The 57431-nt window shown below is 38.5% G+C and overlaps 2 protein-coding genes across 2 annotated transcripts; both read left to right on the forward strand.

Annotated features, from left to right (window-relative positions):
* Positions 1-6623: 6623 nt before the first annotated feature.
* On the forward strand, positions 6624-7145 carry LOC137963075 (uncharacterized). The gene is made up of 2 exons (XM_068810256.1): positions 6624-6969; positions 7069-7145. Exons 1-2 carry the CDS (start codon positions 6624-6626, stop codon positions 7143-7145), a joined length of 423 nt encoding a protein of 140 aa, XP_068666357.1.
* A 28892-nt stretch (positions 7146-36037) lies between these two features.
* Positions 36038-40227, forward strand: LOC137961938 (ras-related protein RABA1f). The gene is made up of 2 exons (XM_068808593.1): positions 36038-36430; positions 39567-40227. The coding sequence occupies exons 1-2, from the start codon at positions 36213-36215 to the stop codon at positions 39997-39999; spliced, it is 651 nt and encodes a 216-aa protein (XP_068664694.1). The 5' UTR covers positions 36038-36212; the 3' UTR covers positions 40000-40227.
* The last annotated feature ends 17204 nt before the right edge of the window (positions 40228-57431 follow it).

Below are 57431 nucleotides of genomic sequence, written 5' to 3' on the forward strand. Positions count from 1 at the left end.
TAAAGAATTTCGACCCTCACCCTTCCTCTGTCTCTTCCTCTGTCGTTGAGCCCTTCCTCCATTGCTTCCTTCTTTGCCGAACCCTTCCTCTCGGGTGAGTCACTATCCCAGACCGATGTTTAGTCCAATTCACTTCATTTTTTCATTCTCAACTCTCCCAAATTCTAAACCCTATATCTCTTGACCTCTCAGAGCCTTTCCCTTTTGATTTCATCTAATTTTAGAGGTTTCCCACCTTTAAATACGAAAGGGACACAAATTTCTTCACTGAAGGCTTTTCAACTCCAAAAATCCGATTTTCAAGATAGTTAGAATCAAGTTCATGGCAAAGAAGCCTACTCCTTCAAAGGAAGTTGAGATTTAAGAAGAAACATCCAACTAGAGGGAGCATTTCCAAACAAGGACACAAAGGAGTAAGGATTTGAAGAGCTTTATCTCAAACAGTATCGTAGAGCTTAGCAAGCTAGACATTGATTTTTGTAAAAGAGAAATCAATGAGTCAGAAAGGAAATCCAGGCCTTACATGGGTCTTTTGGTTAGTGTGTTAGGAATTAGACGTCCTAATGAGAGTAATAATGATAATCGTAGAAGAAGAAAAAACAAGCACGAAAAAAAATACACAAGATTTATATAGGTTCCCCTCAAGTTGAAACTACGTCCTTTCTTCCGCCACTACAGTAATTCATTATAAAGATGAAATAGTTTACAAGAGAAATCATGCACCTAAAAGTGTTTTTCTCTAACCTCTCAAAACTGGACTGATGATGCTCCTTCTAGTCATAAAACCCTATTAGCGGCACCCCGAATATAAAGAGAAACAAGGGCAACCGCAATACAAGAGTAAAATTCCCAAACTGCCTTTAATGAAATAGCAGCTAATATATCGTGGACCTGGCGTTAATTATGCTCCACAACTTAACATAGTGAAGAGGTTATTTACCCACTCGTGGTAAAGGTCTTCTACACCAACATTCACATGGAACAAGTGACCCCATACACTTTGAGGCTCACAAGCTATGTGAAGAAGACTACTATCTCCACGAAAACAAGTGACCTCCATACAATACTAGGCATGTCATCTTTGTGGTTTGTGAAGTTGGAAAAGAAAAATTGGCCAATGGACATTCATAGATGACTGCCGCCGAAACATACAAGATGCCATACTTCTCACATTTGGCCAGACCGTTGGAAGCTCCTACGAGGTGAAGATCAAGGATCTTAGCATGAAGCAGAGAATCTTCATGGAAACTGTTAACCACGTCCTCAATCTGAGGAAGAGTACCTTCTCCCGCCTCACTATGGCCGGTATCTTCTAGATGTAGGCTAACACCCAAATAGTAGATTTGGACTTCTATTAGTTTATGGAAAGTAGGATAATGGAGCTGGCCTCAAGATCACGAGCAAATGGACTTCCATTTGCTCAACAAATAACTGCCATCCTATGCCACATGCGGAGTTGACCTCACTGATGAGGAGATGTGCACTTGATAAGAAATTTTCAACTGGTGAGACCTAGGTCAACAAATTTGGCTTCACCAAGTGGAGAGACCAGTTGGTTCAGAAGGACACCATTGGGAAAGAGGCACAACCCATTGTTGGATCAGGTGATGAGACTAACCTAGAGCTACTAGCCGACCAATTTGAATTTGCCAAGATGAAGAAAATTGTAGAAGCATCCTCCTCTTCCAATTGGTTGAAGAAATTGGAAGATGTAGTGGATCACATGAGAGCCACCCAGGCAACTATTCCTACCACTCAAGAATAGCTGAAGATGGGTCAGGTTGAGCTTCGTGAAAGCCAGAGGAGGATCGAGAGTATGTTGGAGATTCTCATTAGTCACTCGGCTCCACCACCACCACCTCAGTAGTTGCCTTCTAACCATCATTATGATTGAGCCTCACTCCCTATTTGTAGTTACATTTGTTAAGGAATAGTCCCACGTGGATTAGTAAGATAAAAGATCTTCAGTTTATTAGTTGGCAAAAGAGGTTTCTTAAGTCATTTTGGGATGGGCCTTGGACCCAATTTAACATGGTATTAGAGCAAGGTTCTCATATATGGGCATCCTCCCAAATTATCCACGTGCCACCACGTGAGGGCCTCCACCCAGATTATCCACGTGCCAACACGTGAGGGGGAGTGTTAAGGAATAGTCCCACATGGATTAGTGAATACAAAGATTTTGAGTTTATTAGTTGGGAAAGAGGTTTCCTAAGTTGGCTAGTCATTTTGGGATAGGGCCTTCGACACACTTTAACATGGTATCAGAGCAACCACTCAATATGTGGGCATTCCAGCCAAATTATCCACGTACCACACGTGAGGACCTCCACCCAAATTATCCACGTGCCTACACATGAGGGGGAGTGTTAAGGAATAGTCCCATATGGATTAGTGACATAAAAGATCTTGAGTTTATTAGTTAACAGAAGAGGTTTTCTAAGTGGCTAGTCATTTTGGGATGGGCCTTGGATCCAATTTTACAACATTTGCTTGATTTGGTTGTGTTTTTCCTTTAGCACTTGTAATTAAAAAACTTTGTTTACATTTTTCTTCCTCTATATCTGAAAGGCCTTTAAACAATTTTACTCACACTTCCATTACGTATCATTTTGAGTATGACAAAAATGAGGAGAGAAGACACACAAGGCACTAAAACTAGAAAATCAAAGCCTCAAATGTGAAATCAAATATGCATAGATTAAAATGTGAAATCAGATCTGCATAGATTAATTTGAAATCATTAGCCAAACCGTATCTTCTTTAGCCAGACCGGCTTGCCAATTACAGAAATGTTGAATCGTTCCACTCTTGACTCGGTCCCTTTACTTGGACCCATAACTCGGCTTAACTTGGGATATTAACTTGGCTTGACTCGCCCCTTGTCAAAGTTGTTATTGTATCTCATTATATTCTATTGTATCTCATTACCCTTATTGCTGCATATTGGGTCCCTTTTAATCGAGACATTTGTGTTAAAGACAAAAATCCTCGGATTGATTACCCTGTATTATTACTCACTGATTGTTTTCAGCCTGCACTATGATAGTTTCAAAATACCAAAGGCCAGAAGATTGTATTTGTCATGGAATTTGCACTGCTTTAGAAGATCAAGCGTCGGATAGCTTATATAAACATCCAACCCACCTCCAACAAGATTTCTCCTATTGCTCCTACTTCTATAATAGGTATGGGTACTTCTCCATCCTGGATCATTGTCTCTGGGGCCTCTGACCACTTGATAGGTAATGGTACCCTCCTGGATTCTTTATCTCCTTGTTTATCTGACAAGTTTGTTTCTATAGCGGATGGATCCCAAACCAAGGTATGTGGGGTGGGATCCACGTTTGTTCCACCTACTCCATTTAAAAGATATCCTATTTGTTCATGATTTTTCATTAAATCTTTTATCCATTCATCAACTCACAAAAGAATTTAACTATTTCATCACTTTTTCTCCCATTTTTTGTGTTCTTCAGGATCTCAACACAAATCAAGTTATTGGTGGAGGCCATGAAAGAGGGAGGCTCTACTATCTTGATTCACTAACACTAATAGCCACCACTTGTGCTCAGCATACGACTCTTTAGTGGCACAATAGGTTAGGACATTCATCACTTTAGTCACTCAAACAAATTATTCTTACATTACAGTCTATTTCCAGTCTCAACTGTGAAGACTATCAAGTGAGTAAACACCAGCACAATACTTATTCTCCTCGTGGTGAAACCAAAAGTGTTGCCCCATTTTCTTTAGTTCATACTGATATATGGGGCCTTATCAACATCTTCAATGTATCCCGGTCAAAGTATTTTGTTATTTTTGAGGATGATTTCCCTGAGCTACATGGTTGTTCTTATTAAAAGAGAGATCAAAAGTCTTACCTCTAGTCAATTCGATACTACCTTAAAGATTATTCGATCTGATAATCCCAAGGAATATTTGTCTAAAGACTTCCAAACTTTTTGCTAGGAAAAAAGCATCTTTCACCAAACCTTTTGTGTCTACACACCACAACAAAATGGTGTGGCTGAAAGGAAAATAGACACCTTCTTGAGGTTGCTCATGTTCTATTCCATCATTTGCATGTGCCTCATTTCTATTGGCCCCATGCCCTTCTCATAGCATTTTATCTTACTAACAGGTTACCTTCTTCAGTACTTAGTAACCAGACACCATATTTTTATTTTTTCCCTTGTGATAAGATGTCCTCTCTTCCTTTGACAGTTTTTGGGTGTACCTATTTTGTTCATAATACTAGATTAGATCCTAGGGTAATTATATGTATTTTTTGGGGTACTCTCGTACTCAGAAAGGATATGACTGTTAAAATCCGTCTCTTTGGAAATTGTTTGTTTATAGTGATGTCACATTCTTCGAGGAGCAACCCTTTTATCCATCTACTAGTGCCCCACTTGGTGTTTCTACAAGCAATGAGTTTCCTAAACCTATTGTGCCTATTGATGACTCAACAACTCATGGCCGTATTGACGCACCTACCTTGCCCCGGAAGCATTAGTCGATACTATACATGTGCAGTCTCTAGATTCCTCTGAGGTAAGCTCTCCTTCTCCAGCCCCCATTTTTGGCCCTTCATTTGGTACTCGACCCATTGATCTTGGAAAGAACCTAGGGCCTGCCCCCAATATTTTACCTCTCACCCCCTATTGCTCACTTTTTATCCACCCATCAGTTATCACCATCTTGCTATCAATTTCTTGCCTCTATTTATTCTATTGTTATTCCTCGGTTTTATTAGGAGGCCCTATAGAATCTAGGATGGAAAGCAGCCATGGATGAAGAGATGACAACCCTTTACGAGAAATGAAACATGGCACCTTATTTTCCTACCATCTGGAAAAAAAAATCGGTGGGTTATAAATGGGTCTTCACGAGAAATGAAACATGGCACCTTATTTTCCTACCATCTGGAAAAAAAAATCGGTGGGTTATAAATGGGTTTTCACTATCAAACAAACTCTGGATGGCATAGTGGTCCGCCTTAAAGCTCACCTTGTGGCTAAAGGTTATACCCAATGTTATGGGATTGATTATGAGGATACCTTTTCTCTAGTCACCAAGCTCAACTTGGTGCTTCTCTTACTGTCTCTCGTTGCTAATTCTCGTTAGCATGTCTTTCAAGTAGATGTAAAAAATGTCTTCCTCGATGGTGATATTAAGGAGCAAATTTATATGCAAAAATGACCTGGATATATGGTTGAGGGGGAGTTGGTGTGCCGCCTTAAAAACCATTATATGGTCTGAAGCAATTCTGCATGCCTAGTTTGACAAGTTTAGTCATGCAATGATTCGATTTAGGTTCACAAGGTGCTCTATGGACCATTTTGTATTTCTCAAGCATACTGATAAATGAGTCGTACTACTTGTTGTATATGTGGATGATATTATTTGATGGGTAGTGATACCGATAATATCAGTCAAGTAAAAAATAAGATATACAATAAATTCAAGATGAAAGATTTGGGACTCAAGTACTTTCACGGTATTGAGGTTCTTCAGTCCAAGCATGGAATTATCTTATCACAGAGAAAATATGTCCTTGACTTGCTTGAAGAAACAGGAATGATGGGATGTCTACTTTCTGACACCCCTATGGAAACAAATACAAAACTATGTGTTGGCTCGGGAGAAGAGCCTGATGTTGGCAAGCATCAAAGGTTAGTTGGCAAGTTTATCTATCTCATTGTGACTAGACCGGATATTTCTTTTGTCATCAGTGTGGTCAGTCAATATATGCATAAACCTCAGATGTCTCATTGGCAGGCATTGGAGAAGATTTCAGGTACTTAAAAAAGGCACCAAAACAAGGGCTCTTATAAAAATGTTACGGTCGTCTCAATATTTAAACCTTTGCCGATGTGGATTGGGTTGGATCACCTAATGATAGAAAATCTACTTCAAGATATTGTACTCTAGTTGGAGGAAACTTTGTTACATGGAGGAGTACTGTCAGCCTCTGTCCGATGAATGTAGTCTTCGCTCCCAAAAAACCAGAGCTTGAACTCTGGCCGTCGCTACTTTGTGGTCTTGCTTCACCGTCAGAAATCCTTCTTGATATTGTGGTCTTCCTTCACCATCGGGAATCCTTCTTGACATGGTATCAGAGCTTGCTCTACCCGAAGAGTGATAAAATCACCTCCGTTCGCAGAGATTTCTGCCCGACCAACCTCTGTCCGACGAGCTGTTGCCCAACGACTCAGAGTTTGGCATAGCTCTTAGAGGTGGTCAGAAAACAGCGTCCGAGCTCGGAAGAATGGTCGGAATCTTTGTCCGAGCTCGGAGGAATGGTCGGAATCTTTGTCCGAGCTCAGAGGAGTGTCCCTCACCGTAAAAGGAGAACAGAGAGGTTAGTTTTTTTTTTTTTCGACGTCGGCCGACACTATTTTCCTAAGTTTGGAATGCAATTATTTGCATTAGGTAGATTCTGTAATTTTCAGAAATAGTGGGGGCAGATCTGGTAATTCTTAAAGTGTGGGGGTAGATCTGGAAATTTTGAAACTAAGGGGACAGATTTGGAATTTTTGAAATTGTGGGGGTAGACCTGGAATTTGTTGACAGCGGGGTGGTATTTCTGAAACTCTCAGAAAAATTTCGGTCTTAACATGTCAACAGACAAATTAGATTTCACTCCTATTCAGTTCACGGGTAAGAACTACAGTGCTTGGGAATTTCAGTTCCAGCTATTTGTCATGGGAAAAGACTTATGGGGTCATATTGATGGGAGTTATCCGGCACCTCGCGATGCTAAAGCGTTGTCAAAATGGACTACCATGGATGCTAGAGTCATGACCTGGATACTTGCATCCATTGAGCCTCATCTAGTCCTTAATTTGAGGCCCTACAAAACTACAACAGATATGTGGAACTACCTCCACAAGGTTTATCACCAAACCAGCACGGCGCGTAGATTTCAAGTCAAATATGAAATGGCGAATTTCACATCAGGATGTCATTCCATTAAAGAATATTTCTCGGGCTCCTAAAATTTGTGGGTAGACTACATTGATATTGTTTATGAGAATGTCCCGGTTGCTATTGTCTCTGCAGTACAAGCCGTACATGAAACCAGTAAACTGGACCAATTCTTGATGAAGCTATGTCCAGAATTTGAGATTGCTCAATAACATCAGATGAATCATCATCCAATGCCGTCACTGAATGCCTGTTTGAGTGAACTTCTGAGGGAAGAGCAGCGCCTTGCTACTAACGTCCAGTGGCTTATGTAGCACAAGGGAAAAATAAGGGTCAGGACATGAGTTATGTACAATGCTTCCACTACAAGGCATTTGGTCACTCTGCTCAGGAATGCCCCAAGAAATCCTGTAACTATTGCAAGAAGTTGAGTCATCTCATCGCAGCTTGCCCTACTCGCCCTAAAAAGAAGAAGAATACAACTTATCATGTCTCCACTGTTACTTCTAGTTCTACAGCATTGCCGACTGCCGTCCCCGTCATTCCACTTCCGATTTCTCTAGCAGCTACAAGTTTGACCACTCTCACTCCTGAAATGGTACAATAGATGATCATATCTGCTTTTTCTACTTTTGGTATCTCAGGTAAGCAAAAAATCTCAACTCATCCATGGTATTTTGATTCTGGTGCCTCTAACCACATGACCAACAATGTAGTGTCTCTTTCTAATGTCAGAAAGTATGATGGCAACCTGCACATCAACACTGCTGATGGTAGCACTCTGCCGATCAATGTTTTTGGTGATCTCTCTCCTTCTTTAGTTGATGTCTTTGTGTCCCTTCACCTATCGACAAACCTTCTGTCTGTTGGTCAACTGGTTGATAAAAATTGTAATGTTCAGTTTTCTCACTTTGGCTGTGTTGTGCAGGATCAAACATCAGGGACGGTGATCGTGAAGGGGCCTAAAGTGGAAAAGCTATTTCCCCTTAAAGTCTTTTTATCTACCTTTATTTCACGTTCTCCTGTACTTTCTTTTGCCTGTAATGTTGTTGGCTCTGGCACTAAGATGTGGCATAGACGTCTAGGCCACCCAAACTTGGATGTCCTTCATACATGGTTTAAATTGGGTTTATTAGGAAATCAAGATTGCACTTCTCTTGATACTTATTTTGATTATTCATCAAACAAACTTGACAAAAGTAAAGTTCTACCATTTCCCCATCATGTCTCGCATGCCTCCCACTGCTTTGACCTTATTCATAGCGATGTCTGAGGAATTGCTCCTGTTGTCTCGCATGCTCAAAATAAGTACTTTGTTACCTTTATTTATGATTTTAGTTGGTTTACCTGGATCTACTTGTTACTGGCTAAGTCTGAAGTTTTTGTCATTTTTAAGAGGTTTCTTGCACTCATTGAAACACAGTTCTCTGATCACATAAAAGTACTATGCTCTGACTCTGGAGGCGAGTAAATGTCGGATGAATTCCAGGAATTTCTTCAAAGTAAAGACATTATCTCTCAGCGTTCTTGTCCCTCAACACCACAACAAAATGGCGTTGCTGAGAGGAAAAATTGTCACCTTCTTGATATGGTCCGCACCCTTCTCTTTGAATCATCTGTTCCTCCTCTATTTTGGTGTGAAGCTCACTCTACCTTCGTTTATTTAATCAATCGTCTGCCCTCGCCTACCTTGCATCATGGCTCTCCATTTGTTAAATTATTTGGCTATTCTCCGTCCTACTCTAATCTTCGGACGTTCGGTTGTGTTTGTTTTGTGCATCTACCAGATAAAGAATGACATAAACTTACTACCCAATCAATTATATGTGCATTTCTTGGGTATGCCGTTTCTCAAAAGGGCTATGTTTGCTATGATCCCCAGGAGCGTCGAGTCCGTGTTTCTCGGAATGTGGTCATCTTTGATATTCAATATTTCTTTTCCTCTCGAGTTACACTGCCTTCTACATCTTTGTCTACCCTTCTGAGCTTTGATGACCCTCATCCCACTGCATCGTTGCCCCCTCCCCATCCTGACCTGGCGCTTGCTCTTGATCCTCCCTCTGCTCCTGCTCCCATCACTCTTCACAGATCCATGCATCGTTCTTACCCTCTGCCAAGTATGGTTTCCCCTCCCCTGTATCACTTGCAGCTACTTTGTCTTCTATTTCCATTCCTTTTGGCTATAAACAGGTTATGGCACATGAATGTTGGCAAAAGACAAAGCAAACAGAACTACAAGCGCTCAAAGAAAATCACACTTGGGACATTGTGACTTGCCCTCCTACTATTCGGCCTCTTGGGAGTAAATGGGAATTCTCTGTCAAGTTGTGTTCAAATGGATCATTGGATAGGTACAAAGCCCGCCTTGTGGCCTTGGGGAACAGGCAAGAATATGAGATTAATTATGATGAAACATTTGCGCCGATTGCCAAGATGACCACGGTCCATACTATATTAGCCATTGCAGCCTCTCAATCCTGGCAGCTGGATCAGATGGATGTGAAGAATGCCTTTCTTCCCGGTGATCTCCAGGAAGATGTATACATGAAGCTCCCCTCGGGAATGACTACCTCCTCTCTTGATCAAATTTGCATGCTTCGTCATCCTCTGTATGGGCTTAAGCAAGCCCCTCGAGCTTGGTTTGAAAAATTTCGTGGCACACTTATTTTCCATAGTTTTACACACAATCAGTATGATTCATCTCTATTCTATCATAAGTCTGTCGTGGGCATGGTCATTCTCCTGGTTTATGTGGATGATATTATTATTACTAGCACTGACTCTGGACTGATTACCAAGTTGTAGCAGGTGTTACATGCCACCTTTCATATGAAGGATCTTGGGCAACTTACGTATTTCTTAGGGCTGGAGGTACATCACAAACCCACTGGTATTCTCTTAAACCAGTATAAGTATATTCACGATCTTATTACACTCGTTGGGTTGGAGGACACATCTTCGGTCGCTAACCCTATAGAGGTCAATGTCAAATATAGAAAAGATGAAGGGACTCTCCTTGAAGATCTGACTCTCTATCGCCATCTAGTAGGGAGTCTTACATATTTGACCACTACTCGTCCGGGCATCTCCTATGCAGTTCATCAGGTCAGTCAGTTTATGTCATCTCCTTAGCACCTTTATCTTGCGGCAGTTCGGCGTATCATCCGCTATCTGAGTGGGTCCTTTTCTTGTGGATTATTCTTTCCTACCAGCTCCAAGCTTTGACTGGTTGCATATGGTGATGTTGATTGGGCAGAGTGCCCCGATACCCGTCACTCTACTATAGGTTGGTGTATGTTTTTAGGGGATGCACTTATTTCTTGGAAATGTAAGAAACAGGATCGGGTGTCCAAGTCATCTACCAAAGCCGAGTATTGTGCCATGTCTAGTGCGTGCTCTAAAGTTATTTGGCTCCGCAGTCTTCTTACTGAGCACTAGTTTCCTCAGACCTCCCCTATACCCCTTCATGCGGATAATACGAGTGCTATTCAGATTGCGGCCAATCCTATTTTCCATAAGTGCACCAAGCACATTGAGGTTGACTGTCACTCTATCCGTGACACTTTGGAGCGTCGGGTAATATCTCTTCCATACATCTCTTAGAATCTTCAAGTGGTTGATGTCTTCACCAAAGCATCGTCTCAACCACGGCATTTGAGGGGGGATGTTACGATATCTTGCATTGTAATTTAGATGGAATTTCTTATTATAATTATTGTACAATTTGGTTATGTAAATAGGGTATTTAGAGTAGGCATTGTATTGGGCCCATGGGCCAGTTTGTAATAACCTCTTAAACTTAAGCTTAAATAGCTAATGAAGGGAGAGGAAGGCAAGAGAGCATTTTCAGAGATTGTTCATCTTCTCCAACGCCATCGTCTTCACTGAGAGTCCAAATAGTGTGACGCTCTTCATCTGGACTATTCCATCAGTCTTGTGAGGTGGTGGTGGTTCCATCCACCGCTGTAAGAGCTGAGAGCTCTCGTTGTACCGTCATCCTTTGTCCGAAAAACATTGTCTTCGCTCTCGAGAAACCAAAGCATGAACTGTGGCCGTTGCTACTTTGTGGTCTTGGTTCACCGTCTGGAATCCTTCTCTACACTGTGGTCTTGCTTCACCGTCATCCTTCTTGACAATCATGTAGTCAGTAGCCCCATAATCAATTATCCATTCACTATTACTACTAGGAGCGGAAGTGTGAAGAACCTTACCAGATGTAGCAATTAAGGTTGAGGCATCCTCAGGCATGTTGGAGGTGGAAGGTTCTACTAATGCAACTGAAGCCTAAGTATTTGGTTTAGAGTTCCATTTTCTATGTGCTTTAGTAGGATCCCACCATTCTAGATACCCAAACATTTCATAGCATCGTGACTTCATATGCTCAGTTTCACCACAGTGAGTAAAAATATGCTCTGATTTTGTTGTTCCAATCTCATAGCTATGATTTTGAGATCCTAATGCCCAATTTTGATCAATGGTAGGACTAGTTGATCGAGTTGTTTTAGGCTTAGCTCGATATGCCACTATTGCAGATGACTCAACACGATCAGCTTCACCATTTAGAGTGGTTTTATGAACTGAGACACGACGTACGTAAGCAAAGGCTTCTTACGAGAATCTCACATCGGACTTGTTCAAATTCTGCATCCAACCCATTCAAGAAGATGTGTACACGTAATCTTTAAATGGATTTTCTATAGGAAATAACATCATCAGGATATTTTATCACAATCCTGTCACGATGATCAGGTTCTTAGAAATTTTCCACAATATCACCATAATACGTTGATAAAGGTCGACCAGTCTGTTTGGTAGAGAAAGCTCTCTGATTCAATGAAAAGAGTTGTGATTCATCTGATCCATCGTAGAAAACTTCGGCCAAAGCATTCCAGATTTCAAGTGCAATGCGTAGTCGAATGTAGCGCTTCATGATGTTCGGTGACATATAGGTTAGCAACCACCCTTTGACCTTTTGATTTTCAACATACTACTTCGCATAGGAAGCATCAGTATTTTGTGGGAGTGATGTTTTTTCCATAATATATTCAAGTTTCTCACGTTCTGAAATTTGCATATCCATGATCTGGGACCATACATCATAGTTAACTTCCATAAGAATGATGTTGGTTGTAAAACCAAAGTTTTCGGATTGAACATGAATAATTGGTGTTGGTTCCCTCAACATGAAGCAAGAAGCCCATATCAGCGGTGATCAGAATAAAATAAGCTTTGTAGAACAGACCTCTTCTTGCTGCTCGGTTGACCCGACAGAATAGACCAAACCTGGTTCGGGTCACTTGGCAAAGAGCTTGACCTGGCGGAACAAACCATACCCGATTTGGGTCAGTGGGCAAGAATAGACCCGGTTTGGGTCACTCGGCGAAAACAGACCTAGTTTGAGTCAATTAGCTGAAAAATTAGCCAACCTAAGTTAAAAAAAAAAATACCTTCTTCTTCCCAGCGCCTCTTGCTTCACGTCTGAAAAATATTTTTTTTTTCAACACTGTCGTTTGGTGAGGAGACCTTCTCTGTAAACTGTCATCTGGCAAGGAGACCTTATCAGTAAGATTCCTGAGAAAGGAAAGGAGCCTAAATCCTTGTCGGCGAGGAGACCTTCGCTTTTCTCTTCTTTTGTTTTCTCTCCGAACAGAGTTGAACCAAATGAGTTCTCCCCTTCCTCACAAGCAACATGGCAAGAGGATTCGACAGAGCTCGTCTTCTCCAAAAGTGGCAAAAAATAGAGTTCTGGTTCGACGATCAATCCAACGTCCCAGACGGTGGAAATTCGGCGAACTCCATATCTGAAGCTCTTTGGCGTCGTTTGGTTCTGCATGTCTCAATCAGAAGCTTTCCTTCAGTTTCATCGGTGGCAGAAAGGATTGATTGAAAACTTTGTTCGTCATGGATTGGCTTCTACAGACGCTCTGATACCAAGTCAAAAATAAGGTATTGAATTCATATATTGTTCTTCTCATCGTTGGGCATAAATATCCATTGTACATAATCGTAATCATCTATACATAGTAAGATCCTAAAATTAGGTCCGTGATTACAGAATTACACATATTACAATTTATTTTTTACAAGGAAATAAAACGTTAACAGGTTATCCTTGTGGATGTCACTAGGCTGAGTAAGTATGCTCATCTTGGCTCTCCGATATCCATATTCAACGAAAATAGTGACGAAAATCTTTGTATCTCAAGTTGCTAAGTTGCATGGCATGCCTCGCTCTATTGTATTGGATCATGAACCTTTCTTTTTCTACCTCTTTTTGATAGGATCAATTAAAACTTCAAGGAACGACATTAGAAACCAGCACGGCCAGCCATCCATAGACTGATGGCATCTTACAGAAGGGCCTACTTACAGCCTACCATTGCCAACTTGAAGGACCAACTTACAGCCTGAGATGACATCTTACAGAAGTTAAAATCCTTGTGGATTCACAAGGAATACCGAGGAAGCAACGTGGGAGATAGGAGATGAGACCAATTTTAAAGCTTTATAATATGGTTTCTTATGGGAAGAGGGAATGTTAGGCTTCCATATTTTATATTAATTTCAGCACTCAATCAGCCTTTGTTCGCTTATTTTCTTATTAAAATGTGTAAGGGAACAAGGTAGTCTTACTATTTCTGAAAGACTGAATTTTTGCTTTAGAAAAGAGCACATACCTAGAGCTTTGGAGCTAAGTTGGTAAGGAGTGGAAGGGTATTCGTTTTTCTTGAAGTTATGAAGTATCAATAATATCAGATGGCATGATACTCAAGCAGACGAATTTCACCAAATTTTTGTTTTGTTTTTGGAATCTCAGAGACTGACCCTTCTCGAATTGGTGTCCCCCTAGGCAATCTCTCCTCAGGCAGTAATATATTTCTGATCTTGCGAGGGAGCAGAAGAGGGAAAGATCACTCGAGTTGCCCACCACTTCTTCGACTAAATTTTTAAACCACATTTCTCAGCAAAAGTCAAGTTAGGGGAAGAGATATGGCTGTCATATGACAAGAAAGCCTAGAAATCACAAGCAATAGATGTGATGAATTGGGAAAGGGACTAAAACTCGTGCACTCAATAATTGAAGATTTGGGCCAATCACTCAAAAGCAAAATTCACTACCCTACAAGGTCTTTTCAAGGAAAGAATGGCAGAGCCACGTGAAGACATTTTATTAGGAACAGTCACGTGAAGACATTTCTCTAGGCTTTATTAAGGAGCTTCCTACTTCCCAAGGACACTTGGTTATTTTAGTGGGAGTGGACAGGTCCTCCAAATATGCACTCTTTTCCACTTTGACATCCATTCTCAACTCGACAGAACATTGATGGATGGCGTCTCATTTCTTGCATTTTTCGGAGTGGGTATACAACACTTCATTCCATTTTACAGCAAGTATGACTCCGTTTCAGGTCGTCTAGGGTCGAGCACCTCCCTATGTGATTTCATATCTTAGAGGTACTACACATATCGAGGACCTTGAAGAAAAAGTTTACATATAGTATTAAATTTATAATTAGAATTAAAACATAAGCGTGAACGAATGCTTACCTCTAGTTATTGTGATCAAATTCTAGATGCAAATGATCGTCTCATCTATTAAAAAATTCTTCGATGGAGAGGCTACAAGCTACAACTGCTAGACCGGATTCGTCATTCACAAAACCTCCCTTTTTCCATCAAAAGAGGAGGGAGTAGTTCCAACTGTCCACTATCTCAACTGTCAAATGCCTAGCCAATACAACTCAAAAGACAGGTCTGTTAAGTGCAGAAAGCAGAGTACTTAACCCAGGTGGACCAAGGGTGGATGGAACCTAACCAAGGTGGACCGGAACCACCTAGCTCTGACACCGACCGTTTCCCTTTCCCTACCACTTTCGTCGGGATTCGAACACGGAACGTGGTGCCCAGCTCTGATACTATGTTAAACGCCTAGCCAATACAACCCAAGAGACCGGTTTATTAAGTGCGAAAAAAAAGTACCTAACCCATTAGTGGTGGACGGAATCACCTAGCTCTGACACCCACCATTCCTGTTCCCTACCGCTTCACCTGGAATTCAAAAACGGAACGTGGTGGCCAGCTTTGATACCATGTCAAACGCCTAGCCAATACAACCCAAAAGACAGGTTTATTAAGTGCGAAAAGCCAAGTACCTAACTCAGGTGGACAGAACCTAACCCAGGTAGACCAGAACCACCTAGCTCTGATAGCCACTATTCCTTGTTCCCTACCATTTATGTCGGGATTTAAACGTGGAACGTGGTGCCCAGCTCTGATACCATATCAAACGCCTAGCCAATACAACTCAACAAACCGGTCTATTAAGTTGTATTGGCTAGGCGTTTGACATGATATCAGAGCTAGGCACCACATTCCGTGTTCGAATCCCAACGGAAGCGGTAGGGAACGGGAACGGGAACGGTGGGTGTCAGAGCTAGGTGGTTCCGGTCCACCTGGGTTAGGTTTCATCCACCCCTGGTCCACCTAGGTTCCCTACCGCTTCACCCGGGATTCGAACGCAGAACGTGGTGCCCAGCTCTGATACTATGTCAAACGCCTAGCCAATACAACCCAAAAGACCGGTCTGTTAAGTGTGGAAAGTCAAACAACTAACCCAGGTGGACCAGGGGTGGACGGAACCTAACCCAGGTGGACAAGAACCACCTAGCTCTGATAGCCATTGTTCTGCGTTCCCTACCGCTTCCGTTGGGATTCGAATGCGGAAGGTGGTGCCCAGCTCTAATATCATGTCAAACGCCTAGCCAATACAATACAATAGACCGGTCTTTTAAGTGCGAAAAGCCAATTACCTAACCCATGTAGACCAGGGGTGGACGGAACCTAACCCAGGTGGACCAGAACCACCTAGCTCTGATACCTACATCTAAGAGAATAAGGGTTAGACTTAAAAATAGGAAAATGGCTAACATTGTCCCACTTGACCCATTCAATACTTAATATGTATCTTTCAATATTGATACACTCTTAAATATTTTTCTCATAGACATAATATCCTTATACCCAAATAAAAGAATTTAAATTACATGAATCGTGATCGTAAGTCCTGTAGAGCATGTATTACCTTCCACATATTATAATGCAACTATCTCCTTTTGAATGAGAACCATATGTAGCATATACATTTATGAATGAACTTTCAAATGCTTATTTAGGATCATCAAATTTAAATATACATTGTCATTTTCTAAACTTTATGTATACAACTAAATAAGAGAAGACAAATATAAAACTAAAGGAGTTTTTCAATTGACCAAAAATACTATACAAACATAAAGGGAATTTCAATCACATAAAATTACCTAGTAGAATTGCGTCCCATGTGTTCAACATGTCTCTTATAAGCAATGGGTGGTAGATCTTTTGTCAACGGATCAACACTCATTAATCCAGTGTTGATGTGTTTCACAACCACTTTATTTGCTTTGACATGGTCTTGAATAGCCAAATACTTGATATCAATATGTTTACTACGACTTTCGCTCTTATTGTTCTTGGCCAAAAACACTAGCGGAATTATTGCAATAGATCCTCAATTGCTTGGAAATTGTGTCAACAATTTCAAGCCCAGAAATAAAACTCCTCAACCATATAGCAAGTGATGTCGCTTCAAAACATGATAGAAACTCAGCTTCTATGGTAGAAGTAGAAATTAAAGATTGTTTTGCCTATCTCCAAGAAATTACCCTCCAGCTAACAAGAAAATATATCTTGATGTTGACTTTCTTGAGTCAAGGTAACCAGCAAAATCATAATTTGAATATCCAATCACCTCTAGATGATTAGATTGACTATAAGTAAGCTTGTAGTCTTTAGTCCCTTGAAGAAATCGCATGACTTTCTTTGCTACTCTCTAATGGTCCAAACCTAGATTACTATGATATATGTCCAACATTCTCATTGCAAATGCTACGTCAAGTCTTGTGCAAAAATAAGCATGTATTAAACTACCAACTGCATAAGCATATGGAATATTTTTCATTTGTTCCCTCTCTAAATCATTTCTTGGACCTTATTCCAAACTTAATTTGTCACCTTTGACAATACAATTCAAGTTGTTTCATGTAAACCTAGTCAAAAATAAGGTTTGAATTCTATTGTACTATCGTCTGGCTTAAATAGCCATTTTACAGATTGTAATAATCTACACATGGTAAGTTCGATCGTCATTACTAGGATTACAAGAATAATGGGATTACAAGATATTCTAAAGGAAGGAAAGAATATATTTGGTATAAGGGAATAAATTTCAACTCTCCCCCTCAAGTTGGTGCATAGACATCACTCATGCCCAACTTATCGAGACAATTGTTAAAAGGTCGGTAAGACACTGCCTTGGTCAGCACATCAAAAAGTTAATCTTGAAACCAAACATGAGGAACTTCAATGATTCTTGCTTCTAACGTTTCCTTGATAAAGTGCCTCTCAACCTCAACATGTTTAGTTCTTGTTGAGCATATGGCTCATATATAAGGTTGGGGGGTATTATTGTACAGGTGTATTTGTGTCAATTCCTACACAAATACCTCTAGGCTTTAATATATATACACATATATGGATTATGTAACCTTGATCATAGTTAGTGAAAATTAAACCCCGTCGCTCCAGTAAATGTAGGCATAGCCGAATGTAATGGTCCTGGGTTAAGTGTTTGACTTTCCGCTACCTACCAAGCTTGTCTTTTGGGTAGTATTGGCTAGGTACTTAACACCGAACCACCTTAAATATGTCTTCTCCGTTGTTTCTTGGTTTTTCTTTCGTTAATCATGTCATTAAGGGGTTTTACTTTCTCCAATTGGTATCAGAGCCAGTGACGAGACTTCATAATGTGAAGGACTTGTGGTGAAGGGTAACCAGGAACATCGAAGAAACAAGTCTCGGAGTGGATCGAATAACAATAAATCTTGGTCTAAATCCAGGACGAGGAAGGACATCACATGTTTTAAGTGAGGGAAAAAGGGGCACATAAAATGGGATAGTCTAGAGAAAAAGAAAGGGAATGCATACATCAAAGTCTACGAATGTAGTAGAAAAAGAAGACTTAGAGAGTGGTGACGGGGATATGCTTTTTGTCTCATCTAGTACATATCATCTCAGAGATTCTTGGATTCTAGATTCGACATTCTCGTATCACATGACGCCAAATAAAGATTGGTTTCACACCAACAGGTTAGTAAACTCTGGTTCTATTCTGATGGGTAATGCTTCATACAAAAGTTGTTGGAATAGGGAGTATACAAATTAAAATGTTTGATGGTGTGGTTAGAACGTTGTGTGCTGTTAGACACATACCTATTTAAGAAAGAATCTGATTTCATTGGGCACTTTAGATTGTAATGGATGTAGTTACAAATCTGCAAGTGGAATAATAAAAGTTAGTAAAGGTGTCTTAATAGTTATGAAGGGGCAAAAAATAGCTGGTAATATCTATACAGTACAAGGTACCACAATTTTAGGTGGAGTTGCAGTTGTAGAGTCTGAGTCATACTGTATAGTCTTGTGGCATATGTTGTTAGGTCATATGGGAGTGTGTGGGATGATGAAGCTTCATAAGAGAAATCTATTGAAGGGTGTCAAAACATGCAAGCTTGATTTTTGCAAGTTTTGTATCCTTGGGAAACAGAATAAGGTGCAGTTCAAGGCAGCCACACACAAGACGAAAGAGATTCTTGACTATGTTCACTCAGATGTTTGAGGACCAATAAAAGTAGCATCCTAAGGAGGACACGTGTATTTCGTGACCTTTATTGATGACTACTCATAAAAAGTTTGGGTGTACTTCATGCAAACAAGTCAAAAACATTTTTCAAGTTTAAGTTGTGGAAAGCTGAAGTAGAAAACCAAACAAGGAGGAAGATTAAATGCCTTTGGTCAGATAATGGTACTGAGTACACAGACTCAAAGTTCAAGGAGTTGTGTGAGCAGCATGGAATTAAGAGACACTTCACAGTATGCAAGACACCACAACAGAACGGTGTGGCAGAAAGGATGAACAGAACTATAGCTGAAAAAGCTCGATGTCTCAGGTTGAATACAGGGCTTGCAAAGAAGTTCTGGGTAGAAGCAGTGAATATGGCATGTTTCTTAATTAATAGACCACCTAGAGCAACACTAGATGAGAAAATATCAGAGGAGGTGTGGACAGGCAATGAGGTAGACTACTCTCGCTTGATAGTGTTAGGTTGTCCAGCCTATGTACATATTTCTAGTGAGGAGAGGTCGAAACTTGATGTAAAGTCTAGACAATGTATCTTTCTAGGATATCAAAAAGGGGTGAAAGGTTTCAAGCTTTGGGATCTAAAGTCAAACAAGACGGTGGTCAGTAGAGATGTGGTTTTTGATAAAAAATCCATGTTGCGGCGTACTTAGGAAGAAGCGAAACAGGTGCCAAAAAATTGTAGCACCAATAAGCATGTGGAGCTAGAGAAAAGGATGCTCAACATGCAGAAAGTTCTAGCTCAGGTGATCACCAGCATCACCGTATAGCAATAGATAGACCCAAATGCACTATCAAGCCACCTACCTGGTATGGTTTTGAAGATTTGGTTTCTTATGCGCTTATTACTAGTAGCGGAGATCCTACTACTTTTCAGGAAGCAATACAAAGCCAAGAGAAAAGTAGATGGATGGGTGCTATGGTGCAGGAGATGGAGTCTCTGCATAAAAATCAGACATGGGAGTTGGTGGAGCTTTCCAAGGGGAAGAGAGCGATAGGGTGCAAGTGGGTGTATAAAAAGAAAGAAGCAGTATCAAAAAAAGAGGGGGAAATTTCAAGGCTCGTCTAGTAGCAAAGGGTTACTCACAGAGGACAGGGGTTGACTATGATGAGGTCTTCTCCCCTGTTATTAGACACACCTCCATTAGGGCAGTGTTGGCGTTAGTAGCACATTCGGGCATGCAGTTGGAGCAGATGGATATAAAGACAGTTTTCCTTCATAGTGAGTTGGAGGAACAGATTTACATGGTACAACCAGAAGGGTATAGTCACCCTGGACAGGAACATTTTGTCTGTAATTTGAAGAAATCACTTTATGGGTTGAAGCAGTCTTCGAGGCAGTGGTACAAATGATTTGTTTCTTACATGATCCAGATTGGCAACAAAAGATGTATTTATGTAAAAAGCCTTGATGATTCTTCTATTTTTCTGCTACTTTATGTGGATGATATGTTGATTGTTGCAAAGAGTATGAGTGAGGTCAACAAGTTGAAGACTTTGTTGAACAGAGAATTTGACATGAAGGATTTGGGTGCGGCCAAGAAGATTCTTGGGATGGAGATTCGCAGGTACAGAGCTTCTAGGAGATTATGGCTATCTCAGCATAGCTATGTTGAGAAGGTGTTGGACAGGTTCAGCATGGGTAATGCAAAATCAGTAAGTATACCTTTGGTGAATCATTTTAGATTGTCTACCGCTTAGTGCCCAAAGACAGAAGATGAACTTCATGACATGTCAAAGGTCCCTTATGCTAGTACAGTAGGGTGTTTGATGTATGATATGGTTTGTACAAGACCAGATATGGCACAAGCTATCAGTGTGGTTAGCAAGTTTCTTTCAAATTCGGGTTGATAGCATTGGGATGCAGTCAAGTGGATTTTAAGATACTTGAGGGGTAGTACAAACTATGACATCATGTTCAACAGACATCAGAATGTTCCTTCAGTTGCGGGATATGTGGATGCAGACTATGCAAGGGACTTCGATGATAGGGGATCAACCACAGGTTATATATTTACACTTGTGGGATGACCTATTTGTTGGAAATCCATGGTACAGTCTATAGTTGCACTATCTACTACTGAGTCTGAGTATATGGCAGTAGCTGAGGCTTCTAAGGAGGCTTTGTGGCTTACGGGGTTGGTCAAGGAGTTGGGTGTCCAACAAGGTGGAGTTCAGTTGTATTGTGACAGTCAGAGTGTCATTTATTTGGCAAATAACCATGTGTATCATACGAGGACTAAACACATAGATGTGAGGTTTCACAAGATCAGGGAATTGGTTTCATCAGGTGAACTACTGCTTGAAAAATTTCACACGTCTAAGAATGCAGCAGACATGTTGACAAAGCATGTTACTACAGATAAGTTGAAGCATTGCTTGGACTTGCTACATGAGAGACGGCCCCAACCTATTATTCCAGGTGAAGTCCTAAGTTATACTTTCTTTTTCTTAAGGGGTGAATATTCGCCAAGGTGGAGATTGTTGAGCATATGGCTCATATATAAGGTTGGGGGGTATTATTGTATAGAGGAATTTGTATCATTCCTACACAAATACCTCTAGGGTTTAATATATCCCTGATTATAGTTCGAGAAAATTAAACCATGTAGCTCTGATGGACGTAGGCATAGCCGAACCACTGTAAATATTGTCTTCTCCGTTGTTCCTTGGATTTTCTTTCGTTAATCACGTCATTAAGGGGTTTTACCTTTGACAGTTCTATCATGTTGATCTGGGTTGTAGGCAATATTACATGTTGCCTTACTATCACAGGATAATTTCATAGGACTTGTCTACTCAATGTGTAGTTCTTGTATCAGATTCTTGATCCATAATAATTCACATATAGCCTTGGCCATTCCCCTGCATTCGGCTTTAGCTGATGATCTACTCACCACCTTTTTTTCTTACTTATCCAAGTGACCAAATTTCCACCTACAAATGTAAAGTATCCAGATGTAGATCTTCGATACTCTATTGACCCAGCCCGCATCAGTATAACCTTCAATTTTCAAGTCGCCTCCCTTTTTAAATAAAATTTCTTTCCCTGGAGAGGATTTCAAGAAGCGCAAGATACGGTTGATGGTATTCATATGTTCTTCACTTAGAGAGTACATAAATTGACTAACCACACTTAGTTCATAAACTAAATCTGGTCTAGTATGTGTAAGATACATTAACCTCCCAACTAGTCGCTGATAACGTTCCTTGTTACTAGGGACTTGATCTGAATGTGTTCTCACTTTCAGATTTTCTTCCATGGGAGTACTGACTAGACTACATGTTGTCATACCAATTTCCTTCAACAAATCAAAAGCATCTTTTCGTTGAGATAGAAAATTTTCTTCCTTCAATCTTGACACTTCAATACCAAGAAAGTATTTTAAGTAGCCAACATCTTTCATTTCAAACTCTCTGGCAAGATGACTTTGCAATGCTTTCTTTTCTTCTAGATCATTCCCAGTTACTATCATATCATCAACATACACAATAAAAGATGTGATTGTTTTATTTTTAGATTTAAGGAAGAGAGTATGAGTTGCTTTGCTAGTATCTGATAGACTTTATAAATCGGTGAACCTTCTAAACCACGCCCTTGGGGACCGCTTCAAACCATATAGGGACTTCCTCAGTTTACATACTCGTTTGCATCCTTTGGTTTGCATAATACATCCAGGAGATGATTCTATATATACTTCTTCTTGGAGAACTCCATGCAAAAATTCATTTTTAACATCAAACTAATATAAGGGCTAGTCAAGATTCATAGCCAGAGATAGTAGAATTCAAACAGTATTTATCTTGGCAACCAATGCAAATGTCTCCATGTAATCAATCCCGTAGGTTTGAGAATGTTCTTTGGCAACAAGCCTTACTTTGAAATTTTCAATGGTGCCATCGGCTTTATATTTAATGGTAAATACCCACCTAAATTTGACTGGTGTCTTTCCTACAGGTAAGTCAACCACTTCCCATGTTGAATTCTTTCAGAGGGACCTCATTTCTTCATTCATAGCTTATTTCAACTTAGGATCTTTCAAGGCTTCCTACACACTAATAGGAATAGATATAATATATAATTGATTCACAAATACTTCACTTTCCTTTGACAATCTATGGTAAGACAAAAAATTATGCATGGGATACTGAGATTTAGAAGTGAGAAGAGGTTCATAATTAACTCTAGGTTTTCCTCTTGTGGTTCGATGAGATAACATTCTTAGTTGAGTTTCATAACTTACCTGAGGCTTAGACATGGACTCGGACTCATAAAGCAATAGATCCACTGGTACATTATGAAGGGGGGAAGTAGTCTATTGAGATTCTGGTTGCACCACTTCCATCTGGTCTTGACTGTTTCCATCCTGTGAATCATGTTCATTTGTATCATTTTGATGTTCACTACTATAATCTGGTCTAGTTTGTAGTATCCAAGGTATTTGAATGATGATTAAGGGTCTATAATTCAATCATATTCTCCCCCTGAATTGAAGACTCGGGAGTAGAATAATACATGTTATCTTCGTTAAATACTACATCACGAGTGACACACAATTTGCGAGAGGGAGGATGATCACAGAGATAGCCTTTCTAATGTTGAGCATAACCAACAAATACACAGTTGAGAGCACGGGGTTCCAATTTATTTCTCCATAGCTTATGAACATGAACAAAGGTTACACACCCAAAAACTCTAGGTGGCATATTCGGCATAGTAGGTGAACTTACAGCTTCATGAAGAACACTCAAGGGGGTCTGAAATTGTAACGTACTCGAGGGTATTTGGTTGATAGACAAGTTGCAGTTGGGATGGCTTCACCCTAGTAACTAGCCGACATATGAACTTGAAGCACGAACAACCTTAAGAAGGTTCTTTCGTTCTACTACCCCATTTTTCTAAGGGGTGTACGGATAGGTAGTTTGATGAGTAATACCATGATCATCTAGATATTCTTTCAAACCTTGAGTAAAAAATTCTCCACCATTGTCACTATGGAGAGTTTGTATTGTAGAATGGTACTGAGTGGCTATCATTCTGTGAAATTGTTTGAACAATTAACTAACTTCATTTTTTTATTTTATTAAGCAAATCCAAGTCATACGGGTGTGATAATCAATAAAAGAAACAAACCACTGTTTGTCACTAAGAGAGGCTATATTTGTTGGACCCCCCATACATCAAAGTGGATAATCATAAAGGGTGTTGGACTCCTATCTATTCTTATTTGAAATAGAACACAATGGCTTTTAGCCAATTCACATACATCACACTTAAATTCTGAAACAAATAATCGAGTAAAGAGTTTTGGAAACAATTTCTTTAAATAACCAAAGAATGAGTGACCCAACCGTTTATGCCATAACCAAATTTCATAATCTATAGATTTATTCACAGAGAATGCTTGAGCAAACTGATGAGAACTCCTTGGCACCAAATCAAGGTAATAGAGCTTCCCCTTCTAGTACTATAACCAATTGTCTTCCGAGTTCAAATGTCCTTAAAAACACAAAGGTTAGGCTAAAAAATCACAATACAATGCAGAGCGAGATTTATTTGAGCCGTAGATAATAAATTATAATTGAGGGTTGGAACAACTAATACAGAATCAAGACTCAGATTTTCAGTAAGAGTGATGGAACCTTCTACAATAACATATGTTGTGAAGATGGTTTCATAAATTGAATATGATGATTATCAAAGGTCATATGATCAGTAGCACCAGAATCAATTATCCATTCACTATTTCTATTAGGAGCGAAAGTATTAAGAGCCTTACCAGATGTAGCAATTAAAATTGATGCATCCTCAGTCGTGTTGGAGGTGGAAGGTTTTGCTACTGCAACTGAAGCATGATTATTTGGTTTAGAGTTTCGTTTGTGAGGTGCTTTGTAGGATCTCACCATTCTGGATACCCAATAAGTTCATAGCATCATGACTTTGTATGCCCAGTCTCACCACAGTGAGTACAAATACACTCTGATTTTGCTGTTCCAATCTCATAGTTGCGATTCTGAGATCCTGATGCCTGATTTTGATCACTAATAGGACCAATTGGTCGAGTTGCATTAGGCTTAGCTCGACGTGTCACCATTGCAAATGACGCAACATGATCAACTTCACTATTTAAAGTGGTCTTGCGAACATATTCACGATGTACGTAAGCATAGGCTTCCTCAATATCTAATATCGGGTCCTTTCTAAGTATCTTGCCTCAGATTTGTTCGAATTCTGCATCCAATCCATTTAATAAAATGTGTACACGCAATCTTTTAACTGATTTTCTATAGGCGATAACATCATCAGGATCTTTCATTATAATCATGTCACGATGATCAAGTTCTTAGAAAATTTTCACAAGATCACCATAATACATTGATAGAGGGTGACCAGTTTGTTCGGTAGAGAAAGCTCTCTCATTCAATGAAAAAAGTTGTGATTCATCTAACCCATCATAGAAAGCTTTGGCCAGAGCATTCCATATTTCATGTGCGATGAGTAGTCAACTATAGCGTTTCATAATATCCGATGACATAGAGGTTATCAACCACCCCTTGACCTTTTGATTTTCAGCATACCACTTCACATAAGAAGAATCAATTTCTTATGGGAGTGGTGTTTTCCCATAATATATTCAACCTTCTCAGTCCAACAATTTGCATCTCCATGATTTGGGACCATACATCACAGTTCACTTCCGTAAGAATGACATTGGTTGTAAAACCAGAGTTTTTGGATTGAACATGAATAATCGGTGTTGATTCCTTTGACATGATGCAAGAAGATCGGCGGTGATCAAAATAAAATAAACACCCAAAAAAACTGGTCTAGTTCGCTTCCTGTCGCTGGGTTGACCCAATTTGGGTCTCTGATTCTAGTCCGGTCTACTTCCTGCCACTAGGTTGACCTAGTTTGGGTCTCTGATTCTAGTCCGATCCGCTTCCTATCACTGGGTTGACCCGATTTGGGCCTTTGATTGTGGTCTGGTCGAGTCCAGGTTGCTTGGCAGAATAATAAAAAAAAGGTACCTAAGTTAAGCAAAAAATAAGTTAAGCGATTTATTTTTCATACCTTCGTCTTCTTCATCGAGACGCTGGTGTGGTTCCTTCTTCATCGGGCTGGTGCAGTTTTTTGGAAGGCCAAGCGGTGGCTCGGCTGCAGTCCTCGACGACGATCAGAAGTTCCACTAGAATAGGGTGACGGTGGTGTTGTTCCCGGTGACAACAGAGAAGACTCAGAAATTTTACGGTAGCTTCTTCTTCTCCGTCTGGTTGGTGCGGTTTGATGGAAGGCTAAGCGGTGGCTCGGCTATAGTCATCGGCGACATTCAGGAGTTCCACTGGAGTAGGGTGACGATGGCAACGAAGGAGATGAATATGGGAGCACTGCTAAACAGTGTTGTTCACGACTGTGGGAAGGAGAAGGAGAAGGGTTCTCCTACTCCGATACCAAGTCAAAAATAAGGTTTGAATTTGTATTGTATCGTTATTCACATCGTTTGGCTTAAATAGTATTTTATAGATTGAAATAATCTACACATGGTAAGTTCGATCATGATTATAGGGATTACAAGAATACAGGGATTACAAGATATTCTGAAGGAAAGATTCAAAACACCTAGGTTTGGGCCAGCTTTCTGATAAAATGATGTCTAATTTCTGTGTTTTTCATCAAGAGTTGTGGATTGGGTTCTTACTTAGGATTATGGTGCTCTTGTAGTCACAAACGACTAGAATTTCTTTGTGCTATAAATCGTAATCGTCTAGTTGTTGTTTCATACAAAGAAGTTGAGCACAACAACTTCCACATGCTATGTATTCAGCTTCGGTAGTGGATAGTGCATTGAGTATTATTTCTCGGAAAACCAAGAGACAAGTATGTTTCCAAGTAATTAGCAACTACCACTTGTACTCTTTCTGTCAATTTTGTAACCAGCAAAATCGGCATCTAAGTGACCGACTAGATCAAACCTATCTGACTTCACGATCTTAATATATTTTCCTATTGTTTCTCTACTTCTGCTTTATAGACCTTAAAAGCATCCAGTGCTTCACTTTTATCATAAAGCAAATAAAGATACATATATCTTGTATAGTCATCAATAAAAGTAATAAAATATGTCTGACCATTAAAACATGCATCATAAGGACCTGAAATATCAGTGTGTATAATTTCAAAAATATTAGAAGTCCTCTTGGCACTTTTCTTGTACTTGTTAGTTTGTTTTCCCTTAGTGTAATCCACATAAGTACCAAAATCAGTAAAGTCAAGAGCCTCAAGGACACCATCATTTACTAATATTTTAATTCTATCATTGGAGATATGACTAAATCTCTTGTATCACAACATGGAGGATTTCTCATTTATAACACCACGCTTAATGCCAACATTTGAACCATGCACAATTGTAAGACTACAATTAAGGGTAGAAGATAAAAGGAATTTAAGCACCTCATCATCCAAAGGTCATTTCCAACAAGAATATTGTCTTTATACAAATGAAGGGAATTTCCAAGGAAATTGAAACTTAAACCAAAAGGTGAAAGTCTGGAAAACGAGATAAGGTTCTAGATAAGGATGGAACGTAAAAGGTCCTTTCAAGGTCTAAAATAAAACCAGAATTGAGGACAAGTATGTAAGTTTCAACCGCCTTCACATGTGAGCCCATATTGTTTCTTGAATAGATGGAAGATTTACTTGTCATCGGTTTTCATTGGTTTAAGAAGTTTTACATGGTGTTGGCAACATAGATTGTAATACCAGAATCAATCCACCAAGTGTTATGATAAACATTAACCATATTAGATTCAAAACACCTAGGATGTGTTCATTAAGCTCAAGCTTTTCAGTCGAAGTGAATCAAGGTGGATTGCTAATGCCTAACTCTCCTCGAAGCTTAGAGAAATAGTCAAATCCTAATGGCTTGCTAAAAATATCCGGTAATTGATTTTCAATGGGGACAAATTCAATTCTTATAACCTTGGTTTGGGCCAGCTCTCTGATAAAATGATGTCTAATTTCTGTGTTTTTTTATCATGAGTTGTGGATCGGGTTCTTACTTAGGATTATAGCGCTCATGTGGTCACAATGGACTAGAATTTCTTTTTGCTATAAACCATAATCATCTAGTTGTTGTTTCATGCAAAGAAGTTGAGCACAACAACTTCCACATGCTATGTATTCAGCTTCGGTAGTGGATAGTGCAATTGAGTATTGTTTCTTGGAAAACCAAGAGATAAGTATGTTTCCAAGTAATTGGAAACTACCTCTTGTACTTTTTTTGTCAATTTTATAACCAGCAAAATCGGCATGTAAGTGACCAACTAGATCAATGGCTAAAGAGTTTGAGTACCAAATACCTAAGTTGGGTGTCCCAAGTAGATAATGAAAATTTCTTTTTATTGCCACTAAGTGAGATTCTCTAGGATCTGATTGATATCTAGCACATAGGCATACTGAGAACATTATATCTGATCTACGGGCTGAAAGGTAAAGTAGGTATCCAATCATGCTTCTGTACATTTTTTTATCTATGGCCCTACCGAAGTTGTCCGAGTCCAGGTCAAGGATGAACTCATGGGTGTGCTAATTTACTTAAGATTTTCTATGTTGAATCTCTTAATCAATCCTTTAGTGTATTTGGATTGATTTATGAATGTGCCCTTTTTAGTTTGAGTTACTTAAAATCCAAGGAAGAATGTGAGTTCACCCATTAAACTCATTTCAAACTCATTCTTCATTACAAGAGCAAATTCTTCACAATGAGAAGAATTTGTAGATCCAAATATGATATAATCCATATAAATTTGAACGATACTCAAAGTTTTGATCATGGTTCTTAGTAAATAGATTTTTATCTACGCCTCCCCTATTATATCAATTCTTTTCTAAGAATTCACTTAGTCATGATCTCTAAAGGCTTCCTTCAAACCATACAAAATTTTATGCAATTTGCATATATGGTTTGGGAAGTTCAATGTATCTTTGAGTTGTAAAACATTAATGAATCTAACATCATACTCAAAGGATGAGATTGGTTGAGACTCAATGGAGAGTCTCCCCACTCTTAGCACATTAATATGATTTAAAATTTTTAACTTGGTCTAATTAATATGATTTATCATTAACTCATATATCTACGTGCTTTGTGAAGATCAATTTCATTTATAGTTGAGGCCTTCACATCTCTAGAAAGGGTGAATATCAGAATCTAAAATAGCATAATTAGGCAAATTTGAATTGTGATAAGAAAATTCAAAATACTGGTTAAGATATTGTAGCCAACTAAATGAGATTTGTTTATGTCTAGGTTTCTACACAAGCATAAGAATCATACATATGAATCTGTTACAGTCCCTGGTCATAGATCGAGTAACACGGCGTGGAACTTGAGACTCCAGCACTCAGAATTTAAACTCACTTCACTTCAAGGGTCTGTATAGGAGTCTTTCTCTTTGACCAGTGCTCGGCCAGGAGGAAAGCTCCTCTTTTGATGGTCTTACCGAGTTGTTGTTATAGGTATGATACCCCAAAGCAACGCTGGGCTTGCTAGAGCAAGCTGCCCTCTTTTCTTGCTCACGGCAAAGAGGGTTGGCCCTCTTTGTTGCTGCTCTAGCTAAGAGTACAATCCTACTTTCTGAATTAACTTGAAGCATGAGTTTGGAATAGATTGTTACCTCTTCTTTGCTGCTATGATCAGCTCCCACGTTGCACCAGGATTGCTCAAGATATGAGGATGAAGATCCTCACTTTTCTGCTCGGTAAGGGAGGATTTGAGGCTTCTCTTGTTGCTGCTGTCGAGAAGGAGGACAGACCTCCTCTTTGGACTCGGAAAAGGGGCAGGAAGCTCCTTTTCTTAGTAGGGATGATGGTGGATGAATTTGGGTGAAGATGGATGGCAATGGAGGGTGAAGGATAGGTTGGATTTTTGGAGTAAACCCTAAACTCGAGATCAAGAGGTGATCTCAACCTGTTTACACTAGGCTATTCTAAAATCTCAAAGCTTACCTATTTCATTCATTCCTTTTCCTTAAATAGATCACGTCATGGAGTTTTAGGGTTACAATAATTCCCCATAATGCCCCTACATATAAAAGTAATTAGAAATAATTTCTACTTACAATAATATAAGAAATAAATCCTACTCAAAGTAATATAAGAAATAAATCCTATTGAGTGAGTTGTTGTTGCCTCCTTCGTTGTGTGACTCGGTGTGCTATTGAGTCCACAACATCTGCCTCCCCATGGAGAAAGAGCTTGTCCTCAAGCTCAAAAGCTGGGTAGACTAGTTTGAAAATGTCCACACGTTCCCATGTTGCCGCGTCGGGGTTAGTGTCCGTCCACAGAACGAGAATCTCCCAATGGTCATTGGTCAGTCGAGCCTGTAACATCGCAGCTGAGTTAAGAATAACTTCGCCATTATCAACCGGTGGTAGGAATGGAGTGGCTGTAGGCTGCGCCCCGGAATGTGGCTTCAATAGAGAGACATGAAACACATCATGAATTTTGGCTGTGTCCGATAATTTGAGCTGATAGGCGACTGGTCCCACGCATCGAAGAATGGGAAACAGCCCGAAAAATCTGGGAGAGAGCTTATGTCGTGGAGGTCCCACAAGAGACTATTGACGGTAGGGCTGGAGCCGTAGCCACACATACTCCCCAACCACAAAAGAGACCTCATGGTGGCCTTTGTCGTAGACATCCTTCATCCGAGCTTGGGCGCATCGTAGCCGTTCTATGATATTTTGTACTAGCAGATCCCGGTCCATGAGTGCCTGATCAATTGCATCCACGCGGGTGGACCTGGGTTGTACGAGAGAAAGCGAGGTAGATCCCGACCATATATAACCTGGAAAGGAGTGGATTGCAAGGCAGAGTGGAACGAAGTGTTGTAACAGTATTCGGCCCAAGGAAGCCATTGAACCCATTACCGTGGATGATCACCCACCAAGCACCGTAGATACATCTCGATGGTGCGGTTCACCACATCTGTCTGCCCGTCTATCTGTGGATGAGAGGCGGAGGAGAACTTCAATTTAGTCCCGCTCAAGCGAAAAAGTTCCCGCCAAAAAGTGCACATGAAAACTGCATCTCTGTCACTCACGATGGATTCTGGAATGCCATGTAAGCGGACTATCTGCTTCAGGAAAGTCTGAGCAACCTGTGTTGCTGTATAAGAATGAGCCAGCAGTATAAAATGTCCGTACTTGGAGAATCTATCAACCACCACGAAAAGTACGGATTTGCCAGAGGACAGGGGTAGACCTTCCAAAAAATCCATCAAAATGTAAGCCCAAACCTGCGTAGGAACGGCCAGAGGCTGGAGAAGACCGGTTGGACTCAAGTGCTTGACTTTGTTCCGCTGGCAAACCTAACAGTCGCCCACAGAAGTCGCAATAGTGGGTTTCATGGCTTGCCAATAAAAACCAACTCAAATTTTGTGCAAGGTCTTCTGTATCCCCTCGTGTGTACTGTCATGGTAGGCTGAGAGAATAGCTGGAATCAACTCGAACGTAGGTGGAAGGAAAATCCACTGCTTGTAATAAATAAGTGAATCCTGGATGGACCACTTCGAATTCATTGTCCCTTCCGAAATCTTCTGATGCAGTTCCTGCAGTGCAGGGTCAGTGGCATGTGCGTCTCTCACCAAGTCCAGAATGAGAAATCTCGGTTGGCTGATTGAATAGACCGACTGTTGATCCTCAAAACACCGTGACAAGGCGTATGTCGCCTTATTTAATCTCCCTGCACGATATTCCACCGAGAAGTCAAACCCCAACAACTTACTGATCCAGTGTTGTTGTGGCGACGTCGTCAAACGCTGTAGTGAATTTAAGGTTGTAGTGATCCGTGTGTATGAGAAAAGCTCGACCCCAAAGATAAGGCCTCCAATGTTGGACCGCCTTAGCCAACCCAATCAATTCACGCTCATAGGCTGCCAGCTTGTGATGACGGACTACCAATTGTCTGCTAAAATATGAAATAGGATGGCCCAGCTGCTGTAAAATGGCCCCAATACCCACGCCCGAAGCGTCGCACTCTACCACGAATAATTCGTCAAATTTGGGAAGTTGTAATACTGACGTGGATGTGAGGGCAGCTTTGAGTGCCACAAACGACTTGGTGGCCTCCTCATTCCAAATAAAGGAATTTTTCTTGAGTAGACTGGTCAATGGTGTTGCCACTGGCCCATAATTCTGAATAAATTTGCGGTAGTAGCCCGCAAGACCCAAAAAAAACCGTAATACAGAACACGACTGTGGCTACGGCCACTCGTGAATAGCTCGGATCTTCTCGGGATTCACCATAACCCCCTCATGTGAGATAATGTGTCCCAGATACCCCACATGTGAAGCCGCAAAAGAACACTTGAAATGTTTCAAATAGAGCTGATGTGCTTGTAACAAGTCGAAAACAATCCTCAAGTATGCCAAGTGCTCCTCAACCGACTTGCTATATATCAAAATATCATCGAAAAATACAAGAACAAATTTTCAAAGATAGGGGCTAAATACCTCGTTCATCAAAGTTTGAAAAGTGGAGGGTGCATTGGATAACTCGAACGGCATGATGACGAACTCAAAGTGGCCATGTTGTGTGCAGAATGCGGTCTTCTCGATATCAGAGGGGTGCATCCCGACCTGATGGTATCCCGAATGGAGGTCGAGTTTAGTGAATAACCACGACCCATGTAACTCATCCAGGAGCTCATCCATTACCGGAATCGAAAACTTGTCTTTTACTGTCTGCACGTTCAACTCCTGATAATCCACGTAGAACCTTCATGTCCCATCATGTTTCTTCACAAGTAAGACGGGTGAAGAGAATGGGGTGCGACTGGGATGAATAAGACCCTGTTTCAACATCTCCTGGCACTGACGCTCTATCTCGCCCTTCTAAAGGGGTGGGTAACGGTACGGTCGCACGACCACCACCTCAGATCCTGGTTTTAGACAGATCTTGTGGTCACAGTGCCTCAGGGAGGCAAACCCGAAGGCTCCTGGAAGAGGTTAGAGAAGTCCTCAACCAGACCTTCACTAGTACTATCAGGTTGTTCCTGTGTCTGCAAAGTGTGCATGATGTGGGCCCTGTCCACCTGACAGCCCTGTAAGAGCACCCGACTCCCGGCCAAATCAAAGCTCATGGTTAAAGCCGAAAATCCCACAGAATGGGCCACAACGTTTGTAACCATTTAATGACTAATACCATATCAAATCCCGCCAGTGGAATAACAAAAAATTCAGCATTAAACGAAGTAGAGCCAATGGAAAAAGTTACCGCCTTACTAATCCCATAGCTAGGGACCTTCTCACCATTGGCCATTGAGACGGTGGTTGTCGGATGAGTATGTATCTAGAGCTGGATATGATGTGTGGCTGTCAAACTTAGAAAATTGTGTGTACTCCCCGAGTCGACTAGTCCCACTAGTTCTTGGTCGATGACATGAACTCGGACTTGCATTGTATTAGGCGATTTTTGGCCAGTAATAGCATGCAAGGATATCTCCGGTGGTTCCTCCTCGATAATATCCTTTGGCTCCTCTGGATCCACTGAATCCTCCACCTCGAGCCAAAACAATTGTTTACATTGGTGTCCTACCCGATACTGCTCATCGCAGTTATAACATAAATTTTTGGACCGCCTGTCTACCATCTCCGCACTCGTCAATTTTTTTATAAAGCTCGGTAGGGAATTTACCAGGGCCGGGATTGGCTACCTGAGTCGTAGTCGGAGTGTGTCTGGATGGTACTGCTGGAGATGCTCTTTGAGATGAAGTATAGCGGGGCCCTTGCCACGTGGAGGAAGTGTTCCTCTCACCCGACCAACCCAGCTTACGTTGTAGCAATTGTTGTCGTTGTTCCATTGCTCGGGCCATATTCATTGCATGAGCTAAATCAGTAGGCATAAGGAGTTCTACCTCTAGTTGTAAATACTCATTGAGACCCGCTGTGAATAGGGAGACCTGTTGGTCAACCAATACCCTCTCACCAGCATGAGCCAACATTTCCTGGAACAGTTTTTTATATTGTTCCACCGAACCAGTTTGTCTCAATAGGACTAACTCTCCCAGGGGGTTGCTGTTGGCGGGAGGGCCAAATCTAACTGTGCATAGATTTTTAAGTTCTCCCCAAATCATTCCTGGTCTCTCTTTCTCTACTTGAGTAACCATAACATGGCTTCATCTGTCATATGGAAAGAGGCTAGTTGCACCTTATCCCATTCAGTAGTCCCTTGGTTCAAAAAAAAAAAATTTCACATCTATACAACCAAATTAAGGGATCAATTGAACCATTAAGAAGGAAAATCTAACTCGGTGTACCTTGGAATTGTGCCTCCATGTTGGGGTCCTTGGACAGTAGTGCGCCCAAGCCACTGCACCCCTCTTCTGTGATATGGTTGAGCAACCTCTCCCACCTCTGGACTCTGATGTCTCTCTGCCCTCAACTTCGTTAGCATGCTGATGACTCCACTCATCTCTTCTTCCAAACTACAAACCTTCCCCAACACTGGTTGTGCTATTTCAAGGCTATCTTCTATCTTTTGTATCCTGATTTGAATTTCTTCATTTCTGATATTATCCCCCATGTTACCCTGCTCTGATACCAAGTTGTTACGGTCCTGGGTCATAGATCAAGTAACACGGCGTGGAACTTGGGACTCCAGCACTCAGAATTTAAACTCACTTCTCGTCAAGGGTCTATATAGGAGTCTTTCTCTTTGACCAGTGCTCGGCCAGGAGGAAAGCTCCTCTTTTGATGGTCTTACCGAGTTGCTGTGATAGGTATGATATCCCACAGCAACGCTGGGCTTGCTAGAGCAAGCTACCCTCTTTTCTTGCTCACGGCAAAGAAGGTTTGGCCCTCTTTGTTGCTGCTCTAGCTAAGAGTGCAATCCTACTTTCTGAATTAACTTGAAGCACGAGTTTGGGATAAATTATTACCTCTTCTTTGCTGCTATGATCAGCTCCCACATTGCACCAGGATTGCTCAAGATATGAGGATGAAGATCCTCACTTTTCTGCTCGGTAAGGGAGGATTTGAGGCCTCTCTTGCTATTGTTGTTGCCGTGAAGGAGGATGAACCTCCTCTTTGGACTCGGAAAAGGGGCAGGAAGCTCCTTTTCTTAGTAGGGATGATGGTGGATGAATTTGGGTGAAGATGGATGGCAATGGAGGGTGAAGGATAGGTTGGATTTTTGGAGTAAACCCTAAAGTCGAGATCAAGAGGTGATCTCAACCTGTTTACACTAGGTTATTCTAAAATCTCAAAGTTTACCTATTTCATTCATTCATTTTCCTTAAATAGATCACGTCATGGAGTTTTAGGGTTAGAGTTACAATAATTCCCCATAATGTCCCTACATATAAAAGTAATTAGAAATAACTCCTACTTAAAACAGTATAAAAAATAACTCCTACTTAAAACAATATAAGAAATAAATCATACTCAAAGTAATATAAGAAATAAATCCTATTGAGTGAGTTGTTGTTGCATCCTTCATTGTGTGACTCGGTGTGCTATTGAGTCCAGAACAGAATCATGCATAGAATGAAGTCTTCAAGTGAAAAGTGATTCATATCCATGAGACGAAATTCTCAAAACCTTGATAGAGATCCAAAGAACTCAAGTACATTTATTCCATACTGAGGTATGCATGTACTCAAATATTGTTTCTTAAAGACAAAAGAGAGACCTTTATCATCTAAGTTTCGGTATCCGGCAAATAGAATTAACCCCAGGACATTCTCAACTGCTTAGAAAATTCCTCTAATCTATTATTAACAGTATTAAATTTTGCTATATCTATAAATTAAAAGTTGTCTCCCAAGTTCCAAGTTGGCCAGGATTTTTAGGAGTCAAGTAGTGTAAACTTTGAAATTGCTTCTTTAGATGCCCCATAGACTTTTCAAAGAATTAATATCCTAATTTCAGCAACAAAATGTAAAACTTCTTCTTTAGAAATGCCCAGTGATGGGAAGCTTACTTGAACTATGGACATGTTTCTTTTTATAATTGGATCCTCTTTGCTATCTTTTCAGAAATTTTGTTCTTGATATGACTTGTGGACTAGAAGCATAGAAAGTGAAAGCTAAGCTATTTCCTCTTGAAGGAATGGAGGAGAATGTGGCAGATCCCCCTCCGCCCTCCCTCACAATTTTTCTTTTTGAAAAATTGGATCAGATCCGGGGTCCTTATTGGTCCGTTTTTATAACAGTTGGTCGGTCATTTTGGTTTCAGCTTAGTATTTATTTATTTATTCTTATAATGATGAATTAAACGGTAAAACCTAAAAAGTATGAATCCAGATGCACGTAAATGTCGTCGGTAAGCTGTGTCGAAACTGCTATTTAACCAACTCGGCCCCTGTTCCCATCTTTCTCGCGCTCCTCTCGCTTTCCATCTCTCCTCGTCATCGGCATGCGGAGATTTGGAATAACGAGCCCTTGTGCCTTGTAGAACCGGCGAAGTGGCTCGTCATTTCATCGCTCCAGCCCTAGCCTTGTTTCTTTCCTTTTTATTTTCATTTTTTCCATTCTTTCTTACAATGGCTTACAGAACCGATGACGATTACGATTACCTTTTCAAAGTTGTCTTGATAGGTGATTCCGGCGTCGGAAAGTCCAATCTCCTCTCCAGATTCACCCGAAATGAATTCAATCTTGAATCGAAATCCACCATCGGTGTCGAATTCGCCACACGGAGCATCCACGTTGACGATAAGGTCGTTAAAGCGCAGATTTGGGATACGGCTGGCCAAGAAAGGTTCTACTCTTCTCGTTTTTTTGCAGCTAGATTCCCTATTTTAATTTCGTTTACTTTGTTATCATTTTCGAGATGCAAATATCGGAAGCGCTTGTTTTACACCTTTTACTCAAATGAATGATCTTATATCTCGGATCCGAAATGTGGCAATGGGCTTTTTTTTCTATTTAAAGGGAAATGCTTGCTCTTTCGTGATCCTGTCTGCTATTATTCCTCATCTGCTTGTGTTCGAATAACTAAACTTTCTCCAAGATGATGCGGTTACTTGTGTGGAGTACTGGTAACCCTTGTCTCTTCTTTCTCCCTTACACCTTATTTCATACCCCTGCCAGCTTTGATCAGATCTGGTGATGTATTTGTGCCGAGACTCTATACTCACGAAAAGGAGGGTTGGTATAGACATCTTATTTATGAAAGAGTAATTTCCGTGTTTCTAGATGTAAACATTAGGGCTAGCATGAAGACCTGAGATCCTCTTCGATCAGATTAGCTTCCTCTGTATCTGAATTATATTTCGGGTGATCACTTAATATTTCTGGTTTTGGTAGACGATGAAGTATAGATATCTTGATAAGCAGGATTGCCTGAAGACTTTAAAGTCATTTACTTGGTCTTGGTCGCACCATAGAGTTCCCACTTCCTGAGCAGTGACTTTCACAGCTCTTTAAGATCTGTAGAGGAATAACTTTTCTCTAGTTTGATCACATTGTCTATTCCAAGTATTTTTAGGAGATGGAAAATAAGTGGGCTTTAGTGAACTTAAGACCTGGCTTTGATGGTGATGCCAGCAGGTTTTAAGTTATGTCATTATCTTATTTTCCATTAAGATGCTTTTGTTGAGTATTATATCTTGAAATTATTATCTCTGGTGCATTATGGTGCTAGACTGCTAGTTCATTTTGAACTTACACAGGATATGGTGTCTGATATCTTCTTTCTTTTATGCTATTTGATTTGGTTTTTCCAAGTATGATCTTGGCCGGGTTTTTTTCTGCTTAATTTTAAACCTCTACATGCTTCTCCACACCAGATGTGTTTTACGTACTCATGTCTTATAACTTCTATACATGAATTATGTAAACTGCAAACTGTTGGCATGTATGCCAGGGATGTGTATCTACAATATTTCTGTAATTTTTGGTTTTACCTGTACATGTTGATCTAGTGGGATGTTAGGGCAACTAAGGGTAATAATGAAAACCGTGAACACAGGTCTTGAGCTTTTATTCCTCAATTACTTGAGCTTCTTACAGTTGGCTTCTACATAATCTCATAAGTCATAACTGCTATATTTCTGTATTACCTGAGTTTCTCTGTGCGCTTGAGCATAGTGGAAACTTAGCGGACTGAGGGTACTAAAAATAAGCATGAATGCATGTTAAATCAGAGAACCTTTTAGGTGCATGGACGATCTCCAACACAATGCAGTCTAGTTTGTCAAGATGTTTTGCTGTTGTCATAATTTTGTTATTTGTTTGCTCAATCTTGGTGTAGTGGTCGATATGCCATATAATCTTACTCAGGAAACAAATCTCTGGTAAATGCTCTTATAATCTTTCTATATCATGATGATTTAGACCCCAATGCTTTGAAATGCTTAAAATTTGGATTAGATGTAAACATATTTTACTAGGTAATAGTTTGAATTACCATGGCATGGAGACTCCATTTTTTAGCTGGTTGAGGTGTCATGCATTTGTTCATTGCTTGCAACTTATCTTTTTAGAAGAATGTTTAGTTGTGGATTTTTTTACTTCAACACTTATTTTATCTTCAATTTTGTCTCTGCATGTGGTTTTTAAATCAATTCCTGTTTCTGTGATCTAATAATTAGACGTTTAGATGAGAGTCTCCATCAAAACAAGCTTAGAATAGGATGATAGTACTGAAGAATTTTGTAGTAGTTTTCTTGATATTCATTGTTCATATGCTTGTGCGGAGATTGAAGCTTCATATTTAAAAAAAATTGAAGGCATTCCAAGTGAAAAAATAAAATAAAATTGATGGCATTGATGATAACTATGATGTTAGGTGCTATTGGAACAGGAAAACTTACAATATTTCACATATAAAATTGAAACCAAAGAGAAGCTTGAAAGAAAATGTAATAGATTTGGGATATTAGTAGATGATTTTTTTAAAAGTTTGGCCAAAATTACTTGACCCTTTAGTTTTGTACAACATCGTTCTTTTTTTTTTTTTTTTTTAATTGTCAGATCACAATCTACCCATCACCCAGCTTGGTGGCTGTTGAACCAAAACCCAAATGCCTCTTGGGGTTTTTTGTTGATAACAATGGCACAGTTCCATACTAATTATTTCAGATAGTTAAGTTGGTTCAGGAAATATTCAGATTCAAATCTCTGTTGCAAGGATGAAATTCTTGTATAAACCCTGCATATTTAACCTGTGGATTAAGTTGACCTGGTTGCGTAATTCAGGTGGTGTTTGTAGTATAACTATACAAAGGACTATGAATAGGTCAAGCAAGTGATTTTACATGGCACTGTTTCTGTTTCTTTTCTTTTTTCTTTTTTTCTTTTGTTGAAGCAAACATATCAGGCCAACTGCCGGAGGCTGTGGATTGCCTCGAATGTGCATCTGTATATGCTTATTCCTTTGTGGGTCCTCATGCATCAATTATGGTTTGCTAAATTTTTACAGCACATACGGCATTTTGCTGTCAAATGTTTAAATGCAGGCACTTGAATTTCATGACAAATTTGGCAATTGCATGTTGTGCCATTGCCAGCACATTTTGACTTTGGTGATTTTTATAACGGTGACTAGTATTCTGGGTGTGAGAAAACTTTCTTGCTTCACCTGTTACCTTTTGTCAATTCTGTTTGGGGTAGGATTTTTATGGAAATGGCTCATTATGTGTTTACCACAACCATTTTTTATCATTTTTCTTTATGTCACGTTCATCCAGTTTTATATGTATAGAACTGGCATCTACTTTATGTTGATTTTTTGGTCAGTTTATGGTATTCTTACTACTGGTTCAGAGTTTTCTTCAGGTGTAGCTCTTATTTTCCGAAGCATATCTTGCTTACATGGAGAATATCTGATAGTTGGCATTATAATAAAAATGAAAATAATCTGTTTTTTTTTTTCTTTCCGTTTGTTTGTGAAGATACCGTGCAATTACAAGTGCATACTATCGAGGAGCAGTGGGTGCATTGCTAGTATACGATGTCACACGCCATGTCACATTTGAGAATGTAGAGAGATGGTTGAAGGAACTCAGAGACCACACAGACTCCAATATTGTGATCATGCTAGTTGGAAATAAAGCTGATCTGCGCCATCTGAGAGCAGTTTCTACTGAAGATGCAAAAGCTTTTGCTGAGAGAGAGAACAACTTCTTCATGGAGACTTCTGCGTTGGAGTCAATGAATGTGGAAAATGCCTTCACTGAAGTTCTTAGTCAGATCTACCGTGTAGTCAGCAGAAAAGCTCTGGATATTGGAGAGGATCCGGCAGCCTTGCCTAAAGGACAGACCATCAACGTGGGGACAAAAGATGATGTCTCGGCGATTAAGAAAGTTGGTTGCTGCTCTGCTTAGAAAATGAGGGAAAGAAAGGAAAAGACCTATCTCTGGCCTAGCTTTGATTTCTTCCTGACATTTAGTCGCAGGATTTTAAACTCATATGTCATACCGAAGGATTAGGTCTAGAACGTGCTAGAAATTCATCATTCACTTTGTATTTGATTAAAGACATGCTCTGTTTTTACCCTATGTTTATTTTTATTTTTTCCTTTTAGTAAGTGTATTACTATATCGCCCCTCGTATACTTGGTTGCCTTGATTAAAGATGGTACTCAGAACGCTGTCCGCCGATGCCTATGGAGCAGGTTTTTCATTTTCCGTGAGTTCTTATTCTTCAAGGCAAATCCTGGTGCCCACTCGACCACAAATCCTGCCGGCGTGGCGACGGATAATGCTGTCTAGACTCCCATCGTTGCTATGGAGCAGGTTTTTCATTTTCCAAGAGTTCTTATTCTTCAAGGCAAATCCTGGTGCCCACTCGACTACAAATCCTGCCGGCGTGGCGACGGATAATGCTGTCTAGATTCCCATCCTTGGTTCTGTGGAGCCTGAGACCGACGGATAATGCTGTCTAGACTCCCATCCTTGGTTCTGTGGAGCCTGAGACCGGCGCTGGAGTGCAACCAAGGTCAAGAGCGCTGGCGTTGTGCTCTTGGGTTGTCCCACAACGTGGCATCGAGCTGAGCCGAGCCCGAATTTGCCTATGTTCAAGTCGAGCTTAATTTAAATATTTCGAGCCGAGTCTCGTCTCGAGCCTAAAATTGTTATCGAGCTCGAACCCCAAAATTTTAACCAAGCTCGAGCCGAACTCGAGTTTCAACATACATTTTAAAAAATTTTAAAAATATATATCAAATAAATTATATATATAATTATACATACATTTTACATAAAATTGGGCATAACTTCTTCATAAAATTATGCATAACCTATATATATAATACATGTATAAGATTGAGGCATAAGCTCTTCTTGAAATTGAATATAATCTATGTATATAATACCTATATAAAATTCGGCATTACCTCTACTTAAAATTGGGCATAAACACTCCATAAACACTCCATAAATATTCCATAAACACTCCATAAAATTATCTATACATTCCATAAACACTCTATAAAATAGTCTAAACACTTCATACACTGCATAATATTATAAATAAACTTCATACAATAATCAAACACAACAAAATTAAATGAAATATCACAATCAATTTACAATCATCCAAATAAAAACTATAAATCCATTATAAAATTATAAACTATAGTTGTTTCTCTTAATGCTAGAAAATAATATATGTCACTGCATGAGCAAAATCTCCACCTATGATAAAAACAAAAAAATAAAATTAGTTATTGTCAAATAAAAAAAATACTCTTCCACTACTAGTTACTTAATGTCATTAAAAATATTAAAATTACCATAATGAGAGAAACATGAAAAATCATGTAGCTGGTAGCATTATCTCTACACTCTTCTTCTCAGGCTGTAATCATAAAACAAAATTTTAATAAATAAAACTAAAAAATATCATAATAAAGAATTGATCAAAGAAATTCACCTTTTGATTTTTCTTACACCGTGAAGAACCCGAACCCAATCACTGCCACAAATTAAAGCTTGAACTGTACTTGGTGCCAAGGAAGAACGATATGAGTCTATTACTCTACCACCAGCACTAAATGTAGACTCTGAAGCTACTGTGGATATGGGAATTACAAGGATGTCTGCTGCCATCTTAGATAATACCCGAAATTTCATATGATTCACTTTCCACCATTCTAAAACATCAAAATCATATTGTGAAGTTTCCTCACAACTATATACACCTTCTTCAAGATAAATTTCTAATTGTGACCTTGGTGAATTAACTACATCCTTTTGTTTCATATAACTCATTAACTTTGACCAACCTGAACTTGATGAAGGCCTACGACTTGTGGAAACACCCATAGAGCTAGTACTTGAAACATTCTCTTCATTTCTAATATCCACATTATATAAGGATATATATCCATCGTAGATTTCATATAAGGTGCGTTGAACTAAATTTATGTTCATTGTAGCTTCCTCCTTAGAATATTTCACCGGAAAACACATTTCAATCAACTTTAATTTGACCCTTGGATCCAAAAGTGAAGCAACAACCATCAATAAATTGCATTCACCCCAATACTTCTCAAATTTCTCTTTCATTCTACTAACTATTGTCCTAATGAAAACATTTTCATTTGTAGAATGAAAATCCAGAACTTCTTTTACCCTATATACCTCACTAAGGTACAAATTAGAAGTAGGGTAGTCACTCCCAGAATTATATTAGTAACTGCATTAAAAACTTCTAAAATCTCACACACCATGTCAACCTTTTCCCATTCATCAAAACTTGGCAAACAATCATATGTTGGTTCTCTAACTTCAAATCTAGAGAATGCATCTTTGAATTTTAATGCAGAAGACAACATGTCATAAGTGGAGTTCCAACGAGTTGGACAATCAATAACCAACCTCTTTTCACCAAGTTCTAATTGTTGTACAATTTCAGAAAAAGTACGAAATCTAGCCTCAGACAGATTTATGAATTTGACACTTTCACGCACATTATCAATGATATCCTTAATCTGATCAAGACCATCTTGGACTAATAAGTTTAAAATATGAGCACAACAACGCACATGAAAAAACTTTCCACCACACACCAAGTTTTTTTTCCTTGAAAAATCTTGTTTCAAAACTCTGATACAAACATCATTATATGCAGCATTATCAACTGAAATACTAAAAACTTTATTTTCGATCTCCCACTCTTTCAAACACTTGTAAATAGCATCTGCTATATCAACGCCACGAAGAGGAGGAGGAACATGCACAAAACTCAAGACTCATTTTTGTAGCTTCCAATTACTGTCAATAAAATGCCAAGTAATAACCATGCATTCAATTTTTTGATTTTGAGACTTTCAAAGATCCGTGGTAAGACTAATCTTGTTAATCTCTTTTAACAAAATTTTCAATTTCTTTTTCTCTGCCTCATACACCTCCATACACTCCTACTTAATGGTCTTACGGGATATTTTCTCATAATTCATATTTGCCATTTTCATTACAAAATCAAATCCCTCCTCTTCTACTATCATGAATGGATGCTCATGCATAAGAATCCAATGAGAAATGAGTACTCACATTTTAGTTTGATCATATTTTCCTCCAAAATCCATAAAACGAAGTCCAGATGGACTCTGATCAACATTAGACCCCGCTCCCACTGGTTGAAAGTTTAAGGTTTTTTGTTTTCTCATTGCCACTTTTCTACTAGTGCAACGTTTCAAATGTCGACTCATATGTGTGGTCACTCCACTACTAATAACACTCAAATTGATTTTACAATGAACACACTGAGCCTTTTTTGTACCATTAAGTGATACTTCTTTGAATTCCAACCACACATGAGACTTTTTTTGTCTTTTTGAAGTATGAGTAGAATCACCTTCATCCTCATTTATGGTAATTTCATCTGGGCCCACTTCTATGACAGTGGGTAGTGACTCTGGTGGAGTTGAGTCACTATTTATAGCCACACTAGAACTAGTGTTAGTTATTGATGTCAATTGAGGAGGTGTTGACATTCTTACATCTACAAAAAAACAAAATTACAAATTAAAAACATAAAGAAAAGAAAGTTATCCGAACAACAAAGATCCTACACATAATTTAAGATTTAAGATAATTGTTTATTCTTAGAGGAAGGTACATGACATTGTGACAATCGGGAACGACCCTTGTCTTTCAATGCAGCGGGGTCTCTTTGAGCCAGTAGCCCTGCACCCAATAGTTTCCAGTCCAATATATCGATCCTTTTTTTTATATATAAATTTAAAAACTTCTAAAAGAAGGAAATAAGCATGCCAACATTCTCTTCTAATATTCTGATGAAATTCAACCTCAATACCAAGAAATTAATGATAAAAATGAAAAAAAAAATCAACACTTACAAAACCCGAAAGTGTGTTCGTCGTTCAGGGATATCTCTAAAAGCCTTTCCAAGAATGAAGGAGCACTGCTGAAATGAAGTGAGAGTTAGAAATTTTGTAGGGTTAGGTCGGCGACGAAAAAAAAAATAGAACATTAAATAAAAATCTTACCTCCCGTCGGACCGTCGCTTTCGTCTCGTTAGCGAGGAAGAATTTCGGATAAAGAAATCGAAGAGGAAGGATAAAAATTGATTGTAAAAAAGAGAGATAATTTACATCCATCTATATCAATGAAATATGAACATTTGACAAGGTTTAGGCATCATATATCATCCAATGAGTAAATTTAAGACATCAAAGGTTCACACACAATATCTCAATTTCCAAAAGATAGCAAAGGAACTATCATATCACTTTTGCTAATACATCAAGCCATATAACATTTTAGAACAGCAGCAGATATAAGTTCAATGAGAATTAAGAAAGAATGACAAAAACTAACATTTTTTTTCTTTTTTATAATAAAGAGAAGTTGGATGCAATTAAGAAAGCTCCTGATTCCATTAACTATAATAGAGTATTATTGAACAGAATATGTTATCAACACTCAAAATCATGAAATAAAATTCCATTGCTAAAATATATCAAGTAACAATTTGAATACCATTGCTGTTTATTGCTGAAATGTATGATAAACGTACATAATTTTATAAGAGGTCAGACACCTAAAAATAAGAAGGCAAAAAAGAAACAAGATCCCACAACATAAAAATATTTGAAAGTCTAGAATAATAACTTCATTTATGAAGAACAGTGGAATTTGAGCAAAAAAATCATTGATAACCAACTATTTTCCAAACATTATAGCACTTAAGCTTAGTAAGTCATTCTGAGATATACAAAAACATAACAAATGACAAGGTGGGGGATTTTTCTTCTCCACCCTTCCTTTCCTTCTTGAATATCATAACTCAGTATGAAGTTTCCTGGCTCTCAGCCAGCTATAATGCAATTGATGGCACACTCAAGCAAAAAATAAAACAAAATGAAAAAAAAATTAAGAGAATAAAATAGGTCAACCTCGAGTAAGAACAGGTGTCACTGAAGCACCATTGAACTATTTGAGATGCAAGCAATTGCAAGAAAAAGAGAGTATACCAAAAACTCATCTAGTGGAGGAACCTATATTACAATACCAATTGTCGGAATTTGAATGCCCCTCACCCACCAAAATCATTTAAAACTAATTTTAACATTGACATTAGGATTGGAATTGTAAAGGAGATTTCCTTGAAACAGTGGAGGTTGTGCAGATGAGACTTGAAATAAGACATGAGAACAAAGAAAATAATTATGACCATCTCTGTTGGAAAATCCATCCCCCAAAGCTCTTTTTCTTTAAGTTATAGAGGAAAAGGAAACATCCTTATACAATCTGTATAAAATGATCTTCCCAGTACGTTGTGACAGTGCATTACCTTCTACCCTTTAATCAAGAACTCACCGTTTCAAAAAATCAAACAGTATCAACACTCAAAATCATGAAATAAAACTCATACTGGCAGTTTTCTTCCAAGGATTTCTTCCCGAGTGTACTTTGAACTGTCAGCTGCAAATATCTGCAAAAAAAAAAAAATATAGAGTTGAGAAAAAGAACATTTGCTTATAGAAACAGAGTGTTTACCTTTCGGATATCCAAAAAGACTTTCCAAGAATGAAGGAGCACTGTCGAGAAACGAAGCGAGAGTTAGAGATTTTTCAGGTTAGCTTGGTGACGAAAAAAAGACAGAAAAATTAAGTAAAAATCTTACCTCCTTCCATCGGACCATCGATTTCGTCTCATCGGCGAGGAAAAACATTGGATGAAGAAATCGAAGAGGAAGAAGAGAAAGAAATCGCAGAGGAAGAAGAGACAGAAATCGCAGAGGAAGAAGAGACAGAAATCGCAGAGGAAGTAATCGAGGAATCGAAGAGGGAGAGGGAGAACGAGGGATTTGAAGACCAAATCCCCCATTTCCTTTGAATACCTGCCGACGAACAGCGATTTCCGCAAGAAATCATGCTGAAACGGCATGGAAATGGTAGAGTGAGGTATGGGTTTCGCAGGCGAAACGAAGAGAGGTTTCCCGAAACAAAGAGAGGTCTCCCGATCCCCGAATCGCTCGTTATATTAACAAGTCAGCTCGTGAGCCGACGAGCCGAACCGGGCTCTGCTCGAGCTCGACTCGTTAATGTAAACGAGTCCATTTCTGAGTTCGAGCTCGGCTCGAGCTCGAAATATAACGTTTCGAACCGAGCCGAACTCGAGCGGCTCGAGAGCCGGCTCGGTTTGAGCCACCCTTACTTAGAGGTGTTGTCTCCATGTGGGTTGGAGGTAGAAATAATTAAAAAAAAAAATTACATTGCATCTCATTGTTGTGACACACCACGTGTCACTCATGAAATGTGTGATTAAAAAATAATTTTTGAGAGTAGAATTTGACGACCTCTCGAGTATGTAGCCATCTCAACGCAAGTGTTATAATTGAATACATTTAATTCATATATGAATAACTGGAAAATTAGTATATTTGTTTTTTATGTTTTTTTATTTAATGTATATAAATTAAGTATTATACATGCATATATGCATGTATAATATGCATATTTTTGTTATTTTTTCTATTGTGAAATTTTATTTGGGTTTTATGCATGCTTAATTTTCTATGCTTATTTTTGGTTGACCTAAATATAAAGAATTAATAATTGGCATAAAATATCTAATGACATTAAGTTTAGTCACATAGAATTAATGACATCAAACTTTATAATTAACCATGAAAATATAATAATTTAACCCTACATGGTAATTGTTATATTCAAGTGATTAATTATGATGAGATAGAAATATTTTGACAAAAAAAAATTATAGTTGCCCTTAGGCCTACAAAATTCCTTTAGAGATAAATTTATGATCCCATCATAAAGTAATATAAATCGTTATTGTATTATAATTTAAGCCCACAAGAAAGATTATAATGACATGTTGATTTATTTGTTTGAATTTATTTACTTGTGAGAACATTCAATATTTGGCTCATTTGCATGTTTTAGTAAACATTATTGTTTATTTTGCAGTTGTTCAAACTTTATCTATTCCAAATTTTGATTCCTCTAGTATTATTCCTCTGAATGGTGATAATTATGCTGATTAGAAAGAGAAAATCCTCTTTGTATTGGGGTGCATGGACCTTGATTTATCACTTCGAGTGGGTGATCCTCCAAGGCTCACAAAATCAAGTACCCAAGTTGAGAATACATCATATGATCTTTGGGAGCGGCCCAATCATTTAAGTTTGATGTTTATCAAGTTTCACATGGGGAAGAGTAATAGATTCATCCCTGATTGTGCCAAATCAAAAGAATATCTTCAAGCTATTCTGAATTTGTTTGAGACTTCTAACAAAGCATTAGTAAGCACCCTGATGACGAAAATGTGTTCCATAAAATTTAATGGCTCCAAAGGTGTGCATCAACACATCATGCAAATGCGGGACATAGCCATTAGACTGAAATCGTTGGAGATTGAGATATCCGAGTCATTTCTGGTTCACTTCATCCTTTACTTGCTCACGTCTGAATATGGACCCTTCAAGATCTCTTACAATAATATAGGATAAATGGTTTATTAATGAACTTCTAACCCATGTATGTACAAGAGGAAGGGATGCTGAATCAGGAGAAAATTGAAAGTGCACATTTGACAACTCATGGCAAGAAACCATTTAAGAAATGGAGGGGGGAAAAGCCACTTAATCAAGTTAATAAATGTGACGTCAAATGTTTCTTTTACAAGAAGAAATGACATATAAAGAAACTTGTCCCAAATTCAAGCATTGGCTTGAAAAGAAAAGTAATCTCATCTCTTTAGTGTGTTTTGAATCTAATATGGTTAATGTTTCATATAACACTTGGTGGATTGATTCTCGTACTATAATCCATGTTGCCAACACCATGTAGGGCTTCTTAAACCAACGAAAACCAAAAAAAAAGTAAATTTTCTTGTGGTTTCAAGTTCAATTTCATTGGTAAATTCCCTTCATTTGTATAAAGACAATATTCTTGTTGGAAAAGGTATTTTGGATGATGGGTTATTTAAACTTCTTTTAAATTTTACCCTTAATTGTAGTCTTACAATTGTGCATAGTACGAATGTTGGCATTAAGCGTGGTGTTATAAATGAGAAATCCTCCATATTGTGGCATAGGAGATTAGATCATATCTCCATTGATAGAATTAAGAGATTGGTAAACTGATGGAGTCTTGAGGCTCTTGAGTTTACTGATTTTGGTACTTGTGTGGATTGCATTAGAGAAAAACAAACTAACAAGTAGAAGAAAAGTACCAGGAGGACTTCTGATGTTTTAGGGATCATACACGTTGATATTTCGGGTCCTAATGATGCATGTTTTAATGGTAAAAAATATTGCATTACCTTTATTGATGATTATACACGATATATGTATCTCTATTTGCTTTATGATAAAAGTGAAGCACTTACATACTTTTAAAGTCTATAAAACAGAAGTAGATAAACAATTGGGTAAATATATTAAGATTGTGAAGTCATATAGAGGTGGTGAATATTATGTCAAGTACACTGAAAATGACAATTACCAGGTCCATTTGCAAGGTTTATTAGGGAACAAGCTATTATAGCACAATACACAATATCAAGCTCACCATCTCAAAATTGTGTGGCTACAAGAAAAAACCGAACATTTATAGGCATGGTGAGGAGTATGATTAGTAACTCTGATCTCCCATTATCTTTATGGAGTGAAACTCTAAAAACTACAACATATGTTCTAAATAGGGTTCCAACCAAGGCAGTTCACAAAACTCCGTTTGAGTTATGTAAAGGTTGGAAACCTAGTTTATGGCATATACATGTTTGGGGTTGCCTAGCTAAAGTTAGAATCTATAATCCACATGAGACAAAGTAAGACTCTAGAACAATTAGTGGATATTTCACTGGCTATGCAGAAAAGTCTAATGGATATAAATTTTATTTTCCATCTCGTGCGACGAGAATTGTGGAATTGAAGAATGCAATGTTCCTTGAAAATGATGTGATCAGTGGGAGTAGCCATCCTCGAAACTTAGTTTTTTTATCAGCATAACAATTATCAACCTGCTCCTACATCTTCACATAGACTAGTTGTGTTTCATGATAGTTATCAGGATTTGATTACTCAAGAACAACTAATAGTTGAAGAACCACATCATCGTGATGATATTCATATAGATCCAATTACTTGGCATTCTCAACATGAAAATGTTGAAGTAATATTAAGAAGATCTTCAAAGTTAGGAAACCTACAATTTCTTCAGATTATGTTGTGTACCTTTAAATTTTTTACATGGATATTGGTGCTAAAGATGATACTATTACATTTTAACAGGCTATGAGTGGAAATAAATCCACATAATGGAATTATGCCATGAAGGAACAGTTGGATTCAATAGCTCATAACTAAGTCTGGGATCTTGTTGAATTACCTAAATGAGGGAAGGCATTGGTTGTAAGTGGGTTTTTAAAACCAAAAGAAATTCTTTAGGCAATATTGAAAGATATAAAGCAAGACGTATAACCAAAGGAACACAACAAGAAGAAATTGATTATCATGATACCTTCTCTCCTGTTTCAAAGAAAGATTCATTTAAGATAACCCCTCATTTTGATATGGAGTTACATCAAATGGATGTGAAAACAATTTTTCTCAATGGAGACCTTGATGAAGAGGTTTACATGAAACAACCTATGGTTTCATTTCAGAAGGAAATGATCACTTGGTTTGTAGGCTTAAGAATCTATATATAGGCTAAAACAAGCCTCCTACCAATGGTATTTAAAATTTCATGATGTTATTTCTTTATTTAGTTGTACAAAAAATATCATGGATCAATGTATATACAATAAATACAGTAGGACCAAGATAATTTTCTTAGTCCTATATGTAGATGATATCCTACTTGTTTCAAGTGATTTAGGTTTACTTCATGTGGTTAAGAGATTTCTCTCAATACAATTTGATATGAAAGATATGGGTAAAACTTCTTATGTCATAGGCATAAAGATTGAGAGAGACAGGTCCCGAGGGACATTAAGATTGTCTCAAGAAACTTATATCAATAAAGTTATAGAGTGATTTCATATGAAGAATTGTTCATCTGGTATTGCACCTATTGTCAAAGGTGACAAGTTCAGTTTCCAACAAGGTCCTAGAAATGATTTGGATATGGAACAAATGAAAAATATTCCTTATGCTTCCACGGTTGGGAGTTTAATCTATGTTCAAGTTTACACAAGACCTGACATTGCATATGCAATTGGAATTTTGAGCAAAAATTAAAGAAACCCAAGTTTAGACCATTGGATAGCTGCAAAGAAAGTCAAACAATACCTTCAAGGGATTAAAGACTACAAACTTACATATAGGCGATCTGATCATCTAGAGGCAATTGGATATTCAAACTATGATTTTATTGGCAGCCTTAACTCAAGAAAGTCAACATCATAATATTTTTTTTATTAGCTGGAGGGGCCATTTCTGGGTGAAGTGCAAAACAATCTTTATGTTAAGTTGTGGAGCCTAATTAATGTCCTACACTGAGTTGGTCCACGATATATTAATTGTTATTTTATTCAGGGTAGTTTAGAAATTTTACTCTTATATCGTGGTTGCCCCAATTTTCTCATGTGATTTCTCTTGTAAACTATTTCCTCTTTATAGTGGATTACTGCAGTGGCAGAAGACAAAACGTATTCTCACCATGAGGTAAACCTGTATAAATCTTGTCGTGCTTTTCCATGCTTGTTTTCCCCTCCTTCGGCGTTTATTATTATTGCTCTCATTAGTGTAGAATTAGGGCGTCTAATTCCAAACACTTTCATTGCTACTTCTACCATAGAAGCGACATTACATGCTGTATGGTTGAAGAGATTTATTTCTGGGTTTGAAATTATTGACACACTTTCATTGAGGATTTAATGCAATAATTCCATTTAGTATTTTTTATCAAGAACAATAAGAGCGGAAGTTGTAGTAAACACATTGACATTAAGTATTTAGCTATTCGTGAACATGTCAAAGAAAAAAAAGTAGTTGTGGAGCACATCAGCATTGGATTAATGATTGTTGATCCGTTGACAAAAAGTCTACCACCCATTGCTTATAAGGGACATGTTGAACATATGGGACTCAGTTCTACTATGTAGTTTTTTTATGTGATTGAGACACCCTTTATGTTAGTATTGCATTTTATCAATTGAAAGAAACTCCATTAATTTCATATTTATCTTCTCTTATTTAGTTGTATACATGAAGTTTAAAGAATAACAATATATGTTTAAATTTTGGTGATCATGCGTGAGAATTTGGAAATGTGCCACATATGGTTCTCATTGAAAGGAAAAAGTTGCATTGTGATATGTGGAAGGTAATACTTGCTCAAAAGAACTTATCGTCACGAGTCATGTAATTTAAATTCTTTTGTTTGGTTATAAGGATATTATATCTATGGGAATTTTTTCGAGGATGTATCAATATTGAATGGTACATATTGAGTATAGAATGGGTCAAGTGCGAAAAATGTTGAAAACGTTATATTTTTCTAAGTTGACCCATTATTAGGTAGTTTCTCTTAGATGTAGGAAAGTGGGACAGTTGTAATTGCCCATTAGTTCCAACTTTTCCTCTTTTGATGGGAAAGATGGTTTGAGAAGTTGTACGTAAAAAAGGAATCTAGTCTAGCAAAGAAGCATGTGTTCTCCATCAACGGAATTTTGATAGAATAAACAAGCTTTTCTAGAAATTCTTGAAATCTGTCTACCATGGTTGGAGGTATGTATCTGGACTTTCAGTTTTAAGTTTTTATGAATTTCATACATAAATTAGAAATTTTGCTTTCAAACTAGACCTTATGGAGCAAAAATCCTAAGAGATCGCTTAAATATGAGATTTGGAATAAAATAGACCACAAAGCCAAATAGAAGCAAACTAGGAGGAGATGAGAGGAGAGTTGGAGTAGATGTTGATGTTGCCTAGAAGGGATGGGAGCTCAATCACGTTTTTCCCAATTGTGATCTTCTGTAGAGTGAGTTAGTAGAAAATGTCTAGGACTACTTTCACTAGGGAAGTGGAGAATGTGCCTTCGTAAAAAACAATAGCGTTTATGCTGAACTTGAGAATGCTACTCCCCAACTCTATTATTGTTTACACCGACCAAACCTTCAATTGAAATTGTATTTAGGCTTTTAAAGAATTGGGCTACACTCCTAGGTTTCTAGATGGGTCACGCCTTGATATTCTGGTCCCCAAGAGCTGCAATTGACAATTGAGAGAAGAACAAAGAGATTGGAGGAGACAATGAGAAAAAGGAAAGAGACCCAGTGGTGAGAGATTCTAGTGCACAACTACTTATCAAAACAGACATGCTCATTGTCGGGACAAATATACTTTTGAATGATGGAAGCTAATTTAAAAATTCGGGAAAGAGATAACAACTATAAACTACATTCTAATAGGACAAGACACAAGAGACAACAAGGAGAAAAATTGAAATTGGAAATAACGAGAAAAAATTAACAATAAATTGAAACTGGAAATAAAAAGAAACACAATAATGTATGTGAATTGCATAATCTTGTGAGTTAATAGTCAACTCTTAGACTGAGCTTAGAAGACTTATATGAATACTATTTTGAAATTTTAAAAGAAAAATAAATTCATTGATTTATTGTAAAAAGACTACATCAGTGCTTTATTTATAATAAATAAAAAATATAAAATCAGAGTAAAATTAAATTACCTATGTCCAATTACACCCAAATTAAAAATCCTACTAAGAAACAAACCAAACAACTATTACAAAGACTCTTTTTCATGAGACTCAAATAAGTCTATGTCATATTTATTCCTCCACTATGGGACTTGTTTCTATGAGGTTCACTCAAGACTCTTCCATATGTCTCTCTTCAATAGTTTGGATGACTTCCTCAGTCCACACTAGTGATTCCCTACAATGGCAAACTTGTTATTCTATGTTTGATATTTATGCTGAGCATATACCAACATTTAAAATTAAACCCTAAAAATGAGGTTGTTAATTACATAATTAGCAGCCCAATTGATAGCCCGATATTGATGCACATTCACACTAAGTCTATATTTTGATTCAGTAGATCCAATCATTGCAAATAACTCAACACTATCATGATAGAAAATTGAGAGGATGTTGGTCTAAAGATCCCCTTTCCACCCAGCTTTGGTATAAGTATTTATTACTCATCATGTGTTGTTAGATTTCAAATTATTTATAAATCTCACAAACTCAAGAATTTGAATGGAAGAAGGAATATTTGATTAAGGTTGAAAGACAAAGACAAGTTTGGTTGTCATTATTGTAAATATTGTAAGTTTTTTTACTCTTCTTCGCTCTCTCTAGGGATAAAGGTATACTTGTAATTTATACTTTTGACATCTATAAATAAAGGCTAAGGGAGAGGGTTTGGAGATCTTCCACAATCCTTATTATTCCCTTTCTTCTCTTATTTACTTGTCCATCTCTCTCTTTCTCTTTCTCTCACACCCGTTCTTACCTCTCTCTTCATTCACCTCACTTCACTCCTCTTCTCCTTCCCTCTTCTCTCCTACACTTTAAGTTTGAAAACCTTAATATTATGGAATTCTGGAATCAATATGGTATCAGATCAATGATTTCAGCATTCTAGTTTGCTTCATTGTTGCTCAAATTATGAGACATAAAGATAATGATTTATGTTGAAGATTTCATGGGCATTTGATTTGAAGAAGACTACCTATACTGATTCAGAAATGATAAGTTCTTTTCATCTTTACTTCTCTATGAAACAGTAAGTTTTGTGTGATGATCTCTATGTTCTAGTAACCTTATATCCAAGGCTGAGTTTTATTAACTCGTATGTTGCAAAATCGATCTCTCTATGCCGGGTATTATCTCTGCATTGCCTTGTTGTCTTTGTTAAGGATATCTAAATTAAGACTAGTTGTCATAGTCTTTAGGATTACTTTGTTAAGTTAATCTATTTTGCACGTTGGATCGTGCCTTTCGTGTATGTCTATTTTTAGTTTAAGTTTATCAATGTACATCAAAAAATTATACCGTCTTCTTCGTCTTCATCGTTTTGTATTTCATTTTTTATCAGTGGTATCAGAGCGACTTACCGACTCCGGGAAGAAATTCTATTCGGCGACCCCTCGTCCCATCGCTGAAGAAAGAATACCTCAGCCTTCTTGCGCCGCAGCCGTAGAAGGAGAAGGAGAGAGCGAGACCTCTCGAGAAAATTTTTTCGGAACGATCCCGAAAATCAGAGCTCCCGTCGCTAAAGAAACAAAGTCAAAATCACTGAGGACCGTCATCACCACTGTCGGTACCAGAGTCGAAATCCTTCCTACGCCGCAGCCGTAGAAGGAGGAGAGAGGGAGACCTCTCCAGAATCGATAATTTCGGGAAGAAATCCCGAAATCACAGTCGCAGCCGCAGATCTTCCGTTGCCGCCGGGAAGAAACAGAGACAGAGCTGGAAAAAAAATTCGGAACTCATAGCTGCCGTTGCCGCCGGGAAGAAATCCCGGAATCAAAGTTGCCGCCGCAGACCTTCCTGCCGTTGCCGTTGTTGTTGCCGTTGCCGCCGTCGATATCTGGTATTTTTTTTCTATCGTTAAATTTTCAGCAGAAATTTTTTCGTCAATCGTTTGATTCTTCAATTTTTTCTCTTTCGCTCTGGTCCGAAGAGAAAAGCGAGAAGAGCTTTATGCGCTGAATTAAATCAGCGATTTTTCACAAGGTCTGACCCCACATTGATCCGAGCCAAAAATCAATTGAGCCAAGCCGAGCCGAAAAACTGAGCCAAGCCAAAACCAATTGAGCCGAACCGAAATACTGAGCCAAGCCAAAATCAATTGAGCCGAGCCGTAATACTGAGCTAAGTCAAAACCAATTGAGCCGAGGAAGAGGACAAGGAAGAGGCAAAGGTCGAGGAAGAGGATATGGAGGCCACTAGTCCACAACTTATAGATCATAGTCAGCAGACAAGTCCAATGTTGAATGTTTTAGATATCATAGGTATGGCCATTATAAATCAGAATGTCAAACTGATTTGAATAAACAACGTGGAGGTCGAACTAACTTTTCACAAAAAGAAGAAGAGGTATTTCTTTTGATGGTGTATCATATGAAGGAGGAAACTCAACAAAACATGTGGTATTTAGACACTGGTTGCAGCAACCACATGTGTGGAGAGAAAGAGGCATTTTCTTACTTGGATGAATCCTTTCACAGCTCTGTTAAGTTTGGTGACAACTCCACAATTTCTGTTATGAGAAAAGGAAAGGTAACAAACCAAACCAAAGGAAATTCCACCCACACTATCGCTAATTTTTTTTTTGTGCTAGATTTACAGACCAACTTGCTAAATGCTGGTCAGTTACAAGAAAAAGGATACGAGATTGTTATCAAAGATGGTGTATGTCGGATTCGAGATGCAAAGTTGGGCTTAATTGCTCAAGTTAAACATAACGGTGAATTGTATGTTCCCACTTTATCTCCACAACATAACTCATTCGTACTTCTCAGAAAAATTTAAAGATGAGGCTTGGCTATGGCACTTTAGCTATAGGCATCTGAATTTTGGCGGATTGAAAACTCTACAACAAAAGAACATGGTGACGGGGCTACCTCAAATTATAATCTCTTCTCAAATTTGTGAAGAATGTGTTGTTAGCAAACAACACCCTAATCAATTTCCACAAGAAAAATCTTGGAGAGCAAAGAAAGCATTGGAGCTTGTTCATTCCAACATTTGTGGGCCAATAACACCACATTCTAATGGAGGTAAAAAATAGATAATTACTTTCATTGATGATTATAGTCGTAAGATATGAGTTTATTTTTTGCAAGAAAAATCTGAAGCCTTTGTAGCTTTTAAAAGCTATAAAGCTCTGGTTGAGAAAGAGGTTGGCAATCCAATAAAAGTTATTTGCACAGATCATGGTGGAGAATATAACTCACATGAATTTGTAAATTTTTGTGAGAACCATGGAATCAGGAAACAACTTATAGCAGCTTATACACCCCAACAGAATGGTGTATGTGAGAGGAAGAATCATACTATTATGAATATGGTGTGAAGCCTTTTGACTACAAGTGTCATTTCAAAAAGTTTCTAGCCTGAAGCAGTTAATTGGAGCATCCATATATTAAACAGAAGTCTCACACTTGCTGTTCAAAATATGACACCAAAGGAAACATGGAGCGGAAGGAAGCCTACTGTAGATTATTTCCAGATTTTTGGGTGAGCGGAAGGAAGCCTACTGTAGATTATTTCCAAATTTTTGGGTGTATAGCCTATGCCCATATTTCATATGAGAAGAGGAGGAAGCCAGATAACAAGGGAGAAAAATACATTTTTCTTGGTGTTAGTGATAAGTCAAAAGCCTATAAACTGTATAATCCTTACACCATGAAAATTATCATAAGCTGTGATGTGGTATTTGATGAAAAAGACACCTTGTCATGGATTCAACAAGGTGTTAAATAAAGTATTCTAGCAGATTTTGATGATGATAAAAAATGGCAGTAACCTATGGAGAATGTGCAAGAAGAGGAAGTCACTCAAAATGTTTCCACTGATCAAAGCCCACTTGCAGCTGAATCACAACGGTCTCAAACGTGTTCGAAGAAGACCAGTATGGATGATTGATTATGAAGTAACTGGAGTAGACCAAGGTGATGACCCACTTACACTTTTTTCTCTGTTTTTAGATTGTGATCCTACCATTTTTGAAGTGGCTGTTAAAGAACCAAAATGGAGAAAGGCTATGGATGCTGAAATTACAGCCATTGAAAAAAATGATACATGGGAGTTATGTGATTTTCCAAAAGGGCAGAAGACAATTGGTGTAAAGTGGGTTTACAAGACAAAGCTGAAGGAGAATGGTGAAGTTGACAAACACAAAACACGCTTGGTAGCTAAGGGCTACAAGCAAGTGTTTGGTATTGATTATAAAGAAGTATTTGCTCCAGTTGCAAGGCATGATACAATCAGATTGGTGATTGCTATGGCAGCTCAAAACTCATGGCCTACCTTCCAATTGGACATGAAATCAACATTCCTCCATGGAGATTTGAAAGAAGAGGTATTTATCGATTGACCTCCTGGTTATGTTAACTTGGCAACGAGCATAAAGTGTATAAGTTAAAAAAAAAACTCTATATGGATTAAAACAAACTCCATGGGCTTGGTATAATCGTATAGAATCTTATTTTTTGAAGGAAGGATTTCATAAATTTCCTTATGAATATACACTTTTTATAAAAATTGGAGATGGAGGAAAGGTGTTCATTGTTTGTTTATATGTAGATGATTTAATCTACACTGAAAATAATACAA

Source organism: Aristolochia californica, unplaced genomic scaffold, assembly GCF_029961685.1.
Source record: "Aristolochia californica isolate CCGP_79_NKW_82.1479 unplaced genomic scaffold, dmAriCali1.0.hap1 SCAF_4, whole genome shotgun sequence".
Lineage (NCBI taxonomy): Eukaryota > Viridiplantae > Streptophyta > Magnoliopsida > Piperales > Aristolochiaceae > Aristolochia > Aristolochia californica.

Bases quoted from the DNA above. Each gene is read 5' to 3' on its own strand.
- LOC137961938 (XM_068808593.1), top strand. From the start codon at position 36,213: ATGGCTTACAGAACCGATGACGATTACGATTACCTTTTCAAAGTTGTC. The intron at 36,431-39,566 runs GTTCTACTCTTC...TTGTTTGTGAAG, and splicing joins GATACGGCTGGCCAAGAAAG to ATACCGTGCAATTACAAGTG.
- LOC137963075 (XM_068810256.1), top strand. From the start codon at position 6,624: ATGTCAACAGACAAATTAGATTTCACTCCTATTCAGTTCACGGGTAAG. The intron at 6,970-7,068 runs GTCATTCCATTA...TTGTCTCTGCAG, and splicing joins GGCGAATTTCACATCAGGAT to TACAAGCCGTACATGAAACC.